Raw genomic sequence first — 72,089 nt, forward strand, 5'->3', positions numbered from 1 at the left:
GTTGATGCAATGTTTCGTCACAATAATTTCTATTTTAAGGATTTGTTCCTGTATTTAATTAATGGATGCTTACATATCATGCAGCTTTAGGTAATTACTTGTCGCAAATCTAGGGTTTGATTGTGCATGGCTCACCCTACGTACATAGTGATCATGATCTGTACCTGTGTGTTAGATTTGATTTAATAGTTATTAATTATTTGTTAATTTGTTGCTGTGAGGTGTCCAACACTCGAATAAACTTTGAGCAATATTTGGATTTGTTTAATTCAAACATGGGGTACGTATGTGTCTCATTATTGATTATAATTAAGTTCTTCATGCACATTTTTTATACTATGTATTATAAGGTGGTATATATTCGAATATATATATATAATCGTAAACACAGACACGTGGTGTAATCTTGTGGTGCTGGTTTATTTTATGTTGTGCATGCATGGCAAAATTACTCGTGGTGTTCATTGTTAGTTGTGTTGGTTTCAATCAATTAACCTGTTTTTTTTTTTTTTTTGATGAATCAATTAATATATATAACCTGTTTCTTTGGCCACCGTACGTGCTTCACTTTCGTATAGGGTTTGGGTTAGTAACTCTAGGATTGATGATTTAATTGCACGAGTACTCAAGCAAGATTATAACTTAAAAAAAAGAAAAAAAGAATAAAAAAAGGAGAGAAGTGTTAGCCATGTCAATTACGGACAGCAGCCACATTAGCAACAGAAGATAATTAAAGAAGTACTCAATGGCAATGCAGTGGAAATTTATCATCTAATTAATTAATACAGTTGGCAGCTTAACTAAAGACAAAAGGGATTGTGTGCAATTGAAAACTCAACCGGAGTTGAAGGAGATGAAGATCAATGTAGTATTTGAAAGTTGTCAAGATAATGATATAGTCTTTGAAATAGTTTGAATTAGATTCATCGATCAAAAATAAAAAAAAGTTACCCCCTTTGAACTTTCATAGATCGTTTTTGCAATATTTTCTCCAAAGTTAAGAAACTCTCAATTTAGTGTATTCAATTTTTAATTTTTTATAATCTCACCCCTCCCGTTAAGGTTTGGGTTTCAATTAGACGATCAAATGGTGAAATAACCTTTATACCCCTGTAATTTTATAAAACTACAAGATTACCTTCAAATTACAATTAAATTTGTTTATATGAAAAGTAAATATGGGTATTTTGGTAATTTTTATGTCATCCTATAGGATTAATAGAAAATCCTAATGAACGAGTGAGATTGTAAAAAAATAAAAGTTGAATAAATTAAATTGAGAGGTTTGAACTTGGGAGGAAGGGATTGCAAACGCAATCTAAGAAGGGTTAGGCTCTCCAACAACATGGCCAACCAGAATCACAATGCTTACGAAAAGTACAATCAAATAATTAAATTTAGGCAAAATTGCACAATCCAATGTATCTTGGGTTAAAAGCCAAGAAAATGAACACGCAAAGTGGTTTCTAAAGCAAGCCAAACAGCATCCTACTTGAGATCTTTTGCGACAACAACCATTTGGAGATCGACTACTCACTACAAAAACTTGAGCAATATTTAGTAATGTGCAAAATTTTCTACGGTACTAAATTTGTACATTACTAAAGTGTTTAGTAACATGAAAATTTTGTACATTACTAATATATATTTTTTTAAATAATATAATTTTAAATATTTAGTAACGTGAAAAATTTTGAACGTTACTAATTTAGTAACGTTTAAAATTTTTCATTATACTAAATTAGTAATGTGCTAAATTTACTGCGTTACGAAATATTTAAAATTATATTTTTTTTAAAAAAAATATATATATAATTTTAAATATTTAGTAACAAGGTAAATTTTTCACGTTATTAAATGAGGAGAAAGAGTGAATAGGAAAGAGATAAGGTTGTTTCTAAAATCAAACAAAAATAAAATTAATAATAAAAAACAAAAAGTTTAATAATCAAACTTTTGGTTTCATGTCCCGCGCGCCACTCCCTTCTCCCCCCTCCCAAGGCAAATCACGAGTTTTTTCTAACTTTTCATTTTTTGAAAGATGAGATTTTTTATTTTTTAATTAATTTTTTTTTAAAAAAATTTATATATATTGGATTTTTTTTCTTCTTAATTTATAGTTTTTTTTCGTTTGTTTTTTTTTTTTAAAAAAAAAAATGTTCTTATTCATTTTTTTAATTTAATAGAAAACTCGTTTTACTTTTTACTTTTTTTGTTTTTTGTTTTAATTGTTTTCATAATTTTCAGTTATTTTTTTTATAAAAAAACAATTGTTTTTAATTTTAATTTTTAATTTTTCTTTTATTTTTTTTATTTTGTTTCTAAAAAATAACTTTTTTAGTTTTTAGTTTTTTTTTTTTTTTCTTCTAAAAATTGGAATTTTTTAATTTTCAGTTAATTTTTGTTTTGTTTTTTTTTTAAAAATAAAAATAAAAATAAAAAAAATTCTTTTTCGTTTTTTTGATCTAATAGAAAACTGGTTTTTCTTTATTCTTTTTCGTTTGTTTTGCTTTTTTTTTTTTTTTTTTTTTTTTTTTTTTCTCTTTTAAAAAAAAAATTGTTTTCATAATTTTCAGCTATTTTTTTTTTGTTTTGTTTTGTTTTTTTGTTTTTTCTTTTTTTTTTTTTAAAAAAAAACATTTTCGTTATTTAATTTTCATTTTTTAATTTTTTTTTTGTTTTTCTTTAATGTTTTTAATTTGTTTTTAAAAAATAAATTTTTTAGTTTCTTTTTTCGAAAAATTGGTTTTTTCGACCGGAGTAATTCATTAGGATCGATTGGATGATTCTATCGATCCTATGATCATGTCATGATCGATTGCACGTTAGATCGAACAAATAACTGTGTCAAGTTTAATTGATCGGATGTTCGTGTCACAATAGATCGAACCAATACACTAGAATGAATTAGATATTTGATCAAACCTTCTCTTGTGTCATGTTTGATTGATCATTTGATCGTATCACGATTGATTAGGCATCCAATTGTAGGTGTTTTTGTAATGGGAGGAGGAAGAAAAAAAAAAATGAAAGAATTAGTGACATTTTACATTTGACACATCACTAATTAGTGACGGATATTCAATTGATCCTATGATCCTGTCATGATCGATCAGACTAGTACTTATTAGGATCAATCGCACATTAGATCGAACATTCACTATGTCAAGTACAATTGATCGAACTCTATCACGATCGGTCAGACTAATTAATAAACTATGATTGATCGGATGGTTCATCGATCCTATTGATCGATAGGATGATTTATCAATCCTATTGATCTATCAAGATCGATCGGATGATCTATCGATCCTATTGATCAATCATGATCGATTGGATGATTTATTGATCCTATTGATCTATCACGATCGATCAGATAATCTATCGATCCTATTGATCGATCACGATCGATAAGATGATTTATTGATCCTATTGATCTATCATAATCGATTGGATGATTTATCGATCCTATTGATCTATCAGGATCGATTGGATGATCTATCGATTATATTGATTGATCACAATCAATCAGATGATCAGATGATCTATCGATCAGATGATCTATCGATCAGATGATCTATCGATCAGATGATCTATCGATCCTATTGATCTGTCACGATCGATCGAATGATCTATCGATCATATTGATCTGTCACGATCGATCGGATGATCTATCGATCCTATTGATCGATCACGATCGATCGAATGATTTATTGATCATATTGATCTATCACGATCGATAGGATGATCTATCGATCCTATTGATCGATCACGATCGATCGAATGATTTATTGATCATATTGATCTATCACGATCGATAGGATGATCTATAGATCCTATTGATCTATCGATCCTATTGATTTATCAGGATCGATCAGATGATCTATCGATCCTATTAATTGATCACGATCGATCGGATGATCTATCAATCTTAGTGATCGATCATTATCGATCGGATGATCTATTGATTGATCACGATCGATCATCCTATTGATCTATCATGATCGATCGGCTGATCTATCGATCCTATGAATCTATCACGATCAATTGGATGATCTATCGATCGAACATCTAATCGATTCTAGTGACTGTGACGTGTCAAATGTAAAACGTTTAAAACATTTATACTAATTAAGTATCAATAACTAATTTATTATGTTAGTTTAACATACTATATAAATATTATTATCAACGGATTATAAAATAAAAATGTGTGTTTATAAAATAAATAAATAAAATTGATTAAAAAACTGAAAGCTATGTATATAAAAACAATTTGTATAAAAAAAAAAAAAAATTATAATTTTTTTATAAAAAAAAAAAAAAACGAAGTTTTTATTTTTTTTTTTCATAATTTTATTATAAAAAACTGATTAAAAAAAAGAAAATAAACTGATTACTATATATATATATATATATATATATATATATATATATATATATATATTTAGTAACACGCCAAATTTGGCACGTCACTAATGTAATGGGCGCGCATCAAATTTTTGCGCGGCCAAGCTTGCTCCAATTTTTTTTCCCCAAATTTTTAAAACACTCGCCCTTGTTTGAAATTTTGTTTTCCCAAATATTTAAAACTCCCACTTCTTTGTACACTCTCTCTATTTCTGAGGAGTTGGTTCTCCATTTGCCTTTGGTTCTAGGTAATTCCTAATCCAAAATCTCAGTCTTCGGTTTGCCTTTGGTTCTCAGTTTGCCTTTCTTTTTTTTTTTTTTTTTTTTTTTTCCTCCCTTTTTCTTTACGATTTTCTTCTTACTTTTTCTCATTTTCTTCTATCAAGTTCGCCGAGAGGAGAGGAGATCCGGAATCGGAATGGACGGCGTGATTGCGATCAACGACGACGCTTGGGTGCGACGTGCCGGCGCAGGAGGCCCACCTGGCGAGCCAATTCCTGGCAGAGTGGCTCTCTCTCTCTCATCATTTCTTGATCGGTGTTCATCTGGGTTTTGATCGATGTTCATCTAGCAAAGTGGTTTTCGTCTAGGTTTTGGTCGAAGTTCTTGCTTTGCTTTGGTTTTCATCTGGGTTTTGAGGTTCATCTGGCATAGTGGTTTTCAGAGTGGTTTTCATTTGGGTTTTTTTTTTTCCTAGTTGAAGGAAGATATGATCCAGATTCGGCCATTCTCGAAGAGTCATTGCTCACTCCAACACCAGACTTAAAGAAGAATGCTGAAGCTTCCTTCGGAACCCCGAATTTCTAGAATCCGGCGAGGCTCAATTTTTTTTGGCGATGAGCGCAGAGGCGGTGAAGAACAAAGGTGGCGTAGTTTTTTAGGGTTTATTAGCAATTTTTATTTTTATTTTTTATACATAATTTTAGTAACATGTGAACACACGTTACTAAAAATAATTATTTTATTTTATTTTTATTTTATTTTTTAGAAGAAAATTTTCATTTTTAAGTTAGTAACATGATAATTTTATCATATATGTTACTAATTTTAGTGACGTGCAAAAATAACAAGTCACTATTTAATAACGTGCAACACTTTTACGTGTTACTAAAAATTTAGTAACGTAGAAAAGTGTTGCAGGTTACTAAATAGTAACTTAGTGACAATTTTCACATTACTAAACTCATTTTAGTAATTGATGGTTTAGTAATTTGAGCATAACGTTACCTTGTTTGAGGGTGGCTTGTCGGATGTGGAGGTTGAAGGTGAAAGACATATTTGGGTTGAAAAAGCTGAGATCTATTTTTCATGGACAACGCGTGGGTCTTACTCCAAGTGGAAGAGGGACGGTAGCATAGTCAGAAGGGCCGGAGTGGGTGGAGACAAGTCAAGCTTGTGGTGGTGGAGGAGATGGAGATGCAGATTAGGCAGGTAAACCAGTGAAAATACAAGGAAAACCAAACAGAAAAAAATGAGAGAAGAGAGGGGAAATTATCAAATTAAGGGAAGCGGGAGGTTGGGAGGAGGAAAAAAAAAAGCCCATTACTCATCCCTAGACGCTCACAACGGAGGTGGAGAAACTCACTGGGAAGACACATGGAGGAAGGTGAGAGCTTCTCTTGAGAGAGAAGCAGCTAAAAAGGGAGGAAGGTAATGATGAACATGAATTTGATTATGTAGCTTGGGGTAGTTTAATGAGTTGTGATCATTTTCAAGTCTTTACCTTTTCGATGTATTTAATTCCTTGGAGTGATTAATTATGATTATAATGTTATTTTTATCTCTCTTTTTTCGTGATTGCCCGTGTTCTATTTTTCAACAATTGTTTCAACATCAATTTGCTATCAACGCACCTTGTTTTCTTTTTCCTAAGTTTTTCCCAACATCATAGTATTTAGGGCTGTAAGTAAATAAATCCGTTTGACAGCCCACTCTGTAACGACCCGCTTTTTATAAAAAAAGCGTAAGTAAAAATTTCAATTTTCATTTGGCATTACAACATCATCAGAGTTACATAATTGGCAACAAGCTATTTTTTTTCTCTAAAAACTTAGGAAACATAACACGTCAGAACTGACTGAATTACCTCATTATATTAAAATATGATCCATGTGTTTTAATATAATAAATACACTTAAAATAATAACATATGTGTCACATGTGGCACTTAATGCTACTTAACTATTGTTCTTAACTAATACAAATCAACACATAAATATCACATATTAAAAATCTTAGCTTTAAACATAAATACTAGCAGTTACATCCTTCCTTCCTTCTTACAAAAACTCGTATGTGATTGTGGTTACCACCACAATCCCATACTGTAAGAACAGTGAGTCAACAGTCCCCCATAACATAATGAAATACTGCATCGTTTAAAAGTACAACATACAATATTATGATGACAGTTATATGTATGCATAATCTCTTATACTCATTTTTGCTTCAAGAGTTAAACCGTCAGTCTTTGCTTTAGGACTTTAACCTACAGTCTTTTTCTTACTTATTGCTTTAGGACTTAAGCCATTGGTCTTAATCCTGATTAGTGCCAAAGGACTCTAACCTTGGTCTTATCATTATTGGTGATTACTGAACAGTGCTTAGGGACTCTAACCACTTTTGGTTTTATTTAAACCTATGGTTTGAATCAGCACTGCTTTGGGACTCCAATCGTCGGTCTTTCGCCATGGGACATTAACCTTTGGTCTTCAGCGATGTGACATTAACCTTCGATCTTCAGTGATTGATTGATGCTTTGGGACTCTAACCCGTAGTCTATGATCTATTAGTGCCTTAATTAGGACATTAACCCTTGGTCTTTCTTATTAGTAAGTTCATATCTTCTCACAGTAAATATGCAATGACACTTTATTAGCATGTTCATCTTACATAACATAAAATATGCATAATAATCCAAACAAAACATATAAAATGCCAAACAACTTGTATACAATTAAATAAAACATAATTCAAAACGTCGTCAAAGACCACCATGTATCATCTCCAATGAGTAAGAAATACTCACAGTTATTTCTTTGCATTAGAAAAGTGTTCACACAAATACTAACTGCAATATAATTTAATACCAATAATAATGAAACAATCCATTAATAAACTCATCTTAACTTTATTTTCATTTTTAACCTTTAAACCTTAACTTAATCTCTAAATCATTTAAACATAAACGCCATATAAAATAGATTATTTATAATGCAACATATTTCATTTTGACATTATAACAACATTTATTATTAAATGACCAAAATACAATTTTCAATAAAAATTGCCATTTTCACTTTTAAATCACCGCAACCTATTATCTCTTTATAAATATAACAATTAATATAACTAAGTATCACAGTTTATAAAATAATTATAATTTTATACTTTTATAAAATTGAGTAGAATAACGGCATTAGTATATTAAATTCCTAATAATCTTTTAAAAGTATTTGGACAGTGTAACTACGCTCTTATAAAATAATGACTTTTACTTTGGCATTACAACAACTTGTTTTATAAATCATTTGCGCCACTTGAAAAAGTCTGGTTTAAAATACAACTTAAAAACATTAATAACTTATTAATAAGACTTATAGAATCATAATAATTTAAAATAAAGCTTTATTTAGATCTTATCCGAAATATCTCAAGATGAGATATTTAGAAACATTCCAAGTGTACTCAAAGGACCCGACCGAGAGAGAATAGAGACGGTGAGTGTTTTGTTTATCTCTTTTTCTTTTATACTTTTCTGTTTCATTTTTCTTCTTTTTCTTTCTTCTCTTTCCTGCAGGTTCACCCGAGAAGAAGAGTTCTTCTCTTTTTAGTCTTTTGTCGTTCCTTATTTTTCTGTATCCTTATATTTTTCTTCTTCTCTCTTTTATGGTGTACAACACACACACACACAGAGCCAAACGAGGGAGGGAAATGATGGAGAGAGCATCCAATTCTGTTCCTTTTATGCACCTGGACCGAGAGAGAGACCAACAGAAATGAAGAGGCAGAGAAGAGAAGAGATGGAGAAGAAGTGCTAGTTTTCTTCCTCTTTTCTTTTTACTAAACCAAACCGAGAAACAAAAGGGAAAGGAGAGAGTTTTGAGCTTTTGGTTTCCTTCTTGCTATTGCACCTATAGAGAGAGATGCAGAGAAAGAGAGATGAGTCTAGAGCTAGAGCTCCTACAAAACAAAAAACAAAGAGAGGGGAGAAGAGAGAAACCGAGAGAGAATTGGAGAAGGAGGTACGATCGACGTTGGGGGGTTTGGGTTTGTTTTATAGGAGTTTGGATGGTCAAGATTGTCCCATTTTGATCGCATCTAACGGTTAAAAACGATCGAAATCAAATATTTTGATGAAAATCTAAATACTAGTATTCGGGCGACATTACTGCCAACTGTTGAAAAATGTCGATGATCGACACACTGTTCACATGGGTTTTCCTTTTATTTTGTGTCGATCGATCAACATGAATATTAAGTAGATCGATCGACAGTTTTGGTGAATCGATCAACACACTATTCATCCGAATTTTCTTTTATTTAAATCTCTTAATAAATTATACGTATTATTATATTTATAGTAAATATATATTCTTATAAACATTTATACTTAAAATTAATGAATATTTATATTAAAATTGATGAATATTTATCTAATAAATATTCATATTTATTTTATCTTTATTTCTAGGTCTTAAATTCTATTTTAAGATATTATATTTAATATCTTAAAATTTGGGACGTTGTACGCTCGATACTTGTTCGTGTAAACTAAATGCAGTTCATTTAATAAATGAGCCGATCGTGAACACAAAATTATACTCGATTATTAAATGAGCTATATTGTAAACTCGTATAACTTCATTTTATTATTTTTATATTATTATTATTATTTTAATTTCATAATTAGAATTAAGTAAAGATGAATTATTGTTATTATTAAAATAGATATAACTTGAATTATTGTTATTATGAGTCTTGATATAGTTATAAGTGTTTTTATGTGTACGTATAGTATGTTTGTGTGTATGTATAATAAATTTATATACAAACAATAAACAATACATATAAATTCGAGACTGGATTATTTAAGATTCAAGTTAATTATTTTAATTAAATCAATGATAAAATCTTAAAATAATTAATTAACTAATGATTAGTATAAATTTATTAAATAATAAATCATAATGATATTTATTTTATATAAGGAATGAATAAGTTAACTGACATCTCATGAACAAGCTCGTGTTCGCTCAAAAAATAAATGAGCCAAACTTGAATAACTTATTTAGCTCAGCTTGTATATGAAATAAAATTAAATGAACATAACTTGAACATTTTGTACTCAACTTAATTCGGCTCGATTACCATCCTAATAAAATTTAACTCAGAAGATCAATTAAATATATCATTTTGAGAATTCTTTCCTGAAGACGTGGATAGGAGTGTCCCCACCTCCCCCAAACTTAATTGGTTAGAGTTTCATGTGTGATGAAAACACACGTATTGAATAGAAACAAAAATATACTCAAAGTGGTTGATATAATACTGTTAAATTATTAATTAGTTTAAACTTTCTGATAAATAATGATTTAATAAATATAATTATATCTAACCCTAGCTATTTAAATTTTCTAACCACTATAAATTTATTCCATATTAATTCACGCTATTTCAATTTATTCTCATGATTTCTAAATTTTTGTCGCATCAATTAAATTATTTTTATTTTATTAGAAAAAAAAAATTAAAATCTTGAAACACAGACAAAACAAATAGGGGTAATAACTTTGTTCTCCCAGGAACTACTTGCCTCTGTCAATATGTTATATGTCCTTATAAACTAACACACTCATCATCTGACCGCATCGAACTACTATTTCCTTACCAAAAACTCATAATTAATTAGGAAATCTTGTTAAATCAGATATAATATTCTTTTTTTAGACATTAAATTTCATTTAAAGACAGAAATACCCTAAGACAATAATTTAATAAAATATACCAATATTAACAACTTTTAAATAAACCAATAAATAAATAAATAAAAACCAAAAAATAATTTTTATTTATTTTTTTAAAAAACTTAAACTAAAAAAAAAATGGATAAATTTAAAATCAGTTTATGTGGTTGGCCTAAATTACAAATAGCTCACTACAGTATATAAAATAAAAATAAAAAATTATACAAAGGTCTCGAGATAAGGCAAAATAACAATTTAGTCCCTAGAGTAAAATTTTGTCAAAAACCTTGACGAATTTTGTTAGTGTGCTATGTTAACACCAATAGTATAATGACATGTGTCATTTTCACTAAAAAAATATATTAAAAATTCAAATATATAAAACCTACAAATTAAAAGTTATATATATATTTTAAATAAATGAAAAAAAAAAAAAAAAACGGAAGCCGGTGGCTCGCCGGCCACCTCTGAGTGCATGGCTCGATGAATCATTTGGCTGTCCATCCCATTAACTTTTGCTAAACATTTCAATGTTTACTGGGCCGTCATAGACCAACAGTACGTATTATTTTCTTGTCTGTGTTATTGACGTCCAGACCAATAACTGTCTATTGGGCCTTCATTCACCATACCACTATTACCTCTACTTGCTAAATATACCTTATATAATAGGGTGTTTTTCGAACAAGATCATAAAATATATAATATATATCTTGCATCTAATCTAACGGTGCTATATTAATAGCTCATTCTGATAAACTAGAATTCAAAACATTCTAAAAAAGAAAAGGTGAACGAAAAATTAAGAAATATCGCTTTATATGCTGTGTTGGCCAGCTTTTATGCAGTTTGTGCGGAATCATTGGTTTGTGTTTTTTTTTTTAGTCGAAGATTTGAATATTTCATTGATTAAAGATCATGAACATAAATCTCTTATATTACAAAGCATAAAGCCTTGCAAAATTATAGTTACATACTATGAAGGTACTTACTCATAGATACAAACAAAATTCTTACAATAATGCGCTATCTATGACTTTCATCTTCTGGTAACCCATGTTCAAAAATAATTAAAAATCAGATTTGCTCCGAGCATACTAGATCTAAGACAAGGGTAACCAAATATCTTAGAAAAAATTATTTAAACCGATCGTGAGAGATAATCCCACACACCGAATTATCCAAGTCGTGAGAAATAACCCATCACACCTGACTAATTTTCATCCCACAGATCGCGCATGATGACAGATCTAAAGAGAAGAAAACTCTTATTCAAAGCAAAAACATAACTAGTAAATAGAAGCAGCGGGCAGAAAGGAGATGAAAGGTACAACACGAAAGTAGATGAACAGATGCACAACGGATAGGCCAAAATTTTTGATCTGGTTGGAGAACACCTACAAACAAAAGAAAAAAAACTAGAATGAGAGGGGGGGGGGGGGGGGGGGGTAGGAGCAGAGAGTAAAAAGGAAAATGGAGAGGAGGAGAGGAGCAAATGTTTTCTGAGGAGTATTGAAGTCTAAGGCCGGCTTCTCCTCTCCCAACTTAGAGCTCGTTAATGAGACATTTTGGTTTAAAGTTTTCAATGGAAAAAGAACTTAATCATTACAAAAAAAATAATAATAATAAGGTTTCTTACATACGTATTTATGGCTCTGTTTGTTTCGGTGTAAAATATTTTTTTGTCGAAAAAAGTTTTCAAGGAAGTCATTTTTCAAGTAAATGTTTCTCGTTAAAAACATTTTTCTGTGTTTAGCGCGTACAGAAAATCACAAATCCTTTTTTATATTTTCATTCATTCATATTAACCTACAAAAATTTATTTTTACTCGCACCAAAAAATATTAATTAATATAAAGTAATTAAAAAATTAACCTAATAATTTGAGTTCTGATAGTGGTATGGCGGTGGCTCGGAAGTGGTCTGGTGTTAGCCCGAGTGTGGCTCGGTGTTGGTCTGAAGATGGCTCAGTGGTGGTCTGGAGTACTGGCTCGTTGGTGGTCTGGCGATGGTCCAGTAGTGGCTTGGTGGTGGTTCGGGGTGGCCCGATGATGGCGTGGTGGTAATCCAACAGTTTGAGAAGGACAAACTGAAAGTTAAAAAATGATTTACGAAATTTAAAAATAAAAATTATTTTTCAAAACTAAAGATGCTTTTTCGTCAAACTGAAAATATTTTCATAGCACCTAACACCAAAAAAATACGTAAAACATTTATCATAAATTATTCTATACCGAAAGAAACGGAGCCTAATATCTTAGGCTCAATACAGTACCATCAATGTATGAAATAAGAAAAATGAATTTCGAAGGTTAAATAACAAAGCAAACCTATCGGCCCTCTGAGCAATTAAGCAAGAGACCCAAATCATTATTCAAGCACAAAAAGAGAATACATTAATGCCACAAGGCCAACAACAAGTCACGTAGCTAGCCGAGTTATTTAGATAATTCAAATAAAGTTGCAAGACGATCCGATGCACTTGCCATCTGCAACAACTGAAGTTGAAGATCAAAGCATATAAATGATCAGTAGGGTAAATTTAGAGCTTGTTCAAATATTGAAGAGAAAGTGTCCATTGAAGCTCGAGTTCTGAGCACCACCCCAACCTCAAGAGCACCCTCGTCATCTCTACAATCAGCAAGAGAAATGAATATTGGATGGTTAATGAACTCGAATTTTTTTGGCCTCCCCCACCCAAAATCCGTCTGATAATCACTAAAACTTGGAGACCCACCGACTATGAGAACACGCCCATGGCCCTTTCCTATCAAATTCTTCCTATCTTCTATCCATTTCTCCGCCCCTTCTAAAGGTTTACTTTTCAGCTTTGAAATTGCTCTCGCTACGACTTTCGCCGCAACAACAAAGCCTTTTTCTCCCACTAGCTCGCTCGTTTTGGCCGCTGCTTTACAAGAAGCTAAACAGTTTCCAAAGTATGTCAAGGGTACGGGAAATTCGAGGCGGTTTCTGCAATCAGCTGCAAAGGCCAAGTAGCAAAGCTCATCGTCGTCATCTATTGCTCCTTCGTGATATTGCGTTTTCATCCGGCAAACCCAGATGAAAGCGCATGTTATAACGAAGCTTGAGAAATGTTGTGGGGTTGACGACGACTCATTGTCTTTCTCGCATCGTTGTTTCAGTCTTTCTATATTTGCTCGATTTAGTACATATGTCGCCTTAACACTGTCGTCCCCACTAAATAAATCAGTATTGCCTATATCTTTCTTCCATTTTGATCTCATGCGGACGAAATACTCTTCCAAGAAAACGGCCATGACACCATTTGGGTCTCTGATCGCATCCCTGTCATAGAATGGCCGTAGTGACTTGTCAAGACAAGAAGAATCATGACCTCCAGCTTTGAAAATGGATGCCCAAGATTTCATGAAAAGGCTACGGATCCGGCCATCGATTACATGGCGATTTGTGACGGCAACGCAAATGCCCGAGTTGGGAAACAGAGTGACTTGAATGGCTAGAAGAGGGAAAACGAAGGTGTCATTCGCCATTTGGGTTGGTGGAAACTTGGGAACAAGGTGGGAAAAGTCTTTGATATCTCGTGGTTGGTAGCCTGTAAGGTGGTCGAAAATGGCAGTAGACTCTGCAATGGTTAATGGGATTGAGTCGCCCTGGGTGTAGAAGATATAGGGGTTGGCGGGAGGTGGGGGGCAGATGAGATTTCCAACGAGGGGAAAGAAGTGTTGGAGAGTGAGGGAGAGAGAATGTGCGAGTGTTGGAAGGACAGTTTGAGTAAAATGGTGAGAGAATTCATAGAAGTAGAGGCATCTCACGCCATCGCTTGCAAGCAGTGGTATGTCAAAGAAAGTGAGTGGAAGAGACGTTGTGGGCACTGAGCTTGGTGGTGGTCGAACCTGGTGTTGCTCAAGAACCTTGTGCGTGCAAGCCATCTATAGCTTGAATTTTTTGTTCTGGATCTCTTCTTTATCTTATGACAAGATATCAATGAAAAAATTCCTTTTATAGTCTAATAGATATTTTTCCCCTCAAGAGTGAGAGATTAATCTTTGAGATTTATTTAAGATATACACTCATGTTGATGCTGTGAATTATTCTGATCCCTTTTAAAGTTGAAGTATTCAATGGTATACATGATTTCACATTATTTAAAATTTTAAAATACGTGTCAATATTGACTTTATATAAATCATTAGATGTATCAACTTTAAATCTTGACATTTCATTTGAAAATAGATAGTTATCTAGATTCTCTTCTGGTTTTGAGACTTTTCTTCCTACGCCATTTGTTCTACACTATGGCCGGGACCCTATTTATTACAAAATTGATAGGTGTGCATTAATGTCAAGAATTTCGACTTTGAGAGGTACATTATCACTAATAAAATAGAGTAATGTTTCTTGCATAACTCTTACATAACTTTTGCACAACTCTAACTATTTTTTTTTATGATTGACCATTAAATTTATTTTTCTACGTGTGAGTCTTAAATATTTAATAATTAATTTTTTTAAAAGAAAATTATTAGACTTGTATAAAAATTGTGAAAAAATTATGCAAAAACTATTGCTCAATAAAATATGCACGGCACGACAGTTTGTAGTATGATATGACATGTCCAAAATCATAGGGCTTTGACTCATTTGGTTGCCAAACTTATCTTTTCTTTCTTATTCCGTTCGTTGGTGGCTGCATCCGCCCATGGGCCCATGTATATTTTCTAAAAACGTGGACGAAGAGGGTTGCATTTTTCTAACAAATAGCGGGAAAGAATTAAAGGAAGAGGGGCGACTGTTTTATCTTTTACGTAAAAGTAGCAAAGAAAAAAGGAGTTTGATTATTGTACAAAAAGGAGTTTGACTTGGTTGGGTTTGTTTAGCACGTGATAGTAGTTGTTTAATGTTTTTTCAGCAAAACTAGCAAAAAGTATGAATGCTTGCCTTGCCAAACACGTACACTTAGCTCTTTCACTTGATCAGATTCTCTATAATTATTTGTTTGAATTTAAAACAATTTAGATAAGTAGTTATAAAATACTACTTATATGATCTACGTGATCGGATAACTAGTTAGAGTCGCAATCCAGAAAAGCCACACTTTGTTGGTATGTTTGCAGAAGGTTTTTTAGGGGGTTTATTTTTTGAATACTAATAAGAACTAGTTGATGTGATATTAAGTAGAAAAAAGTTTTCATTTTTTCGTATGGAAAAATGAAAAAAAGTTTTATTTCGTAATAATTTTTTTTTTTGAATTGTAATAAAAAAGAATTGATGTAATATAAAAATGAAAAAAAAAAAAAAAAACTAAAATGTTTTGAAATTTACATTTTAAGAGAAAATTAGGCACAAGAGAGGGAAGTGCTTGAAAACTTCTCCAAGAAGTTGTCTCTCCAGCGAAAACTTATCTTTTTGTCCTAGCTATGGAGGGGCTATCTCTTTTGCTAGAGGAGGTTGCTTATTCTCATCTTTTTGCTTTTCATCCTAAATGCAATTTGATTAAGTTACATCATCTCTGCTTTGCGGATGACCTGCTGATTTTCTCTGAAGGTTCCGTTGATTCTGTCCCAGCCATTCTTGCTGCTCTTAATGAATTTGGGGAGCTTTCGGAGTTGAAGGCTAATCCTTCTAAGAGTTCAATTTCCTGGCTAATGTTCCTCCTTTTGTGAAGTAGGAAATTCTCCGTGTTCTACAAATGCCAAAGGGTGTTTTACCCATGAGATATTTTGATGTTCCTCTAATTAGCAAGCGACTTTCTGCTGTGGATTGTGAGGCTTTAATTACCAAGATTTCTTCTTGTATTGATTCCTGGTTAGTGAGAAAGTTGTCATTTGCTGGGAGACTTCAACTTCTGTCTTTGGTTCTCTTAAGTCTACAACTTTTTTGTGCTCGAGTTTTAATTCTTCCTAAGAAAATCATTAGGCTTCTTGAACAAAAGTTTAATTGATTCCTTTGGTGTGGTAGTGATGTAAAGGCCAAAGCAAAAATGTCTTAGGATAAGATTTGTATGCCTAATAAAGGAGGTTTAGGAATCAAGAACATTGAGGTTTGGAATCAAGCTTCAATTTTGAACTACATCTAGAACCTTTTTGCCAAAGCTGGTTCTCTTTGGGTGGCATGGGTTAATATTAATTGGTTAAAGGGTAGGAGTGTGTGGCAGATTCCTATCCCTAAGGCATGCTCTTGGAGCTTGAAGAAGATCTTGAAATTGAGAGACATTGCTAAGAAGTTTATCTGGTTTAAGGTGGGTAATGGTAGTAAAATTTTTCTTTGGTTTGACCATTGGCACCCATCCGAATATTTGTTGGATACTTTTGGATATAGAGTAGTTTATGATTCAGACCTTTTTTTGGAGTCTAAACTTTCTTTTATTATCCTTCATGGGGAGTGGTTCTGGCCTAGTGCCTGATCCGATGCTTTGGTTTATATTCAAGTTCAGCTCCCCAGAGATTAGTCTTGGAGCAGGGACGGAGCTAGAAGTTCTTATGGGAATGGGCCAATGGCAGAAATTTTTTTTTTTGGTAGGGGTCAAGTAAGCTAAATTTTTATTTTTACCTTATATTTTTATATTTTTTAGATTATTTTTTTTCCCACCTTAAAATTTTTTTTTTTAGGAAATTTTGTGGGGGCCATGGCCCCTGCCAGCCCCCCCCCCTCCCTCCGTCCCTGTCTTGGAGGTATTGATACTCCTATTTGGAATTCCAGGAGAGGTACCTACTCTTGTTCAAAGACTTGGGATAAGTTGAGAGTAAGAAATCCAGAGGTAGTATGGTGGAAGCTTGTCTGGTTTTCCCAAGCTATCCCCAAACATTCTTTTCTACTTTGGCTAGACTGCCATAATGCTATTGTCACTAAACATAAAATGTGTGGTTGGGGCTATATAGGAGCTGTCAATTGTCTTTTTTGTGATGGCTGTATGGAGGATAGGGACCATCTCTTATTTTGTTACAGTTTTAGCCAGCGAGTTTGGAGAGCTGTCATTGCTGTTTGCTTGATAGAGAACCCTCCTATATGCTGGGATGAGGTTCTGTAATGGGGTCATGCTGTGTTCCATGGTAAAACTATAAAAGCTTGCTTGGGGAGGCTCTGTATTGGGGCTGTGGTGTATCATCTCTCGAGGCAAATGAACGACATTTAGCATGGAAACACCCCTCAAACAGAGGAGGCTTTAGTTGCTCAAATTCTTTGGGAAGTGCGTGCTAGAGTTTTGGCCAGAGGCAAAATCAAGAGCTTGTCTAAACATGTCTCTTGTCTATCGTTGGAATTTGCAATCCTTGTTATGATTGGTTGTTAGATGTTGCAATTTTGGTTGGTTTTTATTTTTTGGTTTTTAATGGGTGTTGCTGCTTTTTGTAGAAGTAGGTTGAGGTTGTAAATGGTTGTTGTTGCTTCACGCAGGAGTGGGTAACTTTCTGTTTGTGTTCCAGTTTTCAAACAGATTATTGGAGAGTTTTTTTGTTGAGTTTTGTTCTATAAAGCATTTGATCAATTTCTGCTCTATTTGGGAGCTAGGAGGGAAGAACCTTTGTTCTTTCCTCTCCGATCCCTCTCCTCCTCCTCCTCCCTCTCTCGTGAAGCTGCTTCCTTCTCATTCTGTCTATTTAGAGTAGTTTTTCATGCAAACCGTAAAATCCCCAATTCAAAAATCTACAATTGGACTGCAACAATTGTAGTATGCAAAAGTTTGTGGGTGGTTCGGCCACTCCCATTTGATCAAATTAAAAGAATGGCTCGACCTCCTCTAGATTGTTCCGGGTTTTGTCTTTTATTTTATATATTTATATACTTATATATTTATAATTTTTTTTTTTTTTTATTATTATTATGGGTAACACAAGTTAGTATTTGATTTTTGCTAACGTGATATCTGATGGTTCTGGTAAAAAAATTAGAGGAAAGTTTGAAATGACTTTTTTGTTTTGTTTTGTTTTGTTTTTTTTTTGCGGGGGGGGGGGGGGGCATACCACAATGAGTTCTTAGAACATTTTTATACCACACTGAGTTTATTGCAAATCGGTGTTACTACCCGGACTGATTATTTGCATTTTTTCCTTCTTAATTTGACAATACTTTCTTAGCATGTGTTTAAGTCGGCATCTTAGCAATTACTCTGATAACCTTATATTGTTCTACCATTTGATTTTTGGTATGTGTTATACTTATCTAGGGGTGTAAATTTGGAGCCGGTTTCCGGTTATTGAAATTCAATAATCGGGTCCGGATTTGGTACTCTCGTTAACCGAAAACCCTGATTATCGGACGGTTATCCGGACCGGGTTTAAAATTTTTAAAAAATGAGGACCAAACAACGATTTGGAACCAGAAACCCTAGAATTCACAAAACGCCAATGAAGATCGAAAATCAATTGAAGGACAAGATCTGGAATCAGAGGACCAAACAGCGACGATGGCAGAATTTTATTAATCACAATTTCTCTAAAAACAATTACAAATTTACAAAAGAAACGAACATGATCATCATCTTACTTCTTACAAGATTTATCTTCACGTAATCAAGATTTACAAGATTGGCTAATACGAGGCGTTTCGAAGTAAATGTAATAAACGTGCCGAGGAACTCTGGGATGAAGATCGAAGGGTCCAAACGAATTGGGAATCACAATGATTTATATTCACACGTTAGGTCCCCATTACCCAAATCGGCCCCACCTTAGAGCTGCTCTATTATTGATTTGTTTTAAGGCCTAACGTCTATTGCTATTCTCTTCCATAACGTACCTTCTATTGGGCCCTCATGGACTAATTTTTCTTCTCGGTTGTCGTCTATCCTAATCAATACCATTAACTTTTGCTATACATTTAATTATTTGTTTATTATGTCCTCATCCACCCACCGTACTATGATCTACGACAAGCTCTTTGATAGGCATATGTAGTTTTTAAAATTATTTTTGACCTTCCGTCGGATTATTATTAAATTTTCATCGTAAATTATTTTATTTTTAAAGAATAAAAAAAAATACAGGAGACATTAATTTGTAAAATTAATCGATTACGCATGTCTAAAAGAGAAAAGAAGAACGAAAAATTCAGAAAAATCGCCTTATATGACTAATATCTTAGGCTCAATACACTATGAATGAATGAAATGAGAGAAATGAATATCCAATTAAGTTCAATTAATAACAAAGCAAACGAATCGGCCCCAGAGCACGCAAGAGATCAAGCACAAAAAGAGATCATACATTAATTTAATAATTTGAGTTTCAGTAGTGGTCTAGCGGAAGAGCATTAGTACGTGGTCCGGTAATGGCTCAGAAGTGGTCAGGCGTTGGCCTTGGTGTGGTTTGGTGGTGGTTTGGAAATGGCTCAGTGATGATCTGGGGGTGGTCTGGAATGGCTCGTTCGTGGTCTGGAGATGGCCCAACTAATGCTGCAGGCTTGGTGGTGGTCCGGGGTGGCTCATTACTTTTTTAATCATCAAATAAAAAATATTTCGGACGTCGCACCAAACATGAAAAAATATGCAAAACATTTATCATAAAACATTTAAGCTAAACCATCAATGTATGAAATGAGAAAAATGAATTTCGAAGGTTAAATGACAAAGCAAACCAATCGGCCCGAGAGCAATTATTATTCAAGTACAAAAAGAGATCGAATACATTAATGCCACAACAAGTACTCACGAAGCTTGCCGAGTTATTTAGATAATTCAAATAAAGTTGCATGATGATCTGATGCACTTGCCATCTGCAACGACTGAAGTTGAAGAAGCATGCATATAAATGATCAGTAGGGTAAATTTAGAGCTTGTTCAAATATTGAAGAGAAAGTGTCCATTGAAGCTCGAGTTCTGAGCACCACCCCAACCTCAAGAGCACCCTCGTCATCTCTACAATCAGCAAGAGAAATAAATATTGGATGGTTAATGAACTCGAATTTTTTCGGCCTCCCCCACCCAAAATCCGTCTGATAATCCCTAAAACTTGGAGACCCACCGACTATGAGAACACGCCCATGGCCCTTTCCTATCAAATTCTTCCTATCTTCCATCCATTTGTCCGCCCCTTCTAAAGGTTTACTTTTCAGCTTTGAAATTGCTCTTGCTACGACTTTCGCCGCTACAACAAAGCCTTTTTCTCCCACTAGCTCGCTCGTTTTGGCCGCTGCTTTACAGGAAGCTAAACAGTTTCCAAAGTATGTCAAGGGTACGGGAAATTCGAGGCGGTTTCTGCAATCAGCTGGAAAGGCCAAGTAGCAAAGCTCATCGTCGTCATCTATTGCTCCTTCGTGATATTGCGTTCTCATCCGGCAAACCCAGATGAAAGCACATGTTATAACGAAGCTTGAGAAATGTTGTGGGGTTGACGACGACTCGTTGTCTTTCTCGCATCGTTGTTTCAGACTTTCTATATTTGCTCGATTTAGTACATATGTCGCCTTAACATTGTCGTTCCCACTAAATACATCAGCGTTGCCTATATCTTTCTTCCATTTTGATCTCATGCGGACGAAATACTCTTCCAAGAAAACGGCCATGACACCATTTGGGTCTTTGATCACATCTCTATCATAGAATGGCCGTAGTGAGTTGTCAAGACAAGAAGAATCATGACCTCCAGCCTTGAAAATGGACGCCCAGGATTTCATGAAAAGGCTACCGATCCGTCCATCGATTACATGGCGACATGTGACGGCAACGCAAATGCCAGAGTTGGGAAACAGAGTGACTTGAATGGCTAGAAGAGGGAACACAAAGGTGTCATTCGACATTTGGGTTGGTGGAAACTTGGGAACAAGGTGGGAAAAGTCTTTGACATGTCGTGGGTGGTAGCCAGTAAGGTGGTCGAAAGTGGCAGTGGACTCGGCAATGGTTAATGGGATTGAGTCGCCCTGGGTGTAGAAGATATAGGGCTTCGCGGGAGGTGGGGGGCAGATGAGATTTCCAACGAGTGGAAAGAAGTGTTGGAGAGTGAGGGAGAGAGAATTTGCGAGTGTTGGAAGGACAGTTTGAGTAAAATGGTGAGAGAATTCATAGAAGTAGAGGCATCTCACGCCATCGCTTGCAAGCAGTGGTATGTCAAAGAAAGTGAGTGGAAGAGACGTTGTGGGCACTGAGCTTGGCGGTGGGCGAACCTGGTGTTGCTCAAGAATCTTGTGCGTGCAAGCCATATTTAGCTTGAATTTTTTGTTCTCTCTTCTTTATCTTATGATCGACAAGATATCAATGAAAAAATTCCTTTTATAGTCTTATAGATATTTTTTCCCTCAAGTGGCAAATTAATCTTTGAGATTGATTTAAGATATTTTTACACTCGTGTTGATGCTGGGAATTATTCTGATCCCCATTTATTCTACGCTATGGGACCCCTGTTTATTCCAAAATTGACAGGTGTACATTAATGTTAGAAAAATGTTAGGGTTACACCCAAACTCACACACCCAAATTCTTACACCCTGCCGTGGCATTACCACGTCAGATTTTTTTTTTTTGAAAACAAAAACTCTCTCTTCCTGAACCAACTCTCTCTCTCTCTCTCTCTCTCTCTCTTCTTCTTCTTCTCTCTCTCTTGAGCCATGACTTGTTCCCGAGCTCCAGTCGCCGGCTGAACGTCCTCGCCTCGGATCCGTAGCCTTGCCTCTAGTGGATTGCTGATCTCCACGAGATCTACTGGAGAGAGAGTGCCAGACTCGTTCAACTGCCGGCGAGAGGGGAGAGAGTGACGGCCGATGCTCGGGAGAGTTGGATTTCTGGAGTGGATTTGGTGGGTTCGGTTGGAAACCCCGAAAAAAGATAAAGAGATCCGGCCGGAAACTGATGTGGGTTGGTGGGTTTGGGTGCGTGGGTTTCCAGCGGGTTGTATTTTAAAAAATGGTTAAATACCATATTGGTACATGAGTTTTAAGCTTTTTTAAATTTAGTACATGAGTTTTCATTTGTTTTATTGGTGGTACCTAAGTTAAGGGTAAAAACCAATTTGGTACCTCTGTTATATTTTTCATGTAAATATTAATGGTTTATCGCTTGTCAACCACTAAGGTTGACACGTGGCACTATATAAAAAAAAAAAAAAAATTAAGAAAATTAAAAAATTATAAAAAAATAATAAAATAATACAATTTTAAAAATTAAAATTGAAAATAAGAAAAAAGAAAAAGAAAAAAAGAAGTGTGGCTAAGCCACCCACCTTAGCGGGTCTAGGGTGGCCGATGGGGTGGTTTGGCCACCCCATGGCAGAAACTAAAAATAAAAAATTGTTTGATTGGTTTTGGCCATTGGGTTGTTCAGCCACCCCCATGGGCTAAAACCTATCAATTTTTTTTTTCTCTGCCATGGGATGGCTGAACCACCCTTCAGCTACCTCCTTGGCCAAAATGGGGGTGGCTCAACCAACCATTTTTTTTTTTCAAAAAAAAAAAAAAAATTGTATTATTTTTTTATTTTTATATAATTTTTTAAAGATTTTTTTTTTATATATATAGTACCACGTGTCAACCTCAGTGGTTGACACGTGGCAAGCTGTTAATATTTGGACGAAAAAAATGTAACAGAGGTACCAACCAGGTTTTTATCCTAACTTAGGTACCACCTATGAAACAAATAAAAAATAAACACATTAATTTTTGGGCCTATTTTCCTTTCTCAGGTGAGTTGAAATCTACACAATCGAATATCATATACCGATCTAATACAAGAAAAGAGAAGCGAAATAAGGTAGAGATCAATCTGCTCAGAAACTCAAGAAGAAACCAAACAATTAACAAAATACAAATTAGAAATCCATGTTCAACAACCAAAACCACAATCAGAGCATCTCAGAATGAAACAGTGAAAACCTAATCTATATATAACAACAGAAAACAGTAAAAGAATCCAAGCGTAAATCGCAGGCAGATCGTTCACCTCGTAAGAGAGTAGGTGATCCTCCCCATCTTCAACCTCGACCACCACGACTGAGCTGGTGGCCTAGCCAGATCTCGCTCCTTGATCACCACCTCCTCCAGATCTAGGTGTCAAAACCCTAAAGATCTTGGTGTACACCTCCACCAGCTTTGTCGCGTGGCAAGTCACCTCCATTGAGTACACGCTGTTGAAGCTGTTGTTCGGGAACGGCATCTCCAAGAAGTTCCCGCACAAGACCTCGCAGAGCGACTCCAAGCCGACCTTCTTGTCTTGTTTCACGTTTGTTACTCGAGAAATTTGGTTGAGACAACAAGAGACTGAAGGTGTTGAAATTTCTAAAATTTCTAAAGACAAAGAAGTGAAGAAGAATGTAGGGCGTGAACTGTGAAGACAAGAAGAAGGCAATGGCATGAAGTGAAGACAATAAGAAGAAGAAGGCAGCAGCGCCGTGTTAGTGTTCGGGTAAAGTCTGAAGACTGTAAGTTGAAAGAATGAAAGAAAGAAAAGGGCAAAAGTGATTCATTGAAAAGGCGAAAAGCCTGTGTGTATCTTAAGGGTAAAAGGGTAGGAGGGTATTTATTTATTTTTTAATAAATTAACAGACCCGGTCCTAGGTATCTGGGTATAATCGGGTTTTTCAAAGCCAATACCTGGCTCCGAGTCCAGGTACCAACCCAGTTTCCCGGAGCCGATTAGTGCCCAAATTCGGTTTCTGACTTATTATAACCGGTTCGGACTTACACTTCTATTTTTAAGAGAATCAAATGATATTAATGTTTTTTTTATTATTATTATTATGATTTGAATCCTTTTTTATAAAATAAATATTCATTAATATTTATTAATTATTTCTAAACCTCATTAAATTTAGAGCCTTTAGTAGTCGCCGGCCCTGCTCATGTAGCTTCACAATATTACACATACCATTTGCTCGATCGTTTCAACTGCTCCATTAACTTTTGTCCTTGCTACTCGATTCAATGTCTACTGGGCCCTCATGGACTAATTTTTCTTCTCGGTTGTTGTCTAATCTAATCAATGCCATTTACTTTGGCTACACATTTATTTGTTTCTTATGTCCTCATCCACCCACCGTAATATGATCTAAGATAAGCTCTTTCATAGGCATACGTACGTAGTTTTTAAAATTTTTTTTGAGCTTCTGATTGATTATTAGTTTTTAAAATTACTCGATACCACATGTCTAAAAGAGAAAAGACGAACGAAAAATTAAGAAAAATCGCCTTTTATGACTAATATCTTAGGCTCAATACACCATGAATGAATGAAATGAGAAAGATGAATATCCAAGTTAAATTACAAAGCAAACGAATCGGCCCCAGAGCAAGCAAGAGATCAAGCACAAAAAGAGTTCATACGTACATTAATGCCACGGCAAGTCACGTAGCTGAGTTATTTAGATAATTCAAATAAAGTTGCAAGACGATCTGGAACAGCTAGCTGAAGTTGAAGAAGCATGCATATAAATGATCAGTAGGGTAAATTTAGAGCTTGTTCAAATATTTAAGAGAAAGTGTCCATTGAATAGGGGCAATATACTCATCAAAATTTCTGAAAATTTTAAAGTACTCATTTCTTTAAATATTTTCGTCTTTTTTGACAGAAAATGACTCATGTGTACTGCATGTGCATTCTTATAGCCAAACCACCACATGACCATGCCACCCTCTTTGTAGCCAGATGAGGGTAGCTCAGGTGGCTACGGCCACTTCTTTTTTTTTTATCTTTTTTTTTTTTAAAACAAAAAAAAAAGCAGAGTTATATAGATCTTTTAAATTATTTATGTCTTAATTTCTATTAAAAAAAGACATAAATAATTAAAGGGTACTTAGTACTTACATTGAAAATTTCAACAACTTTGTTAAAATACACTACCACTTTTAATACAAGATAAAAGTTAGAGGATAAATTGTCTTTCCCCCCTTTTTTTTCAATATATTTCATATTCTAGGAATCTTTTACTTTCCATTACCCTGACCTGCACGTGGGTCCAAAAATAATTTCACTGCTTGTGTCATCAGTGACCTATCCAAAAAGAGCTTTGTTACTTACACAACAGGTTGCACAACCTGTTGTGTAACAAGCATTTTTCATCCAAAAAGGCTTGCCATATATTACATATAGTTTTTTTCCGTTTTTTTTTTTTTTGGAAATTACCATACATTTACAAATTGATTGCTACGAGAAAAATAGTTCAATTTTCATATACCCAGAGGCGGAGCCAGAGGGGCGAGGGGGGCACTCGCCCCCCTCAACCCACAAAAATTTTTCTAACATTTGATAAATATTTTTTATACCCTAATTGCCCCCCTAAACCAACCATAAAGGGCATAGACATTACTAGCAGGGGCAAGCAGCAGACAACATGCCATTTTACTAGCAGGGGCAAGCAGCACCACCCCAACCTCGAGAGCACCGTCGTCATCTTTACAGTCAGCAAGAGACATAAATATTGAATGGTTAAATATCACCTCGAACTTTTTCGGATTCGGCTTCTATGCGGTACTTTTTAGTACCCCATAGATGCTGTAGTTTAAAACTAAAAGCGTTTTGCCATTTACTCATAGTGTAAACTTAAGACTACTGCAAGACTTACAAAAGGATGGCACCGTTTACTAACTTCACTTATAGCACCGTTACTAACATGACTAACAGCAGCAGCCTAACGTCTCTAACTTGAGTAGTGTAAACATCACAGCAAATATGACTTTTCAATTGCACTGTCAGAAAATAAAGGGAATTGAAGGAGAAACAGAGAAGGGAAGAAGAAGAAGAGAAGAACACAAGGTAAAGCTAAAGACTACATATTGCTGATTTTGATTACATTGTTTGGTTACAAGATAGGTTAATATATAGACTTAACAAAAGTTAAGGACAGTGTACAACAAGAGAAACTGGGAGCTGATTACATGTAGGTATGGGTTGAAGGTAGGTAAGAAATCAAAGGAGGAATAGCAAGAGATTAGAGGAGGAATGTCTTGATCAGAGAAATGGCTTTGTTGCTGCAATGGTGACTTGTGGTTGTAGAGATGTGCTGCCATGGAAGACTTGTTGATGCAAAGATGGATGACTTGCTGCAGCTGATGTAGTGGATAACTTCCTGTAGAGGTTTATACTCTAACATCCCCTCGCAAACTGACGGGAGGAATAGGGGTGTGCAAAACCCGCTCGTACCCGCGAACCCGCCCCGCCCCGCACCAACCCGCCCCATCAATAACGGATATAAGACATTTCTAAAAAAGTGCGGATCCTAAATATGCCAACCCGTGATTTATGGGGCGGGTTGCGGTATTAAATTTTTTCCCACCCGCACACCCGCCCTGCCCTGCAATCCCTTTATATTCGTATCATCAAATTTTCCCCAAAAAAATTATAAGAGTCATGACAAGGGATGTGCCTTTGATTTCATTAAATTTTCCCCAAAAAAATTATAAGAGTCACGAATAGGGGTGTGCCTTTGATTTCATTAAATTTTCCCCAAAAAAATTATAAGAGTCACGAATAGGGGTGTGCCTTTGATTTCATCAAATTTTTTCCAAAAAAATTATAAAAGTCACTACTACAGTCACGAATTGCCCAGGTTGTGTACCTTTGATTTCATTCAATACAGTTTTGCACTATCCATTTCATCTATATTCTTATTCCATTCTCATATACACTTCAATCTCTACATTTTCACATACGCATACCCATTCAATTTACAATCACAAAAAAGAATAAAAAAAACAGTTGGGTTTGTTGGTAATTTTGGTTCTTTCTTCTTGTTCTTGTTTGCTAGTGAGGTTGATTCAATTGGGATTTTCAAATTTTGAACTGGGTTAGCAAGATTGGAAATTATTTTTTTGATTTTGGGCAAAAAATAAAAAAGAAGAGGAATACCCGAACCCGCATGAACCCGTCCCGATCCGCACTACCCAAGGCCCATCGGGTTGACCATTCACTATGCGGGTTGCGGATTTCGATTTTCAAACTCGTTCACTGCGGGGCGGGTTGTGAAAAACATACAAATCCGGCACAATCCGGCCCGCGCCCACCCCTAGGGAGGAACTTTCTTCAGTTTGTCTTTTGCATCTTTTTCTCTTTTTTTTTTTTTTTTTTTTTTATAATTTTTTTTTTTTTTTAATTTTTTTGGATTGGCCCGGGTTTTCAAATTGTACCTCAAAGCTAGACTTAGGCCAAGAAAAGAGCCAACAAAGGGTTTAAAAGGGCTTGGATCTTAAACATTGCCTCAAGCAAGAGATTGAGCCAACAATGGACCAAGAGAAAAGAGCCTAATGGCTTTAAATAGGCTTGGATCTTTGAACATTTACTACAAGCAATTGGGCCATTAATAGGCCAAGAAAAGAGCCAACAAAGGGTTTGAATGAGCTTGAGTCTTTAAACAATTCCTCAAGCAAAAGATTGGGCCAATAATAGGCCAAGAGCCAACAAATGGCTTAAGTGGGCTTAAGTTTTAAACAATGCCTCAAGCAAGAAATGCAAACTATGGGCCATGGAGAAATGGCCAACTATGGGCAAAAGATAAATTTTCCTCTTTCTTTCTTTTTTTTTTTTTTTTTTTTTTTTTTATTTAGTTTTTATTTTTTAATGTTCAACTAACCATAACAATTACAAAAAAGTGAACAGTAAAGTTGGGTAAAACACACAAAGGTGACAAACAATGAAACAAAAGAGAAATGAAAACATAAGGGAAAGCCAGATAACGAAAGAGTGCAGAATATAAGTGAAAGTGAAACATAGACTACTATAGTACTGCATGTGATGACCTGAAATGCAACGGAAGAGGGTAGAAAAGTAAAAAGGAAGACATGATATTAAAAGAAAAAAAAACACACAAAGGTGGGCTGACGTGTAGACTCTACTTCAACTTATAACTTACTGTGAATAAGTTTGAAGAAATTCTCAACAATCAAACGGAAATATGAAAATTTTAATTTTTTTTGAATAATAAAATTATGTAGAAAAAAAAAACTTTTATATAGATTTATTAACTACTAGCAATATAACATTGAACCTGTGAAGAATAATTTTAAATAAAAATATTTATTTACTATTTAAATATAAAAAATGCCTAATTTAAAATTATTATCTTAAGCTCCAAAATACATCGAGTCAGCCCTGGTGTAGAGGATTTGGAGAGGTAGGTTGTGTGTAGAAAAATAAAGGGAGAGAGAGGGTGACTGACATGTATAATATAAAGAGAAGGAGAGGATAAGGATAGAAAAAGAAGAGGGACTCGTGTGAGATGGAACTTGGCAGAAGGTGCACCAAATTAAAAGAGGTGTTGTAAAATCAAAGAAAATAATAAAACAAGATAAAGAGATTGCAATATGTGAAAGTTGTTCTTCAGGAACTATGTATGATACTTCTCTATTATTGTGTGTCATTATAAACAACTCAATACTCCCTTTTATAGACATGAAATCATAATCGGAGGTTAAGGAATATGAAAGGGTAATACATGAATTAAAAGGCTACATTAATGTATTACATGAATGTTATGAAATTCTAAAAGATAACATGAATGTGTAGAATTCTAAGAGATGAAACTAAATGGTCATCCACCAAATGCATGAATGCATTCATAACACTCTCCCATGGATGACCATACATTAAGAATATGCCTCGTTATAAAACCTTGTTAAGGAAAACCCAGTGGGAAAAAAATATGTGGCGAAGAAAAAAGAATACATTATTCTTGTGTGTCGTCGTATGTTTTAGGACTGCCTTATTAAAACCTTGCAAAGGAAAACCCAATGGGAAAAACCTTAGCGAAGGAAATAGTACAATCAGCATAATCATTTTACTCCCCTTCATTAGCATGACGAACTTCAATTGTTTATGATGAAAGATTCTTGAGTCGTCGCATTTGAATGTTATTTACCAACTTCTTAAATGTTGTAGTTGGTAATGTTTTGGTAAATAAATCTGTCAAATTGTCACTTGATCGTATCAGCTGCTTCACATCAATATCACCACTCTTCTGGAGCTCATGTGTATAAAAGAATTTCGGTGAAATGTGTTTTGTTCTATCACCTTTAATATATCCTCCTCTGATCCGTGTGATACAAGCAACATTATCTTCATATAATATTGTCGGGCTATCTTTAATTGTGGATAAACCACACTTTTCTCGAATGTGTTGAATTACTGATCTTAGCCATATGCATTCCTGACTTGCTTCATGAATTGTAATAATCTATGAGTGATTTGAAGAAATAGCAACAAGTGTTTGCTTGACAGATCTCTATGAAATAGCAGTATTTCCACATGTAAATAGATATCTTGTTTGAGATCTATCTTTATGCGGATCAGAAAGAAAACCCGCATCTGCATATCCAACTAACTGTGAATTTGAACATTTTGGATAAAATAATCTCATGTTAGTTGTTTCACGAAGATAACGTAAAACATGTTTGACCTTATTCCAATGCCTTCGAGTTGGTGCATAACTGTATCTTACTAGTAAATTAATTGAAAATGCTATATCAAGTCGTGTGCAATTTGCAAGATACATGAGTACACCAATTGCACTAAGATATGGTACTTCATGACCAAGAATTTCTTCGTCATCTTCTCGATGGCAAAAAATGGTCTTTTTTCATATCAAGTAATCGAACAACCATTGGAGTGTTCAAAGGATGAGTTTTCTCCATGTAAAAGTGCTTCGGGACTTTTCCTGTGTATGTTGATTGATGAACAAGAATTTCATTTTGAAAATGTTTAATCTGTAAGTCAAGACAAAATTTTGTCTTTCCAATATCTTTCATTTCAAACTCTTTTTAAATAAGTGGTAGTTTTTGTGAGTTCTTCTGGAGTTCTAACAAGATTTAAATCATGTACATAAACTGCAATGATAACAAATCCAAATTCTGATTTCTTAATGAAAACGTTATAACCGGTTTTCCGGTTATAACCGGTTTTCCAGGTCTAACCGGATTTTTGAAAATATTATAACCGGAATTGGCTCAGAGTACCCGTTTACCCGGTTATAAATAACAGAGTATCAAACTGGTTCTCTGTTTTTCGGTTATCTGGAACTGGTTTCTCGACCGATTATAACCGGTCCGAAATTACACCCTTAGTATTATCTAGGATTAATGGTTATCATTAAAAGCTTGAATTGTTTCACGAATGAAATGTTGGGGATTTAAGTTTTTAAGAAAACGATATGACATTAATGTCTTTTTTTTTTTATTATAATTTGAAGCCTTTTTTATAAAATAAATATTCATTAAAATTTATTAATTCAAAACCTCATTAAATTGAGAGCCTTGAGCGGCGCCTAATCGGAGCCGGCCCTGCTCATGCAGCTTCATAATATTACATATACCATTAATTTGCTCGTTTCAACTGTTCATTAACTTTTCTCTTTTAATTGCTATGGTAACAAAATTTGAAACAATGAATATGATTTTGATTTTGATTTTTCAAAAATAAATCATATTTTATTCAACTTTTTAAAAAATAAATTATATTTTATTCAATTTTTTTAAAAGGTCAAATTTTGAAATTCTCATACCAAATAAAAATTGAATTCTAATTTCAAAAATTCAACATCCAAACACATCATAAACATCCGAACACTTTTTTTTTCTTTTATTTTATTTATTTATTTATTTTTTTCAGAATTTGGTTATAATCTGATGTGTCACAATCTCATAGGATTGTGACACATTTCCCAAAATGATAGACGCTATAGGATTATGACACATCAGATTTGAACTAAATTTAAAAAAAAAGTATTTGAATGTCTAGTATTCTTCATTTTATAGGATTTGGATCATCTTCCGTTGAAACCAATTGAAAAGGAGTTATTCATTTATAAGAAAATTGTCAAATAAAATATAAAAATACAATTTATCATCCACTTATAAAGAAGTGGCTGCTCTATAGTTGGTTTCAACTAGAGAGGACCTATCTCCATTTTTTATACCATATTATATTATGGCAAATGTCTCGCATTCCACACAAAATGTAAATATATATACAAAATGTGTACAAATAACACGTCTTATTGTATTATTGTACACGAGAAGTTATTTGGGTATTGAATTTTTGAAATCAAAATTGAATTCTAATTCTCTTTACAAATTTCGAGGCAATAAAATGTGTTTAGTGGGTCCCGATCAATAACCCCTCTGCTCTTTTTTTTTTTTTTTTTTTTTTTTAAATTTTTTTTAATTTTTTGTTGATTTAAATTTTTATTATTTTATTGATTAAATGTGGGACCCACACGTTTTTAAAAGACAACTTGTCCTGTGTGTGGGTCTCGATCATTAAATCAGGTTTATCATCATGTCAGCCTTGAATTGAAATAAAACTCAAATGAAATTCGGATTTTTATACGAGTAGACGGGTTTAAAAAAACACTCGAATAGAATAAGGATTCTTTTTTGAACCCAAACAAACCATACACAATTCAATGTCTGTGGGGGCCTCATGGACTAATTCAATGTCTAACCCAAGCAATACCATTAACTTTTGCTACACATTTATTTGTTTATTATGTCCTCATCCACCCACTGTACTATGATCTACGACAAGCTCTTTGATAGGCATACGTAGTTTTTAAAATTATTTTTGACCTTCTGACGGATTATTATTAAATTTTCATCGTAAATTATTTTATTTTTAAAGAATAAAAAAAAAAATACAAGAGACATTAATTTGTAAAATTAATCGATCACGCATGTCTAAATGAGAAAAGAAGAACGAAAAATTCAGAAAAATCGCCTTATATGACTAATATCTTAGGCTCAATACATCATGAATGAATGAAAATTAAATGAGAGAAATGAATATCCAAGTTCAATAGCAGAGCAAACGAATCGGCCCAGAGCAAGCAAGAGATCAATCGCAAAATGAGATCATACATTAATTTAATAATTTGAGTTTTGGTAGTGGTCTAGCGGAAGAGCATTAGTGGTCCAACAGTAGCTTAGAAGTGGTCTTGCATTGGCCCGAGTGTGATTCGGTGGTGGTTTAGTGATGGCTCAGTGGTGATATGAGGGTAGATCCGAGATGGTTTGTACGTTGGTGATCCGGCAATGGCCCAATACTGACTTGGTAGTGGTCCGAAATGGCTCGTTACTTTTTTCATCAAGTAAAAAATGTTTCGAACGTCGCATCACATATGAAAAAATACGTAAGACATTTATCATAAAACATTTACGCTGAACCTTCAATGTATGAAATGAGAAAAATGAATTTCGAAGGTTAAATAACAAGGGATAATTGCACCGTTGGTCCCTGTGGTATGCCATAATAATTTTTCACTCCCTATGATTTAAAAAGTTCATGGGAGGTCCCTATGCTATGCAATAATTACGTTTTACTCCCTGGGTCGATTTTCCGTCCACCATTTTGACGGAATCTGTTAGCTCTACACGTCAGCGCTAGGTGGCGACATGCGTCTATCTTAATAAAAAAAAATAAAAATTTATTAAAAAAAAATAAAAATACTTATTTTTTTTAAGGAAAAAAAAATGTGAAGCAAGGGGTGGCTGGGCCACCACTTTGGGGGTGGCGCACGGCCACCCCTGGGGGCCACTGGGGGTGGCGCGCGGCCACCCCCATTGGCCAGCCACCCCTTGCTGTTTTTTTTTTTTATTTTTTGAATTTTAATTTTTTTTAAAAAAATATGTATATTTATTTATTTTTTAATAAATATATATATTTTTTATTAAGATTGACACGTGTCGCCATTTTATTGGCGACACGTGGCCCTGATGTGGCATTTGACGGAATCTGTTAAAAAATTTAACAGAATTTGATGCTAGGGATCGATTTGTACTTATTGCATAGCACATGGACCTCCCATGAACTTTTTAAACCATAAGGAGTGAAAAATAATTATGACATACCACATGGACTAACGGTAAAATTATTCCAAATAACAAAGCAAACCAATGGGCCCCAGAGCAATTATTATTCAAGCACAAAAAGAGATCGAATACATTAAGAGAAATGATCCCTACACTCATTTCTCACAACAGCCCCACAACAAGCTGACGTGGCTGGTAATATTTTATTATTTTTTTGTTTTGTTTTCATTTCTTTTTGTAAAAAAATAATAAAATATTACCAGCCACGTCAGCTTGTTGTGGGGTTGTTGTGAGAAATGAGTGTAGGGATCATTTCTCATACATTAATGCCATAACAAGTCACGTAGCTAGCCGAGTTATTTAGATAATTCAAATAAAGTTGCAAGACGATCTGGAACAGCTAGCTGAAGTTGAAGATCAAAGCATATAAATCAGTAGCGTAAATTTAGAGCTTGTTCAAATATTGAAGAGAAAGTGTCCATTGAAGCTCGAGTTCTGAGCACCACCCCAACTTCGAGAGCACCGTCGTCATCTCTACAATCAGCAAGAGACATAAATATTGAATGGTTGAATATCACCTCGAACTTTTTCGGCCACCCCCACCCAAAATCCGTCCCATAATCATTAAAACTTGGAGACCCACCGACGACGAGAAGACGCCCCGTTCTAAATAAATTGTTCATATCTTCCATCCATTTCTCCGCGCCTTCTAAAGGTCTACTTTTCAGCTTCGAAATTCCTCTTGCTATGGCTTTCGCCGCTACAACAAAGCCGTTATCTCCCACTAGCTCGCTCGTTTTGGCAGCTGCGTCAAGGTGAGCTAAGCAGTTTCCAAAGTATGTCGTGGGTACGGGAAATTCGAGGCGGCCTCGGCAATCTGCTGGAAAGCCGAAGTAGCAAAGCTCATCGTCATCCGTTGATCTTGTAGCTCCTTCGTGAAATTGCGTTTTCATCCGGCAAACCCAGATGAAAGCGCATGTTACCACGAAGCTTGAGAAATGTTGTGGGTTTGACGACTCATTGTCTTTCTCGCATCGTTGTTTCAGACTTTCTATAGTTGGTCGATTTAGTACGTATGTTGCCGAAACATTTTCCCCATCAAATACAGGAGTGCTCCCTATATCTTTCTTCCATGATGATCTCATGCGGAAATACTCTTCCAAGAAAACGGCCTCGATACCATTTGGGTCTTTGATCACATCTCTATCATAGAATGGCCGCAGTGAGTTGTCAAGACAAGAAGAATCATGACCTCCAGCTTTGAAAATGGACGCCCAAGATTTCATGAAAAGGCTACGGATCCGTCCATCGATTACATGGCGATTTGTGACGGCAACGCAAATGCCCGAGTTGGGAAACAGAGTGACTTGAATGGCTAGAAGAGGGAACACAAAGGTTTCATTCGGCATTTGGGTGGGTGGAAACTTGGGAACAAGGTGGGAAAAGTCTTTGACATCTCGTGGGTGGTAGCCAGTAAGGTGGTCGAAAATGGCAGTGGACTCGGCAATGGTTAATGGGATTGAGTCGCCCTGGGTGTAGAAGATATAGGGCTTGGCGGGAGGTGGGGGGCAAATGAGATTTCCAACGAGTGGCAAAAAGTGTTGGAGAGTGAGGGAGAGAGAATCCGTGAGTGTTGGAAGGATAGTTTGAGTAAAATGATGGGTTGGGTGGGAGAATTCATAGAAGTAGAGGCATCTCACGCCATCGCTTCTAAGCATTGGTATGTCAAAGAAAGTGAGTGGAAGAGACGTTGTCGGAACTGACCTCGCCGGTGGAAGAACCTGGCGTTGCTCAAGAATCTTGTGCGTGCAAGCCATAGCTCTCTCTGTCGGTCTGTCTCGCGTCTTTCTTTCGATCTAAACCAGTTTTTGATTCCAGTTATAGGGGAGTTGTACAACAATCTTTCGACACTCCTTCACAAGAGATAGGTCTTACAGTGTATGAGGTCTACCCATGTGAAGGGTTGTTGTAGGTGTACAACAATCATTATTCCTAGTTATAAATTGGCGACAATCATGACTACCTGACGGTCAATATCGTCAACTGTTGGATCTTGAAAATGGTGTGACATCTCCATGAGGGTGTTAATCTCATGAGAGAGTCACGACTCACGAGTCACGACTCACGAGTCACGAGATGAGAAAAAAAACAAGACAAAACTCTCTTCTTTGCTGTCCTTTTTTCCCTCACGTCCAGCTCTCTCTTTTTTTCTTTTTCTTTTTTCTTCTTCCTTTGTTTGCTGCAGGTTTTCAGCATGGACAACCATTGCTCATTGACTTTTCAATTTATTTTCTTTCGCCTACAAGCTAGCTGACATTTTTTAAAGAACCAAAACTCTTGTCTGCTTCTCATTTTTTGGAATAAGATTTTTTACCGTAAGAATTTAAAGTTAATATATTTAATAGTGGATATGATTTTATATTATTTTACATTTTGAAAAATATTTTAATATTGACTTTATATACACCGTTAGATACACCAACTTTAAACTTTAAATCCTGACCTTTCATTCAAAATTGAGAGTGTCCATTTCATTAAATGAAATGAAGTCCTATTCCCCATTTTTGCTCCTGTCAGGCCTCTCATCCTTTGGCTCCGTTTGGTAACTCCTTACCTTCAAGTATGAGCATCAAGATCCTATCCAGTTGATTTACAAAAATGCCTTGAGTATAAATGATTGACTCCTCCCCCGTTCTTCTCAACTAAAAAGGATCCTGGTCCCAAGTATGAGAATAATTTTTTTTTGAGTGGTTGTAAAAAGTGATTGATGTGATATAAAGTAGAAAGAATTTTTATAGAAAAGTGAAAAAAATTTACATTGTAGTAGATTTTTTTATTTAAATAATAATAATTTTTTTTTAATATGATGTAAAAAGTGAAAAAAGTTTAAGAATATTTTGAAGTTAATATTTTTTATTTTTTTGAGAAGTTAAAAGAAAGGCTAAAGTCACGTGAATTTTCTTGATTTTTTTCTGATTCATTTGGTCTCTACCACGTACGCCATGACTAAAAGACCCTTCCTTTCCTCCACGCCCAGCTATTCACGAATCAGCCATGCTTTCAGCATTTTTCCCATTTTGTCCTAATAGGACCGAAAAAAATAACGGCTTAATTACCGTCAATATTCATAAATTAAGGTCCTACAATCTGCTAAAAAATATTCATAAATACTAATGATATTTATTGGTAAAAAAATTAAGACCTTAATTATTGTCAATATTAATTAGTTAAGAAATATAGTAATATCATTGAATGAGATATGGGTTTTTTCCCCCCCCCCCCCCCTCTCTCTCTCTCTCTCTATCTTACATGTGTCGCTTCTGGCGGCCTCTCCCCATATATGTGACCTCTCCCTGTCACTAGGACGGGCCGCCTAGTTTATAGGTAAAACCAACCCCTGTGGGTCACCGTTGCTGCTGAGTAGCGGCCCTTCGTGGCAGCATGAGGAAGTTTGGCCGGCATTCATGGTGAAGAAAAAGAAAAAGGACAAAGAAAAACTAAGGAAGAGGGAAAAGACAACAACACAAGCTCAAAAATTTTAGGTCAAAAGGTTCTAGTTTTCAGGTTAACAGGTTGAGCACCCGGTAGGGTTTCATACCCATGCAGGCTTCCGGGTCACTAAGTAGGTTGACCCAAAAGCCAAAGTGGTCCATCTGGTTTTTAATGCCCTAGAAGCCCAATCTATATAAGTAGCCCATGTGGAATTAGAACTTGGGACATTCAAATCCATAAAGTGCCAAGCTTTAAACCATTAAGCTATGTTTCTTTAATACATGAACTTAGGAATATATTTAGTTTTTAATTTATATTGTTTAAATAAAAGTTGCTTGATGCTAGACCTAAGAATAATTAACAATACCCATATATGCTGGTGTATGTTTACGGTACTATCAAAGAATACAATGTCTAGAAAAGTTATGTCTAAGGAAAGTTTTGAAATTTAAGAGTGTCCTTTGTGACCCCTTTTATTTTCCTCAAAGAATACAATGTCTAGAAAAGTTATGTCTAAGGAAAGTTTTGAAATTTAAGAGTGTCCTTTGTGACCCCTTTTATTTTCCTGGGAACCAACCTGGTTGTACCTTGGAGAATACTGTTTACACTATTTGCATATTAGTTTGTTTTATTCCTAAGGCTATTTTTGGGCATCTATACAGTTATTAGATGTTAATGAAGTCGTAATTATCATAATAATTTTGGGAGAGCCACAACATCCCAATTTTAGAATGATAATTGCATCAAGATTACATAGATGAATTTCATAAAGAATTTTATTAGATGTTCATGAATTGCATCGTGATTATTATAATAATTTTGGGCGAGCCACAACATCCCAATTTTAGAATGATAATTGCATCAAGATTACATAGATGAATTTCATAAATAATTTTATTAGATGTTCATGAATTGCATCGTGATTATCATAATAATTTTGGGCGAGCCACAACATCCCAATTTTAAAATGATAATTGTATAAAGATTATACACGTGAACTTCAGAAAGAAAATTAAAATCTTGTTGCAATTAATTCATAAATTTAATTATTTATCCTCACAGGGACGTTTTTTACTTTTATGACTTAATTAGAATGAGATATGAAATTTAGTATTAAAGGTAAAGTTTCTCTTAGACCCACAGATACAGAGAATTTTATTTATTAATGTTTAAATTTATTAGTCTTATTAATAAAGAGTAAATTTTATGCATGATGTAACATTTGCTCACAAGTAGGTCGAAATTTACTATTAAATTAGCATTGGTTAATTTAAATAAATTTACTTCATAGCATTAAAGTATTTTTTTTTATTCTCTTGGTCATTGCAGCCATACTTACGAATCTTACTACTGTACTTATTGGTAGTTTTATGTTCCAATACTTTATGGTAAAAATTTTTCTGACTGTAAAAAGAAATGTGCTTTTTCACTTGGGGTGTTTGAAATTATATTTGACGCTCTGTATGGACGAGCCACCTACTCCCATAGAATTAAGTACGCCACATGAGATTATTAAGCATGAACAATGGGAATGATTTAATCATCTAAGTTAGATTGCGACACTAAAGAACCTAACACCATGATGACATTAATTTGTATATACGGTGTACGGTATGGTAATTTAATTATTTTAATTATCTAATGGAATTAAATGAAATTAATTGTCATTGGCATTAATTTGTAAATTGATATCAAATCAATTTAATTAACTATTCCTTGATGGGATGACCTATCAAATAAATTTAATTAACTATTTCTTGAGGTCTCCGATCTAACCTCTAAATAAAGAGCCTATGTACTCTATTAATACGGTATTTTGCCATAAATATAGGTTAGAAGATATCCTTTATTATGTTGTTTTCAGAAGTTCTTGAAAGTACTTGAACAAATATGGCTGAAGATTACCCTAAGTCCTTTCTTTTACTTTCTGCTGTGTATTTGTTTATCATAATAAGCTTTGTTTGTACTAACAGAAAATCCTATGGAAAGATTTGTTCTCGTTAGGGTGGAAATTCAGGAGGAAAAGAGAAACGAAAATGTCATAGAGAATTAGCAAATTTTCACAAGGTCAACAGTACTTGTCCTTCCTCAGTTGAGTTGTCAAATTGCTGCAACTTCATTGGCTTAAGCAATCTTTGTATGATATCCCACCACACGACTTTCTTGTAAATTTTTTTCCCAAAGAGAAAGTCACCAAACATCTCTGTTTCACCGGAATCAAAGATAATTGACTACGAATACTTTTCCTGCAATTTCAGCTATGTTCTTCTTAGACAAGTCTCATCTCAAGATAATTATAATAAAACTGGAATACTTTCATAATTTCATTGATCTTTTCCATCGTTACATTATATAAATACAAACTTACTGGATAACAAGATAGAAAGAAAGCGTACAGAGATAAGAATACAGGGAGAAAATAAGATAAACCTTTTGTCAACAAGACAATTCTAAACCAATGGTATGGATACAATCTTATTCACCTATTGGAGATTCAAAATAGCTTCAAGCTCTGTTCCCAGATGGCAGTGAAATCACCAATATTTCTCCTACTAGGTGCCAAACCAACCTCAATCGCACCATCCTCATCTCTACACTCAGCAAGAGAAATAACCCCCGTATCATCAATGTGAACCACTTCACTCTTTTTTGGCCTCCCCCACCCAAAATCAGTCCCATAAACACCAAATCTTGGTGAGCCTGCGACTGTCACAAGATCCACTGGTCCTGATTTTTCTTTCCATTCCGACAGCCATGTCTCTGCGCCTGTTAAAGCGTCAGTCTCCAATTGCCGAACTTTGTTTCCAATAGCTTTCACAGCTTTGAAAATACCAGTTTCTCCCACAAGTTCACACCTCTCAAGTGGTACAATACATATTGCTAGGCAGTTTCCGAAATATGTTGAAGGTATTGGAAACTTAAGCCGGTTTCGGCAATCTGCTAAAAATGCAAAGTAGCAGAGCTCACTATTAACCGAAAAATTAGTTTCTCCACTCTCTTGGGATTTGATCAAACAAACCCAAATAAGTGCACATATTACCACAAATGTTGATACGTGTAAGGGCTCCAAGTCTTCTTTGTTCATGCATTGACCTCTGACCCACTGCTTTAGTCCCTCAATATGGGCTCGGCCCAGAACAAATGTGGCCCGAACCTTTTCACCAATTTCTTTGATCATGAGATCTTTGTCATCCTTCCACGCCGAACCCCAATTCCACCAGTCCTCCAAGAAAATGTGCTCAAGCCCATTTAGGTCTTTGATCACAGCCCTGTCATGGAATGGTGGTGACCTGTCAAGGCAAGACAAGTCTCCTCCTGTCCTGCAAATGGACGCCCATGACTTCATGAAATGGTGGAGTGCCCTTCCATCAGCTGCCACGTGGCAAAAGGTGATGCCAATACAGATTCCTTCGTTTGGAAAAACTGTGACTTGCATGGCCATGAGAGGGATTACACGCGTGTTATCGGAGGACACGTGTGTTGGGGGCAAGTGTGCCACAAAGTGGTGTAGTTCTCTTACATCCCGTGGATAGTTGGCTATGAGATGGTTGAAATCGCCGGCAGCCTCAGCGACGGTGAAAGGGACCGAGTTTCCCTCTGTGTAGAGGATATGGGGTTTGTGGGTTCGGGGAGGGCATATCAGATTGGCGGAAAAGGGAAAGAAGTGTTGGAGAGTGAGGGAGAGAGAGTGTTTGAGAGTGGGAAGGATGGCTTGTGTGAAAGAGTGGGTGGATTGAGGAAATTCATAGAAGAAAAGGCGTTGGATGGGACGGCAGGGAAGCCATGGCATGTCAAAGAAAGTGAGAGGAAGAGAGGTGGTAGGAACTGAGTTGGGTGGTGGAGCAACCTGGCATTGCTCTATGACCGTGACTCTGAATGGTTGAGCCATCGTTGAAGAGAGGGAGAGAGAGACAGAGAGACGGTTAGACATAGACACATAGTTATAAGAGAAAGAGAGCAAAATCGCAGACAGATTAGAAAAATGAAAATTTCATAAAAAAAAATAAACAAAATAAAACTTCATTTATAATCTTAATTTTTTTTTTTTTGTTAGTTTTACAAAAAAGTATTGAAATATAAAAATGTCAGTTTAGGTATCAATCATTCATTTTTATTTTTTTTTTTAATTTCAACATCCCGTTAAAACTTTCCATTAAATCCTATCAAAATTTTCAAAATATCACTGAGTTTAATTTTTTTTAAAAGAATTAAAAATTTTTAAAAAAATTCAAGCATAAGTATTTTTACAAATTTCATTAAAATCTAACCAATACCTAAATCTTAATTCTTTTTTTTTTCTTTAAAAAATAGTATTATTTTTGAAATTTTAATAGAATTTAACAGAAAAATTCTAACGAAATGTTAAAATTAAAATTAAATTAAAAGATAAATATCATAAATTGACACTTTTTAAAGCTTGAATATTTTTTTTCAAATGCGATGACCGATAAGAATTATAAATGAAGTCTTTTAACAAAAACAAATAAAAAAAAAATTGAAACAGACAGCATCGCAGAACATATATATGAGAACATAGTTGGTCGTATCCCATTTTCATCTTATATATTTTACTCGACTTTGATTCTTATATTATCGGTAGTTGTGCATTATTAGGATTTAATTAGTATTTTTATATGATTATTGCTATTATTTTACTAACTCCCTCCCCTTCCCCTTGCCTTCCCTCCCCCTACTTTTACCTTTCCTAAAAAACATCAAATTCAAAACATTCTTTTCTTTTTTACTTTTTATATCACATCAATAATTTTTTATTATTATTTAATTAAAAAAATCCACTACAATACAAATTTTTTCCACTTTTCCATATAAATTCTTTCTATTTTATATCACATTAATCACTTTCTATTTTCACACAACAAAAAAATTCTCACAAAGGGAAGGGGAGGGGAAGGGGAGGGAATTACTAAACAGGGCCTAAGGCCTTGGGATTTGTTAATTTACTTGTGCCATGATTCATGAACATGATGATGCGGGGAATGCGCATAATATATGTTAAAATATAGTACGAGATTTAGCTTGATTTTAGTAATTTTTTTTTTTTTTTTTTATTCAAAGATTCCTTCTAATATATATAAAAAGAGACCAAAATGGTCTAATGTTCAGAGGTACAAATATTCCCTAATAAACTAAGTCAGAGGCACAAGAGGTAAAGTTACTTTGTATTGATTGTATGGATGTAAATAAATCAGTCCGTTCGACAACCCGCTCGGTTTAGCCCGATCTGAACTCGAGCTCGATACTGTAAAAACCCGCTCGATTAGTAAGTGATACATACCCGACTCACTCGACAAAACTCGATAGGGGCTCGCGAGTTCAGCTCCTTTAAAGCTTGACCGGATCGCTCGCCCGACTCGTTAGCTCGTTCATATCTCTTATATATTACCAAAAATGAGTTATATAAATTTAAGCATGTATATTAGTAATTAAGTAACATATGTTACATATGTTACTTAGTATTTATATGTGTGGATTAATAGTTAACATACTAACTAGTTAGTTCATAAACTATTATATTATTTAGTTTATTAATATATATTAAGTAAATGTAATTAACTATATGTTACTCGATATTTTTTTTTTGTTATTATATATATATATATAATATAGTATTTAGCTATAGGCTCTAGGTCATTTTTTGATAAATTTATATATGCACTAAATAAGCATATAGTACTAGCTAAGTAAATATTGTATTACATATTAATTATAATCCTTTGATATTAGTACTTAGTATGTTAAACTAACATATTAAGTTATTAATAGTTAGTAGAGAGGTTGTTCACAAACTCGGGCATGAACTTCGCTTTGATCACACATTGAAAAATTTAATAGCCTACTTCGAGCTCTAGTTGAGCCGAGTTTGTTGAGTAATCCGACTCGGCTCGGCTCGAATATCATTCTCAACGAGCTCAAGCTTGAGCTTGAACTCGCCCGAGTTTAAACGAGCCAAGCTTGAACACGCATTTTGTGGGGATAATATATATGTATATATATATATATATATATATATATATATATATATATATATATATATATATATATATATATAGATAAAAAAAAAAAAAAAAAAAAAAAAAAAAAAAAGGAAAGAAAGAAAGAAAGAAAAGAAAAGAAAAAAAGAAAAAGAAAAATAGAAGAAGCTAGGAGGTGACTACCGGTGGTAGCCACCCCCTTTGGGAGAGGGGGTGGCCTGCAACCCACCCCTAGAGGTGGCGTCGACCTCCTCTAGGGTGGCTCGCCGCCACACTAGGCGCATGGGGGTGGTCGCATGCCAGCCCTTGCTTTTTTCAATTTTTTTAAAAAAATAATTTTAAGTTTTTAATTTTTAGGTTTTATACATTATATTTTTAATATGTTAGTATTTTGGCCTATACCCAGTTAATCGAAATTATTTTTTATATCGTAAGAAACAATTTGTAATTTAGGCCAATCATAGAGATTGATTTTGCATTTATCCCAAAAATTAATTAATTTACTTTTAATTTTTATATATTTAAATATTTGATTTATATTTTCTTAAAAGTGACACGTGTCATCATTCTATTGGTGATGACACTTGGTACACTAATGGAATCCGCCAAGTGTTTTGACAGAATTTGACTACAGAGACTAAATTACTATTTTGGCCTATCCCGAAGACTTTTGAATTATTTTTATTGCACTACAAGCGATTTGTAATTTCGGCCAACCACAAAGAATGATTTTGCATTTATCCTTAGATTTTTTTCAAAAAAAAATTCTTTCTTTCTTCCTTTCTAAAAAATAAAAACAAATTTTTTCTACTAATTAATAAATACAAAGGGTAATTTTGGTTTTTCAATAATAAAAATAAGTGTATTTTCGAAACACTTTGGTCAAATCTGATTTTCCATCCAAGATAACGGTCAAAACTATCGGAATGAGCTAAATCATAACAGATAGGCAGTTTGGAAGGCCATATGATGATACTTGTCAGTTCATAGTGCTTAATAAAAATAGTGGTTAGTTAAGGGGTAAAATAATATTTAACCCTATTCTTATTCTAGTTTTAGGAATATGATATCCTAGTTTAGGTGTTAGACTTGGATCTGCTTTGTTACGGGATTAAGGTAATCCTTATCCCAGTTTACTGTTATCTATGAATACGATATATTCCTTGTAAGAAAAAAAATAAAAAAAGAAAAGAAAGAAAAAACAAAAAAAAGAGGCAAATAAAAAGGGGAACGAAATTAGTTCTATGAAAAAAAAAATTGTAAAACTTTTAAATAACCTCCATAAAAGTTATCACTTTCCTTGAAGATGATTTCGTGTGAGGATGACCACACTTGTTATAGTGTGATCACTCCTATATCATCATCTCTCACTTGATCACACTATACCATTCAATGATAAACTTAGTTGAACATGATTACTTTAGTACCAATAATTTTTCCCCATGCCAAATCTTATCTGTATAACCTACAGATCAGCGTCAGATCGTGGCATAGCCTAACGTGCACACGCTTTTGTCACTACTTTATCTGACTATATCATTTACCATCATATTCTCTCACATCGGCAACATTTTAGGGGTGACTTCATTTTGTTATATTTCAAGTGAATGACATCAATTCTTCGTGGTTGGGAACATAGTCCAAACCCATTCCATAATTGACGACTTCAGCCGTATACAAGTCCATGTATTGACTTGCATCGAAACTTCGCTCAAGTACTTCCTCTAAAGTCATTATTCTTGAGATTGTTCTTGATACACCTTATCCGCATCTTTTACACTCTAAGAGCATAGATATTACCCACTCTCAACATAATGTCTTTTAGTGGATTTTACATTTATGTGAGTTGTAATACCAGTACCTCGAGTGTCATCTGCCTTGAACTGACCAATTGTGTCACCTATTAGGTAGAAGTGCATAGACTCTTTCATCCAGGTGATGAGTGCAAAATATTGTTTATTTAAACCACTTAATTTACATTAGTTAATTCTTTAGCTGTGTCTTAATCTAATGTTTTGTGTTAAATTTGTATTTCTAGTATTTTGTAGATTGCTAATGGAAAATGGCAGGTTTAAGGTGAAAAATGTAAAGCTTAGAAGAAAGCACACTTTAAGAAGACCTAGATGATGTGGTTATATTTAACCAAATCAATGAAATGATTAAATCGAAATTTCTCTAATTAGAGTCAAAATCGGATTGGATTAAATTTCAGATTCTGCACATGTCATAGTTGAGAGAAAACATAATTGAATGGAAAACTAAAGATAAAAGGCGGAAATAATAAAATAGAGAACAATGAATTTTATGTAGTTCGGTCTATAACCTACATCCACAGGATAAAGCCCAAATGACTACATTATGCTTTTATTCCTTGATTGATTTACAATACAGAGTACTCTTATTTATAGGAGAATTGATATAGGTAAATATGGTAATCAATTCTGATTGATTTGATTACTATCAAACCTAATTACAATCACCTTTATAAAAGGGAAGTACTGTATAATATATTTCCTTTCAATATAGTAAATATATTTAAGGGAAATACCGTACAATATCAAAATAATATATTTATTATATTAAAAAGAAATATATTCTTCTAACATCCCCTGCAAATTCAAAGTAGAAGATTCTGAAATCTTGAGTTTGATTTTTGTGTTAAGTCGAGTATAACCCACTCAAGGTGGAAGATTCTCTTTTTTTTCTTCTTCTTCTTCGTCTTCTTCTACGAGCAAATTTGGGGCTAAATATTGAGCTTGGGTAGCGAGGTTTTGGGTAGTATCTCAAAGGTTAAACACATAATGGGTCATCTATGGGCCAAAGAAAATTGGTCATCTATGGGCCAAAGAAAATGAGCTAACTATGGGCTAAAATGGACATGGGTTTTAAGGAATATTTCAAATGCCAAAGGAAAGGTGGGGCCATCTAGGGGCCAAAGAAAATAAGCCAACTATGAACTGAAATTGGCATGGGTTTTAGGGAGTACTTCAAATGCCAAAAGAAAGGTGGACAACTTAGCCTCTTTTGATTTTATTTATTTTTTGAATTTTTTGAATCGGGTAGGACCCAAATCATCATCATCATCATCTTCTTCTTCTTCTTCTTCTTCTTCTAGGTTGGGTAGAACCCAAATCTGCTTTTCTTCGTCTTCTTCTTGGTCAGGTAGGACCCAAATCTTCTTCTTCTTTTTCTTTTGTCTCCTTCTTCCTCATCTGGGTCGGGTATAACCAAAATTTTCTTCTTTCTTTCTTTTCTTCTTATTTTTTTTTTTTTAAAAAAAAAAAACAGAAAAACAAGGGATTTACAGGATCAAAGAAAGACTTGAAAATGGCCATGAGAGGCGAATGGGAGGGGCGGAACTCAGACCTGTGCCGTGGACTAGTCGATCGGTGGTAGATGGATCTGCGGTGGATGGTGGCTAAGACGGCGTAGCCTTGTATGGCGGCAGGCTGATGGAGAAAATGGGCTTGGTGGAACTGAACTTGCTACGAAGGTGCCGATATCATCATGTACGATGTTGATCTTTTTTTTTTTTCTTCTTATTTTCTCTCTCTCTCTCTCTCTCTCTCTCTCTCTCTCTCTTTTGTTTTTTTTTTTGTTTAACAAACATAAAGCAACATGAATAATAATAATAATAATAATAAAGGGTTTCTTAATTATGGAATCAATTCGAAACAAAGGATAAGAAATAGAACAAAGAAAAAAAAAATCACACTATTATCAAAGAAAATAATGGACTCTTTCATATTGCCTTGTCGTATGATATAATGGGTAAAATCATAGACAAAACAATGAAAGAACAAGAGAAGCATAAGGAAATAGAGAAAGAAAATTGTGATGGTGAAAAACAAAAAGAAAACAATGAAGGGTCTAGGATAGAGATGACAGAAGCGTGAAAAGGCAGGGAAAATAATAGAACAAAAATAAAGAAGAAAATTATACAGGATAATTTTGGATCTAAAGAAACATAGAGATAAAAGAAGCAACGAGATAAAAGAAAACGAAAAATTCACAGTACCATTAGATCAAACACTAGCGTTAGCTTATAGTTATGATACCATGAAAGAAAACAGAATTGAATGAAAAATTAAAGATAAAATGCGGAAATAATAAAATGGAGAATAATGAATTTTACGTGGTTTGATTTATGACCTACGTCCGTCCACAGGATAAAGCCCAAAGGGCTACACTATGCTTTTATTCCTTGATTGATTTACATTACAGAATACTCCTATTTATAGGAGAATTGAGATATTTGATTACTATCAAACCTAATTACAATCACCATTATAAAAGGGAAGTACCGTATAATATATTTCCTTTCAATATAGAAAATATATTTAAGAGAAATACCGTACAATATCAATATAATATATTTATTATATTAATAAGAAATATATTATTCTAACAATAGTATTTTGGCCATAACTTTCCACTCAAGTATCGGATTAATTAATGGGAAACTAGCGGCGTTGGAAAGCTAACTCAAAATAATACAAACCATTATGAAATATAATTTTCTTAATTCGGACGTCTATTATGCCAAAAGTGTCCTGCAATATAAGAACGCAAATCTAGACGAATCCTATTTCGATTTGTACTATGATTGCTTCATAATTTGACTAAGAGATTGAAGTACGATTTTTTTGGGATCTTTAGGGCTTCTAGGGCTTGTTTGCTCTCTATAAACAAACTGCTAAGCCTCAAGAAAAGGGTAAGAGACCAGAAACAAATTCCACATATTTTCTCCCTTTTAGTTTAGCTTTTCTTTTGGTGTAGGTTTTATTTTTCATAATCACGTGTAACTAAATTCTCAACTAAGGTTGAGGATGAAGTTTCACCATTGAAGAGCAACAATATTTTCATATAAGTTTATACTATTTGATTTTATGAGTTTTTGATTTCTAATTGTTCTACTTCAATTCAATTATTGAGATGATTCTTGGATATCTATTGTGATTTACGGATACATGTGATGATTTAAGATAGTTTGATTTAATTGATTGCTTGGGTTTTTATTTATCAAAACGTTGGATATTCATTGTGTTTCGTTCTACAGATACATTTGATGATTTGGTTTAAACTAGATATCTTTTGTGATTTATGCAAAGAATATATTGATTGAATGATTTAATTAATTTTTGAAGCATAGTAGAACATACATAAAATTTGTATGGTAAGAACTTCGAATATGTATTGATGAACATGAGAATATGTTGCTATGATTTGGTGGGTGTGAATTCCAAAACCTTAGTACCTTACCTTTTGATTATTTTTACTTTAGAAAATTTTGTTCAAGAACACAAAAATTCTCTGTGGGATCGACATCGCACTTACAAAACCCTTTATTGCAAACAATTCGTGCACTTGCGAGTTATTAAAATTTGCTCAACACCAGGTGTCTCAGGATCCTTTTGACTATGCGCCTAACCTATATAACTATCACTAAGGCATTTCTTAACCCCATAGCCACTACATGCTCCCTGAATTTATTCAGAGGCAATTACCCACTCTTAATATAATGTCTTTTAGTAGACTTTACATTTATGTGAGTTGTAATACCAGTGCCTCGAGTGTCATCTGCCTTGAACTGACCAATTGTGTCACTTATTAGGCAGAGGTGCAAAGACTCGTTCATCCAGGCGTCTCATGATCCTTCTGACTATGCGCCTAACCTATATAGCTATCACTAAGGCGTTTCTTAACCCCATAGCTGATACATGCTCTCTGAATTTATTCAGAGGCAACCCCTTGATCATAGAATTGGCCACTATCTCGATCGAGAGAATAGACTCGACTTTAATTTCACTCATCTCCATTGTATCTTGAATATAGCAATACATCAATGTTTTTGCCATTGGAGCTCACCAAAGATAACCTCAAAGTAATTCTAGAGGATTAGATGGTTTTCCGAGTATGACAGTCACTTTTAGAGGATTAGATACTATTTTTTATCAAGTGACTGAAAAACACAAGACAGAGAAACATGACAATGACTAGCCTAATAGGCTTGATTTCATGGATATTCTCCTTCGAAATCAAAATAATAGCATGCTTGACATTGAGCTAAGCAAATACAACCTCAAAGCAATTCTAATTGTTCTCTCTCTCTCTCACACACACACACATGCACAAGCGCGCACCTCTAAAGTTTTCTTTATTCCACAATTTTCAGGACATGTTTGTGGCAAGAATTGATACCAATTCAACAATTTTGGAATGGTTAATTGTAGAGCTGATAAAAAGTCCAAGAATCATGAAGAGAGCACACGAAGAGGTGAGAAGAGTGGTAAGCAAGAAGTCAAAGATAGATGTGAATGACATCAATAAAATGGATTAATTGAAATGTATTCTTAAAGAAACTCTAAGACTGCATCCACCGATTCCTCTCTTGCTACCTCGGGAAACATTAATAAGGGTGAAAATTGGAGGTTATGATATTCCACCGAAAACAAGAGTATATACCAATGCATGGGTGACGCAGCAGGGGATAGGAAAATAACATAAATAAAAATAAATCTACGTTAATTTAGAATCTCACCAAAATAGCGAAGATGATAGGTTGAACCAGAGTCTCACTGGTATTAGCAGCGTCTCACCACCAAAAAGAAGAGAAATCGCATCTCAAGAAAACAACATATTTTTTATTCCATCATAATCTGTCATCAACCGAATACAACAAGGGAATTAAATAGGATTAGAATAAAACCCTCATCCTACCCTAGTGGACTTACTTGCTGCCCACACATTTTACTATTAGCCCCCCCCCCCCCCCCCCCTTATTGAATTTGACATAAAAAAAACAGATACTTGCCTAATAACCCAATACTTGCCAAACTGGGAAAATCCCTTATTGAACACAAAAATAAATAACGAATACTTGCCTAATAACCAGATACTTGCCAAACTGGAAAAATCCCTTATTGAACACAAAATAAACCCTACAGTTGTTGACGTCGTCAATGGGCAATTCAAAGGGATCCTACAATATGGGAGAGGCCAGAAGAGTTCTTTCCGGAAAGATTTGAAGACAAACTAGTTGATTTTAAAGGCCAAGACTTTGAATTCATCCAATTTGGAGGTGGAATAAGGGGATGTCTGGGGTTGAAATTCGGTGTTGTTCAGTTGAATATGCGGTCAAGTGGGTCCTTATTTGTAGGAATCTTTATTTCTTAGAGTCTATTTAAAATTTAAATCACTTATTCAATGAATTACGGTACACAAGTTTTATTCAAAAACACCTTTGTTTACTTTGTTTCTATTTCACACATTAGCTTTTATTTTACCTCTTTCAACCTCACATTTGCAGAGAGAAGACCATATTCTGGTGCAACTATTGTCTCAATATCTAACAGATTCAGCAATGAAGCTCCTGGCAGCAGATCGATTACATGTTGGAAATTCCTCAAGGACAGTGAGGAACGTGGAATGGTAAAGAGGAGGGTATAGCTAAAGCTAAGGTTGCATGGAATCTCCTTTGGAATAAGGCTTTAATGATGCGACATGCATATTTGGAACCTATTTGCTCGTGCAGGCTGTTTGTGGGTAGCATTGGTTAATACCATTCTTTTAAGAGGAAGGAGCTGGTGCTTGTTAAAGTTCAGCAATCTTGTACTTGGAGTTGAAGAAAGCTTTTGAAGCTGAGGCTTGAAGTTCAGAAGTTTCTGAAATTTGAAGTGGGGAATGGTCAGAATATCCATTTGTGGGCTGATTGGTGGCATCCTGAGGGTAGTTTGAATGACATATTTGGTCATCGAGTGATTTATGATGCCCATAGCAATATTAATGCTAAGTTGTCTACTATTCTTAGGGATGGTAATTGGTTTTGGGGCCCAGCAAGATCTGAAGACCTTGTATTGATTCAAAGTCAGATCTCTATGGGGGATTTGGATGAGAGTGATACCCCCATCTGGGTTGTTTCTAAAACAGGTAAATTTTCTAGTTTTGATACTTGGGATACTTTGAGAGAACGACAGAGGAATGTAGAGTGGTGGCAACTAATTTGGTTCCCTCTTATTATCCCAAAACATGCTTTTATCCTTTGGTTAGCTATGAAAAATGCCTTAACAACGGGTGATAGATTATTGAAACGGGGCTTGCAAGGAGATGTAAAGTGTCTTTTGTAGGCATGTTGTTGAAGATAGGGATCGACCATTTGTTTTTTGGTTGTAGCTACAATGGCAGAATATAAAGGCATGTCTTGACTTTGTGTTCAGGTTGAGGACCCTCCAATTTGCTGGGAGGATGTTGTTGAGGAAGGGGTGTTGCAGTGGAGACGTAGAGTGTTTAAATCTTATACTGTAGACTTTCATTTGGAGACGTAAGAGTGTTTGAAGCTTACACTAGTAGACTTGCATTTGGTTCTACCTACGGTATATCATCTTTGGCTGAATAGAAATGCTTTGAAGTTTGCTCTAATCACGCATTGTTTGGAGATCAGCTTTTGCATAAAATTAAATGGGAGGTTAGAGTTCGCCTACTGGGTAAAGATAATTGACTACGAATAGTTTTCCTGCAATTTCAGGTTCATCTCTTCACATTCAGAAATGAATGGTTGACGAAGGCGATGAAGATATTCTTTTTAGGCAAGTTTCATCTAAAGATAATTATAATAAAACTGGAATACTTTCATTGATCATTTCCATCGTTACATTACATAAATACGAACTTATTGGATAACATGATAGAAAGAAAACAGAGATAAGAATACAGAGCACAAAATAAGATAAACGTTTGTCAGCAAGACAATTCTAAACCAATGGTATGGATACAATCTTATTCACCTACTGGAGATTCAAAATAGCTTCAGGCTTTGTTCCCAGATGGCAGTGAAATCACCAATATTTCTCCTACTAAGTGCCAAACCAACCTCAATTGCACCATCCTCATCTCTACACTCAGCAAGAGAAAAAGCCCCCGTAACATCTATGTGAACCACTTCACTCTTTTTTGGCCTCCCCCACCCAAAATCCGTCTCATAAACACCCAATCTTGGGGAGCCTGCAACTGAAACAAGATTCACTGTTTCTGATTTTTCTTTCCAATCCAAGAGCCATGTCTCTGCCCCTCTTAAAGCTTCAGTCTCCAATTGCCTAACTTTGTTTCCAATAGCTTTCACAGCTTCGAAAATCCCAGTTTCTCCCACTAGCTCACACCTCTCAAGTGGTACAAGACATGGTGCTATGCAATTTCCAAAATATGTAGAAGGTATTGTAAATTTAAGCCGATTTCGGCAATCTGCTGCAAAAATGAAGTAGCAGAGCTTACTATTATCCGAAAAGTTACTTACTCCACTGTGTTGGGATTTGATCAAACAGACCCAAATGAGTGCACATGTTGCCACAAATGTTGATATGTGTAAGGGCTCCAAGTCTTCTTTGTTCATGCATTGACCTCTGACCCACTGCTTTAGTCCCTCAATATGATCTCTGCCCAGAACAAATGTGGCCCGAACCTTTTCACCAATTTCATTGATCATGAGATCTTTGTCTTCCTTTCCCTTCCACGCTGAACCCCAATTCCCAAGCTCCTCCAAGAAAATGTGCTCAAGACTATTTGGGTCTTTGATCACAGCCCTGTCATGGAATGGTGGTGACCTGTCAAGGCAAGTCAAGTCTCCTCCTGTCCTGCATATGGACGCCCACGATTTCATGAAATGGTGGAATGCGCTTCCATCAGCTGCCGCGTGGCAAAAGGTGATGCCAATACAAATTCCTTCATTTGGAAAAACTGTGACTTGCATGGACATGAGAGGGATTACACGCGTGTGATCCGATGAGACACGTGTTGGGGGCAACTGTGGCACAAAGGGATGTAATTCTCTTACATCCCGTGGATAATTGGCTATTAGATGGTTGAAATCGCCGGTAGCCTCAGCGACGGTGAAAGGGACTGAGTTTCCCTCTGTGTAGAGGATATAGGGTTTCTGGGTTCGAGAAGGGGATACCAGATTGGCGGAGAAGGGAAAGAAGTGTTGGAGAGTGAGGGAGAGAGAGTGTTTGAGAGTGGGAAGGATGGCTTGTGTGAAAGAGTGGGTGGATTGAGGAAATTCATAGAAGAAAAGGCGTTGCATGGGAGGGAAGGGAAGCCACAGTATGTCAAAGAAAGTGAGAGGAAGAGAGGTGGTAGGAACTGAGTTGGGTGGTGGAGCAACCTGGCATTGCTCTATGACCGTGACTCTGTAGGGTTGATCCATCGTTGAAGAAGAGGTTACGAGTTCTGATGAGAGAAGAGGCCAAAGGATAAAAGAGATACGGCAGCTGCCATATGATGTAGCTGAAGAAGGCTAACCAACCTGGCACGTATCTGGTGAGTTGCATGCTGGAGATCAACATGGAGGCCAAAGGATAAAACACGTACCAGTAGAGAGACGTGGAAGAACCGGCTAAGGGATGAACATTCACTCGTGGGTTTAAAGTCTTATCTTGCCTAGTTTGAATAAGATGTATACGTTGGGATTTGAAATGTAGGACCAGTTTATTTCATCAAGTAAGATTGTAATGTTACTTAAGGACTTAAGTATCGATCGAATAAGATCTCACGAAAAAAAAAAGAAAAAATTGTCTCATATGCTAGGAACACTTTCCCGGCGAATGAGTATGAAACGTTTATAACTTCTGTACAACTCTTGTACAAGCCCAACAACGTTTTCTAAATATTAATCATTGAATATACAGGACTCACATATTGGAAAACATATATAATGGTTAGCTTGAAAAAAAGTTGTTGGAGTTGTGTCAAGAATTGTACAACAATCATTTTTCATTAGACTATTGCATTTCAAGAATAAGTGTAAAGACAACAAAATCATGAATGAGAAGCCGTCAGCATGCCAAGCTTCATAAAGCTAACATTATAACATATACAAAATAACATGAACTACATAAGCATACGAAAAAAGAAGCCCGGATGCCAGTTTTACAAAATTGACAAAAATAAGTTTAAATACAACAAATTCCCATGGATTGACAGACCCCATCTCAAGAATGTAAAAAAAAAAAAAAAAAACATAAGACAAGCTGCTTAGCTTCTTGACTTGTTTATTACAAAAGAAAATGCAAAAATAAGAAAGAATCACAAATATAAACACTGATGTGGTCTTTTGTTTACCAAAATATATCAATAATAAAATTACCACTCGCAATAGTACGAATCCTTATAGGATAGGGCTATAGAGAGGGTGTCGAACCTCAAGGACTGCGTAGGAATTGCTATCAAGTTTTCCAAGATTAAAAATAACTTAATTTAAAAGATATTTGATTTTTGTTTTCTTAAAATAAATACATAAAAGTAAAAGATATAAATTTAAAGATAATATGGATGAGATAAAGAATAGGGGATTGATTTCACCACTCACCGCATAACAATGGCCAATCATAAATTAACAAGGGAAATTCATATTATGCATGATATAAGGCTCGTCTCACTCGAGTAGTCAAGAAATTACCTCTAAAGAATAAGTATAATCCATCTTCAGTTGGCACGGACCGTCCACCTAACCACTAAGATGCGGTACGACCTGTCTTCCCTAGGCATGGACTAGCTACGTCTTTAATAGGATACACATAATCAATGGAATAGTATAACTCATCTTCGGTTGGCACGGACTGTCTACCTAACTTACACTAAACAAGGGTGTAGTACAATCCGTCTTTCCTAGGCATGGTCTATCTAATCCTCTTGATCATATATCAATTAAAACCGTTGTATAACAATCATTCACATAATCACAGAAAATATGAAGGATTGAGTTCAATCAATATAAAAGACTTTCTAAGACAAGATAAGAAATTCATAATGATTGAATATAAACATTAAAATCAATTCTCACAGTTATACAACCATCATGCATAGAGAAAATCTCAAACTAAAATACAATTAAACCATTGTTACTTGGAAAGGGATACATCAACGCCCTATTAGGAATTTAGCCGCTCATCGTGGTGCTGGGATGGCCTCTTGCCATGTTCTTCTCCTCTTCAACTTGTTAGGACTCCGAAAAGAATTTTCTGTCTAAATCTAAGTACAAGCCTAAGTACCAAACACACATTCTCTTGAAGCTTATGGGTCTATTTATAGGGAGCACACAAGTCCTAAAAGCCCTTGGAATTCCAGAAAAATCGTCTCTTGAGTCTTCTTGTCCAAGTAGGAGATTAAAACTTTAATCCAAGTAGGAAAAGGATTCCAAATTCGGCTAGAATTACGGTCTTTTATGGCGAGGCAATTTTAGCATAGTAAAAGTTCGAATTAGAGAAAAGCTATTTCTGACATATTTGTTGAATATTTTATTAGCTTTCCAACGCCACCAATTTCATTGCAATCCGATATCTGACAAAAAGGTTATGATCCAAACACTGAGACATATGCAGAATCCAAATTTGAATCCAATCCGATTTTGACTCTTGTTGGAGAAATTCCGATTTAATCCTTCACTTGATTTGATTAAACTTAACCACATCATATAGGTATTCTATTATGATTAGTTAAGCTTAAACATATCTTCTAGGTCTTCTCAAAGTGTGCTTTAAGCTCAAAATTAATGGAATTAATTGCATCTTTATTTAAAACCTGAAAACAATAAAACAACATAAAATCAAACAAATAACAATGCTAAGGAATTAACATATATAAGTTAAGGGGCTGGAATATGTAACATTCAACGCTTATCACACCCCCAAACTTACATATTGCTAGTCCTTTAGCAATACAAAACAAAAAATAAAACTGAAAAACAACAAAATAAATCATTCTTTCGTATGATGTACGATTGCATTTAGCGTATGCAACAAGCCTTTTAAACCCCTAGGACTCCCTAGTGGACGAGTGAAGTCTCGTGAGGGTTTGCCAGAATTGATACCCACAAACAATTTTCCTACCATATTATCCCCAAGAATGCAGCATCATAAAAATGATGGTTCTCATTCATTAGCATGCTTAACAAAATAAACTCCATCTTCATAATTTCAGGGAATTAAAAATTAAGCTACCAATATGGCATTATGAGATATTACAAGATTCAACTAGTGTAAAGTGAACTTAACACGGAGTCATGAGGTTTCAAAACTAATCTCAATCATGAATGGTCCAACACGCAAAATTTCCTGGACTCCCCATTAGATAAAACAACCAAGGCATATATATTTATTATTATTATTATTATTATTATTATTATTATTATATATGCAGGCTGTGCAATGCTTAGCTCTCTTAAGCTTTCTAATTGACCCATATAACAAGTGTTAGGTCAATAACTCCCAAACCAGATAGTTTTAGGGCATTAGGTGTAAAATACCCTAAAGACTTACTAACTCAAGTCAAAAAGGCTACGGAGCTAAACTTAGCCATTTTATCAATCAAAATGAACTTCCACCTTTTGACGCGAATACTCAATGCTTAATGAGGCAAGAAATCCGGTTACTCAACGAAAAGCTCAAAGTGTCAATATTTTTCTTTTTCTTTTCTTTTTTCTTTTATGCCAAGGTTATTCCTCTAATAAGTTACCCACTTGCATCTAAGATATTGATAACAGACATAACTGATTTCAAATTTCATACCCCACAGACTACGTGCTAGTGTGTTTGTGAGAATCAAATTGAAACAAGTAATATCTCATGCTGCCAAAGAAAATAACAAAAGTTCTTAATTCCCTAGTTAAGTGATCATGTGTTCATCATGTTAAGCTCACCAATGAAATACAAATCAGAATTTAAGTTCAATAACATAGCAAAATATTGGACAGTGTTTCGTTCTTCCATACCCCCAAACTTGAATCACACATTGTCCCCAATGTGTATATAGAATTGAACATAACCGTAAGAGGATAGGAATACCTGAATGAGCAGATGCGGGGCATATCATACCCCCAAACTTGATTGTAAAAACACATGTCTTGAAAAAGAGAATGATACTCCAACCAAATATTAGTGAAGTGCAACACATTATTGTAAAAATATAAACTAAGAATAAAACAACAATGGAGAAGATAAACCTGGAAGGAGATCATGTACCCTGGCCTGATGGAGGACTCGAGTGCACAGTGCTTGTGCTTGAATCTTTGAAGTTGACTCATTTAGTCAAAATATGTGGAATCCATCAAGCCAACGGAATCCAAATCCTTGATGCGCTCAGTGCTCTCTGACCTTTAAGTTTAAATTTGAAGCACCAATCTTTTCTTCTCTTTGACCAAAGAGAATAAATTTTATCTACAGAAAGGTAATTTCGAATGCCCGCATATCGAGGTAGATCCCTCTGAGTATTCTCAAACAGTTTCTCATTCAGAAGGGAATCATGAACTGTAATAGAATGAGGAGAATACACAAGGAATTTTTCTACCTCGATGGTCTCTTTTTGCTCTTCTAATATCTCTAACAAACTACTCTCTTGACCTCTTGGTACATCACAAGCAATATAGGCTCGGGGTTCATATGGCGTCTCGAGAATAAAAGTGGGTGATGAAAGAGCCTCAGTGCTCACTTCCTCGCCTTTTGCTCGATGTAGAGCTTGTGGGGCCTCAATTTGTTCCTCCTTCCTCTCTTCCCCGTGAGTGTCGACCACTTCTCCATTATTCATTGTGGTGATGGCTTGCTCATGATAAATATTCTCATCCACCACGTAGTGCCCATCAAGATTGACCACCGACTGTCTTTGAAGCTCTTCTTCTTCTATTTGCTTTGTCATCTATTCCCTCTGAGCTTCTAACTTGGCAATGGCTTGACCCTGAGATTTCAAATCCTGATTGATCTCACCCATAAGTTTCAACATCTGAATTTGAAAGTCAGAACCTGACTGAGTAGATGGTGGTTCGGCATGGTATTGTTGTTGTGGAGACCAGTCAATGGGAGATGGCTCCTCTTCATCAGCATCTATCTTAGCAATGGATTCAGAGCGAGAGTTCCATGTCTAACTGACAGAGGTCGCTATATCATTCATAAATTTCAACAGCTGATCTTGCAAATCCGAATCAAACCGAGGCGGTGGTGTGGCCTGAGAAGAAGGTTGCCAGTTATCCTCAAAGTTAGCACAATATGGAGATGATTGCCAATGCTGGTGGGGAGGATAGAAGTTAGATGGTGGATAGGCCGCTTGATCATTGAACTGCGTATCTGTCTGATGGTACAGTTCATGAAATTGTGGAGCACAACTTTCAGGAGCTTGAGCTTGCCATGGGATATCAGACTGGTTACTCCATGCCGGGTCATCGGAATCATAGTAAGGCTCATTCCTCGGTCTAGAGAACTGTGTGTTCATATGCTCTTAAGAATAGTTAGAAAATTGTCCTACAGTAGGACAATCTTTAACATGATGATAAGGACTATAGCAATATGAACATGGTTCATGGGGTGTTGGAATGCCTCCCCACATGAACTAAATTGACAAAAATAAAACAAAATAACAAAGGAAAAGAAAATAAAAACAAAAAATTGGAAACACAAATTAAAATAAAGAAACCAAAATTAAAATAAATAAATAAAAAAAAGAATCAAGTTAAATTCAATCTTTAAAACTTAATAACATAACCGTTTGCAGTCCCCGGCAACGGCGCCAAAAATTGATGTGGTCTTTTGTTTACCAAAATATATCAATAATAAAATTACCACTCGCAATAGTACGAATCCTTATAGGATAGGGCTATAGAGAGGGTGTCGAACCTCAAGGACTGCGTAGGAATTGCTATCAAGTTTTTCAAGATTAAAAATAACTTAATTTAAAAGATATTTGATTTTTGTTTTCTTAAAATAAATACATAAAAGTAAAAGACATAAATTTAAAGATAATATGGATGAGATAAAGAATAGGGGATTGATTTCACCACTCACCGCATAACAATGGTCAATCATAAATTAACAAGGGAAATTCATACTATGCATGATATAGGGCTCGTCTCACTCGAGTAGTCAAGAAATTACCTCTAAAGAATAAGTATAATCCATCTTCGGTTGGCACAGACCGTCCACCTAACCACTAAGATGCAGTACGACCCGTCTTCCCTAGGCATGGACTAGCTACGTCTTTAATAGGATACACATAATCAATGGAATAGTATAACCCATCTTCGGTTGGCACTGACTGTCTACCTAAATTACACTAAACTAGGGTGTAGTACAATCCGTCTTTCCTAGGCATGGTCTATCTAATCCTCTTGATCATATATCAATTAAACCCGTTGTATAACAATCATTCACATAATCACAGAAAATATGAAGGATTGAGTTTAATCAATATAAAAGACTTTCTAAGACAAGATAAGAAATTCATAATGATTGAATATAAACATTAAAATCAATTCTCACAGTTATACAACCATCATGCATAGAGAAAATCTCAAACTAAAATACAATTAAACCATTGTTACTTGGAAAGGGATACATCAACGCCCTATTAGGAATTTAGCCGCTCATCGTGGTGCTGGGATGGCCTCTTGCCATGTTCTTCTCCTCTTCAACTTGTTAGGACTCCGAGAAGAATTTTCTGTCTAAATCTAAGTACAAGCCCAAGCACCAAGCACACATTCTCTTGAAGCTTATGGGTTTATTTATAGGGAGCACACAAGTCCTAGAAGCCCTTGGAATTCCAGAAAAATCGTCTCTTGAGTCTTCTTGTCCAAGTAGGAGATTGAAACTTTAATCCAAGTAGGAAAAGGATTCCAAATTCGGCTAGAATTACAGTCTTTTATTGCGAGAAAATTTTAGCATAGTGAAAGTTCGAATTAGAGAAAAGCTATTTCTGACATATTTGTTGAATATTTTATTAGCTTTCCAACGTCACCAATTTCATTGCAATCTGATATCTGACGCAAAAGTTATGATCCAAACACTGAGACATATGCAGAATCCAAATTTGAATCCAATCCGATTTTGACTCTTGTTGGAGAAATTCCGATTTAATCATTCACTTGATTTGATTAAACTTAACCACATCATATAGGTATTCTATTATGATTGGTTAAGCTTAAACATATCTTCTAGGTCTTCTCAAAGTGTGCTTTAAGCTCAAAATTAATGGAATTAATTGCATCTTTATTTAAAACCTGAAAACAATAAAACAACACAAAATCAAACAAATAACAATGCTAAGGAATTAACATATATAAGTTAAGGGGCTTGAATGTGTAACATTCAACGCTTATCAAACACCTCAAGGCTTAAACAGATAAACCAAATACAATGTATGCATGACCATGAAATACTTCACAATCAACTTACTGTGATTATACCAAGTACCAAAAAAAAAAGTATACGTCTTCAAGCATACTAAGTACCAACGTAATGTAGCCTGTTAAAAAAAAAAAAAAAAGCAAAGAAATTTATTTTCCCACGATACGGAATTAATAAAGAAAATTAATCGTAAATAAGAATTTGATATCATTAAATATAACAAAAAAAAAAAAACTCCACAATCCTGTACTGAACCCTACTTCCTAAGTCAAGAAGCTGCTTAGCTTCTTGACTTGTTTATTACAAAAGAAAATGCAAAAATCAGAAAGTATCACAAATATAAACACCTCAAGGCTTAAACAGATAAACCAAATACAATGTATGCATGACCATGAAATACTTCACAATCAATTTACCGTGATTATACCAAGTACCAAAAAAAAAAGTATACGTCTTCAAGCATACTAAGTACCAACTTAATGTAGCCTGTTAAAAAAAAAAAAAAAAAGCAAAGAAATTTATTTTCCCACGATACGGAATTAATAAAGAAAATTAATCGTAAATAATAATTTGATATCATTAAATATAACCAAAAAAAAAAAAAACTCCACAATCCTGTACTGATCCCTACTTCCTAAGTAACTAGGGTAGCAGAATCTCCACTAAAGATGGCTCCTTTTTCTACAAAAACAAAGACAATTAATTACTTTTTATTTTAAAAATATATATATATACTTTTAAAAATTATAATACTTGCATTAGATATATTTTTAGTCCGTGTAGTGCTGAACACAATCAGAACCACACAACATTTGTAAAGTTTCAGTAAATAAAGATGCACGATACGGATCAGGTGCTACGCAGAATCTATGGCAATCTAGAAAGGCTCAAGCTCAATGGACATGAATTTGCTGTTAACATTGAGGAGATCGAGGTTGAGATTAATTGTGAGTTGAGTAATGGTTGATACTTTTTTCGTGTATGTGTTACGTGCTTTTCTTGGGTTAGAAGTGTAATGGCTGGAAATGGATTGTAGAAGATGATAAAATGCCTGAATGAAACTGGTATTGAAATGCAGAGCTCTTCGAGAGGCTCAAATTGTCCTAAAGGTCACGATTCATCATATTCTCAATCTTCTTTTTCCTCTCTTCCTTACAGTTCTAATTATATAGACTACTCGGTTGTAATCTTCCTAACCAATTAACAACCCGTCTCTCTCTCCTCTAACTACTAACAATACAAGATGCTGAACTTGGACAGAAAAGTAAATTAACATATATAAAATAACTACTATAAGTTCTAGAATTCTCCACACAACCGACCCAATCCTTTCCCTTCCACGTCATCTTCATCACCCCCTGGCTGTAGACCCATAATACTATATTATATCCATTACAGTATGGTTCTTATATATAAGATTTTTAATTTTGCATGGTATTAACGCTAATTAGGATTAGAGGCAGCGTCAGGCAGTTAGTAAAATACTAAAGTTGTAACGCCCCCAAACCACTAGGGTTAGGTTCGTTCATTTTCTTGCACAAAGCCGCAAAGATTCATAAGGTCTGCCAGATAACCTAACTAATATGCTAAATTAAATAAATTACCAGAAAAATAATTTTAAACTCAGAGATTCAATAAATGCGGTAACGAGTATTTTGAAAAGATTAATTATGTTCGATAAAATAAATAAAAATCCAAAGTAGAACTAAATTTAATGTGCTGGTACACTTACTAAGGTAAATGAAATGCAATGTCCTAATGCTAACCTAGATCCCATTTCGGCCGCTTAGGTCTCTCTGCTCATAACCTGAAAATAAAAACAAAATAAGGGTGAGCGAGAAATGCTCAGTAAGGTAACCCTCAACCATAAAACGGTTGAGTTAAATTCATTTTCTTCAAAACGATTATTAAAGCACACTTGAAATCTAAATTTCCAGGATATAAAATATAAGTTCGGCATTTTGTTTAAAGCATAAAATTACTGGTTGAGAAATACAGCTTCTCATATTTATGGTCCATGTACACTATTACGCCCTATGTACTAGGGTTGCATGGTCAATGCGACCTAGGTAGGTAAATTGTGGCCGGCCACAGGCCTGCTCCGTTAGCTAATTAATCAAAGTGCATTTAGCATAACCTAGGGATGAATTATCGTCTTCTCAAAGTCCTTTAGTAGTTGCGCTTTTATCTAAGCTACGGTACCGAACTTAAGCCTCTGTGAATATCTCTGGGGCCAAAATAATAGTTTCCTCCACACACGTTCCTCATTTATAAAATCTTTCACATTTTCATAACTATTCTTACTCTTTTCACATTGCTTGGTAACTCTTGAAGCAACGTGTGTGAGGGTTTTTTTTCATACTACTCTTTTCATTACTATCAGAAAGTAGTGACTTCCCATCTCGAGAATAATATAAGTAATTTTCTATAATTGGAAAGTCTTTTAGAACTAAGGTTTTTCTCAAAATCCTCGAGTTCAAGAATATTATTTCCACTAATAACTTTCACATCAACACTATTTTAAAACAATCTTTTATGCAACAATATAATTTTAAATACCTGACGAAAATAATTATTCACAAATATGTTAGAATAAATGGATAAAGTAATAATACATAAAATAATTCTAGAAGAGGTAAAGGATCCCTTACCTCTCTACTTGCTGATAATGAATATCTCGACAGCTAGCTAGTTACTTGATACAAGTTTAAATAAATTAATACCTCATGCTAGTCACTAGACGACACGCTGACATCAATAAAATTCGTTTTGCTAGCCTACTGAGAATGGATTCCCAAAAAATAATTAAATAGATTTAATTTATCAATTTCAACCCATTTGCGATTTGTGTACACGTGTTATCATATATTAAAAGAAAGTATTTAACATGTGTTAGCAACTGTAATTTTGTAAAACATAGGTATTTAATAACTATGAAATGCTCAAAATAAATTATTAAAAGCTCTATGATATTAAACAATTTATAGGAGTGTTAAAAACACTTGAACCGAAAGGAAGAGGAGGCAATAACAAGTCTGAATTTGCATTCGGCTAGTACGAAGCCAATTAAGAAGAGGAGAGAAAAATGGAGTAATTCTTATGGATTCTTGCTCAAGGCTGCCACGGATTTAGATGAAAAAAAGAAAGAACAAACAAAATTTACCCCTAGTCTAATACAGGAAACGGAGAGCAAAGAAGAAAAATATAATAATAACCAAGGACAAGAACATGCTACGCCGGATTGACTTTAAAGAAAAATAAAAGATTGAAGAGGACATGCTACTGTGTTGACAGTGAGAACAACTGTGGTATAAAAGTCATTTTCCATAAAATAAAATAAACAAGAAATAGGCATGGAGGCCAGTTGTCCAAAAGAAGAACAAATATGTATTTATATAGAGGACAAATCATGTTACGGTAAACAGAAGAAGAGAAAAATATTCAAATCAATAACGGGAGAAAAAGATTAAGAGTATTAGCCGTAGATTTTTAACTATTTTTCTTATATTTAAAAAAGAAAACTATTTTTTACTTTCTTATAAAAAAAACACGTTACAATAAATTCTTACATTTTTTTTATATTAATTAAATATTATTTTTTTACTTTTATTTTATTAAATTTTTTTTTCTTTTTTACTTTTTCTCTCTTTCATATATCAATTAAATATGCTTTATTTTTATATTAAAATAATATATAGGGAATGAATAGTAGACATGTATACATAGGAAATTACTTTTGTAATGTCTAAGACATTTCGTAATAATTAAAATACAAAATTTGAGTAAATAATTGATTAAAATTAATTTAGTGTCATTAAAAATGTAAATGAATATTTTTAGGTCCAAAGAAAATAAAATAAAAATAAAATTATAAAAGAAATTAAGTAAAAAATTGAAAATAAAAGAAATTAGAAAATAAAATTATATATAAAAAAGAGGCCTGATAGCCTTTAAATCAAGGCCATACGGCCATTAAGAATAGCAACTACCAATTGGCCATTAAAATAATAAAAGAATAAGAAAAGTCAAAAAAGTAAAAGAAAAAGAGAGGTGGACGTGCACCTCCTTTCTCAAATAAATGGAAAGGCCAAATGGCCTTTCCAAAGCAGAGGCCGTGCACCTATGTTGTTTAAAGAAAAGAAAAAAAGGGGGAAAGGGTCATCTAACTTTGGCAACGTGACCTACGAAGTCCGATTTACGTTTCTACCGATTGGTTTGATATATTTTTGCAAACTCTTGGTCTTTGAGATTTTAGCTTAAATCTAAAGATATATGACTTTGATTTTATGTATTCTTAGGATTTGTTATGTGGAGCTTGTTAAACACTCTCCAAGTGTTGAATTTACATTTGGTGGGATTTTTGGTGTGTTTCTTCAAACTCTAACTTTTGGATATTTAATTTTAACTGAGTTTTTATGTGATTAACTCTTAGTAAAAGCTATTGGGTGAATAATATTGTGTTTGAGGTTATATTTTATAAATTATGATTTAAAGTTGGAAACCTTAATTGGATGGGTTAAATTAATTAGGAGTTTTTAAGTAATTAAAATCTAGATCGTTAAATTATGGTAATAAGTTAGTAATTGTTGTAAAAAAAATATTAATAAACATAATATTAGAGTTAATGATATTGAGAAAATGTTAGTGAGAAATAATTTAGAAATTAGTGGATATAATTTTAGGGTTAATATTATTATAAAAGTGTTAGTGAAAATAATTTATGGGTTAATGAAATTAATTACGGGTTAGTAATTAATATTATGAGTAAATAATTAAATTGTGATTTTAATATCTAACCCTTAGTAAATAATTTGGGTTACTATTGTTTGAATTTTAGTTAGTGTCTAGGATTTATGGGTAGACGTTTGGAACACTTAAAATATTATGGGTTTTCCATGGATTAGCTCTTGAGCAATTTAAGAGCTAAATGTGAGTCCAATATTAAAAGTTGTCAATAATGTGCAATGTATTGTTTTTAGAGTGATGCATTGCACGGTGGTGTCTAGTAGACCTAGTGCTTAATATCCGCACAGCCAAGGTAAATATTCTACTCACTGAAAAACTATTATTTTTATGTATTATGAATTTGCAAAACATATATATATATATATATATTGTTTTATAAACCTGAACCAACTATATGTTGAAAATATCGGTTTTGGATGATTTGAGTACTTTTGAGTATATTGAAATTATGATGATGTTTTGAAGTATGAATATGATATGAAAAGTTTGAAATAAATTGTATGATTTTGTACTGTGGTTAGGAGTTTTGAATATTGTAATTGGAGTTTGAGAAATTGGTGTTGTAACATGTTTGTGGATTTTGGGAGAGTTATCATAAACTGTTTTGGGAGCATATTGCATCGGTGCATAGTTACGCAATCTTGGGGACTTGAGTATTTGAGTCTGGGACTTGGTTAATTGAGTTTGGGAGTCGGCTATTTGTGTCTGGGACACGACCATTTGAGTCTGGGACTCAACTAAATAAGTCTGGGACTCAGCAATTTGTGTCTGGGACACGGCTTCTTAAGTCAGGGACTTGGTTTCTTGAGCCAAGGGCTCTGGGAACATTGCATATGCATACTTGTATAGTGTCGTATTTGTGTACGCTGTTTTCATGATATGTATTGTAGTTTTTATGCTAGACGTGTGAGTCACGTGATTTAAATGCATTGAGTTTGAAAGTGCAAAGATGATTGCATTGCCTAGAGTTAGAGATGCCATTGTTTATGTAATACCGCACGAGTTGTCCTGCAAATGCAATAAGTGTACGGGATTAGGCATGGTATTATGGGATACTAATGTCTATGTAATACCGTGCTAGTTGTCCTGCAAAGGCAATGAGTGTACGAGAGTAGGCTTAGTGTTGCCTAATTCAGGGAATGTGGATGTCTTAGTACAGCTTAGACGTACTTGTATGCATGAGATTACTCACATACATGTATGACTGAGCAACCGATCAAAAGTAATATTGTAGATGAGTCGATATGTAGAAGCTTCCAAGGTGGGATGACTGGAACTTCTATATATGTTCACAGCTGTTTGATATGCTTTAAATGTTTTCTATTAGTCGGTGTTTGCTATATCAGCTAAGGGGGTTTTCAAACAAAAGTTTATAAATTGGTAGCTGTTATAGTGTACGCGAGACTAAAATAAAGAAAAGTTGGTTCTTTGCGAAAACTCAGTGAATAGTATACCTCTGAGGTCTTAGTGTATTTATTTATGTTAAGACGGTGTGCTCATAATTCCACCTGTACGGATGCGACAACCCCCGCAACCGTGCAAACATTGATGCTTTGGTTGCAGGTTCTGTGGATATAGATATTGACTCGTCCACCTAGCGTATGAGATGCTATGATTGGAGCACATCGAACAATCATGAGTCATGGACTCATGGGTAGTCCGTATTTTGGGTATTTTATTTATGGCTCGTATTCCTACGTGGCATATGTATTTATTGAGCTTGTATTTTAGTATGTAATTAGTGTAATATGTTTTATAAGCTTTAATAGATAGACTTGTAAATGACTCTTGTTGTAATTAATTGTTATGTATTAGATGTGTTTCCGCTGATGATATGTGTTCCATTGCGATATTTATATTCCGCTGTGTTAAATGTAACTCTGAATATCAGGTACATGTTATGGAACGTGTACATTATGTTGGCTGAGCGATAAGTAGTCATACTACTGTGAAGATCCATTTATATATGTTTTTTTTTTAAAAAAGAAAAATGAGTTGTCACACCTTTTCATTCCCAACGACCTCATCTAAATATAGGGCATCTGCTGTGAGAGGTTTTTTAATGTTTTTTCATGAAATTTTTCCTAAATATAGGAAATAGAACTAATATAGGGTAACTGATGCTAGTGCTCTAACAAGAGACAAATGATGAGCATGTTATTATACAACGGCACAATGGTATTTAGAAAAGAAAAGATAAGAAATGGGAGAAAGACGATACATGTGACATCTGTACAGGAAGTTAAAAAGAAAAGAAGAGAAACAATGTATATATTCTACTGTTAACCAAGGAGATAATATAAAATAGACAAGAAGATTACCTTGTCTATAGAAATCCGGAATTCTTAGCAAGAGGGAGAGAGAGGTGCGACTTGCTTGTAAAATATTTTAAGTTCCGGATGGCCCCCTAAACTACCAATGCTTAGATTCTGGCCCCCCCAAACTACCATTTTTTGATTTTTTTGGCCCCATCCGTCCATTTATGCAGTTAATTTTAAACAGAATTCCGAAAATACCCCTCCTACACTTTGAAATTCTCACGGTTAAGGAAGAGGTATTTTCGAGTTTTTGGCCAATTTCTGTTAGAATTAACGATATAAATAGACGGATGGGGCCAAAAAATCAGAAAGTGGTAGTTTGGGGGGTCGGAGTGCAAGTGTTGGTAGTTCGGGATGCCATCCAGAGAAAATGTGGTAGTTTGGGGGGCTAATATATATTTTTCCCATATTTTAAGGTGTGAGGAAGGTGACGGCTAAAACACTTATTTATAGGATTATGGTTTCACTCTTTGATTGCTAGGGTTTTACATATGAAAAATATGTATTTTAATAGTAATATTAAAATTATTAAATGTAAAATCAGATATTTAATATTTAAAATATCAAATTGGGTTTCTATTTTATTTTATTATAATATTTTTTTTCTTTCTTTTTTTTTAAAAAAAAAAAAGAAAAGAAAAGAAAAAAAGAAACGGGTGTTTTAATGTTGTCCAGACATCTATTCTCATAGATAGCAATTGACCAATCTATCTTTGAAAGAGGATCGGAGTTATTACAAAAGTACTTGTAAACAAGCAAACAAATTAGAAACAACTCAAACAAGGGTACAAAATTGTTCTAATGACTTCAGAACAGCTTGAATCTGTTTCATTGCTCAAAAAGCTCCAAAGACAGCGATCATTAAGTACTTATTCAGAAAACATATATAGATGATGATGTAAACGAGTATATAGCAATATGATTCTATTTGAAGTATGGGTACAATCTTATTCAGCTATTGGAGATTCAAAATAGCTTCAAGCTCTGTTCCCAGATGGCAGTGAAATCACCAATATCTCTCTTACTGAGTGCCAAACCAACCTCAATTGCTCCATCCTCATCTCTACATTCAGAAAGAGAAATAGCCCCCGTAATATCAATGTGAACCACCTCACTCTTTTTTGGCCTCCCCCACCCAAAATCTGTCTCATAAACACCCAATCTTGGTGAGCCTGCAACTGTCACAAGATTCCCTGTTTCTGATTTTTCTTTCCAATCCAAGAGCCATGTCTCTGCCCCTCTTAAAGCCTCAGTCTCTAGTTGGCGAACTTTGTTTCCAATAGTTTTCACAGCTTCGAAAATCCCAGTTTCTCCCACTAGCTTAAACCTCTCGAGTGGTACAATACATATTGCTAGGCAGTTTCCAAAATATGTAGAAGGTATTGGAAACTTGAGCCGGTTTCGGCAATCTGCTACAAAAGCGAAGTAGCAGAGCTCACTACTAGCAGAAAAATTACTCACTCCACTGTGTTGTGATTTGATCAACCAAACCCAAATTAATGCACATGTTACCACAAATGTAGAGATTTGTAAAGGCTCCAATTCTTCTTTGTTCATGCTTTGACCTCTGACCCACTGCTTTAGTCCTTCAATATGGGCTCGGCGAAGCACAAATGTGGCACGAACCTTGTCACCATAATCATTGATGAGACCTATGTCATCCTTCCACGCTGAACCCCAATTCCACCAGTCCTCCAAGAAATTGTGCTCAAGCCCATTCGGGTCTTCGATCACAGCCCTGTCATGGAATGGTGGTGACCTGTCAAGGCAAGACAAGTCTCCTCCTGTCCTGCAAATGGCCGCCCATGACTTTATGAAATGGTGGAATGCCCTTCCATCAGCTGCCACATGGCAAAAGGTGATGCCAATGCAAATTCCTTCATTTGGAAAAACTGTAACTTGCATAGCCATGAGAGGGATCACACGCGTGTTATCGGATGAGACACGTGTTGGGGGCAACTGTGGCACGAAAGGGTGTAATTCTCTTACATCCCGTGGATAATTGGCTATGAGATGGTTGAAATCGCCGGCAGCCTCAGCGACGGTTAAAGGGACCGAGTTTCCCTCTGTGTAGAGGATATGGAGTTTGTGGGTTCGGGGAGGGCATACCAGATTGCCGGCTAAGGGAAAGAAGTGTCGGAGAGTGAGGGAGAGAGAGTGTTTGAGGGTGGGAAGGATGGCTTGTGTGAAAGAGTGGGTGGATTGAGGATGTTGATAGAAGAAAAGGCGTTGCATGGGACGGCAGAGAAGCCATGGTATGTCTAAGAAAGTGAGAGGAAGAGAGGTGTTAGGAACTGAGTTGGGCGGTGGAGCAACCTGGCTTTGCTCTATGACCGTGACTCTGTAGGGTTGAGCCATCGCTGGAGAGAGAGAGGGCTAAGACTCAGTTATATATGAGAGAGAAAGATCTCATCGCAGACATGGCCGTCGGTTTCCGTTTCTTGTTTTCTCTATTCTGAAAAGCTTAAAACAAGAGTACTTCTTATTGAATACTATTCAACGATACAACAAGAGAATTTATACACAGAATGAGCGGGATACACAAGGAGAGGGAGAGAATTGTCTTTTACACGTCGGGTGGTTGCTGATATTTTCGCCAAGGGCTTAACCTATGCACGATTTTTGTTGCCTCGTGACAAGCTCATGGTCCGCTCTCCTCTATTCCTTGTGCTCGAAGGTAATTAAAATCCCCTCAAATTTTTTGTTCGAATTTGATACAATTCGGACAGGTAGTTGTGAGTAAACATTTATGAGTTCCACCTGACCAAATAAAAGTTGGGCTGCCTAACTGCTTATCCGGTCAGGTGAATCTCATAAATACTTACTCACAACAACCTACTCGAATTATATTAAATTCGGACAAAAAATTTGAAAGGATCGTGATCAACTTGAAGGGGCTGTAAATCAAGATATGACAACAGTCACACCAGCAATGGAAATGTGGGGACACGGCATTTTTAGGAAATAGTAAGGACCACTCATCCTCACAGAATTCGAAGAGCCATCCACATAGAAAGCAATAAGTCTGCTTCCATTCAAAGAATCTCATTAATTTTGTATAAAAGACAATTCTCTCCCTCTCCTTGTATATCAGAATTCGAAGAGCCATCCACATAGAAAGCAATAAGTCTGCTTCCATTCAAAGAATCTCATTAATTTTGTATAAAAGACAATTCTCTCCCTCTCCTTGTATATCACGCTCATTCTGTGTATAAATTCTACTGTTGCCATATCTTGATTTACATATTCAAAGATAGCGTCGCCCACATATATATATATATATATATAAAAGAAAAATGGAAACCGACAGCGACAACGATGATCTAGTGGATCCACAGTACATTTTGATCTTATCTTGCTCACCTTTGATTATTATATTATATGAATTCGGTGCATTATTACTTTATTAGTATTTATTATTATATTTATATGATTATTGTTAATATTTAGTCCACGCTAGACGCCATGGACATGGTGATTTACAGCTGGTTTATCACTTCTCATAAAAATTTATTATTTACATATTATTTTGGTGTACATCAAGTGCATATGAAAATATGCTTTGTGTGAAACCGTTTTACATTTATGAATCTCACACCAAATTAGTCTTGATATACATTTAGATAATAGATACATGTTACATACTTACATGTATATCTTTTATATATATTTTTTTAAAAAAAAAAATAAATAAATTATTAGATTTATATAACTCACATGTGAATTATTGTAAGTTTTACAGATTTAATGATTGGTTTAGAAAATAAATTTACAATAAATATATATACAAAAGAGGCAAAAAAGGATTAATATACAATAATCATTATCACAACATATGATGCGGGGAAAGCGCATCGAGATACCACTGTCTCATGCCTTACTTAAATCATTCTAGTTTCAATCGTACGTGGCATGCAAGCTGGACCCTGGTGATTTGAATATGAAGAGTTTGAATAAATGCAAGAACAAGATTAGAATTGTAACAAATTTTTCCTTATTTGTAACGTTTCTTCTTTTCTTTAAATAGTAACTTTCCTAATTTTAAAAAAAAAATGTTCTTAAATAGAAACGTTCCTAATTGAGAAACTTTCTCTAAATAGAAACTTTCTTTAAATATAATGGTTTTTTTTAATATATATATATATATATGACACAAAATGACCCAAAAACATTCAAATAATGTATAATGAGTTACGGATTTTCCATATCTACTGAGGTCGATCCCCTTAATTTTTATGCAAAATAGCTAATAAAAACCCACTTTTGCTATTTCAAAAAGTGCGATTTAAAATAACGATTTTAAAATGTGCGATTTGAAAAAGTGATTTTTAAAAACGCAGTTAAGCGTTTGGCAAAATCGCAATTTGGCCTTTAAAATCGCGAATTTACCTTTAAAATTCTGCGTTTTCAAAAAAGCATCATCTTATCTGCGATTTAAAAAAGCAGATTTTCTGCGTTTTCAAATCGCAATTTTTAAAAACATAGTTCCCAAACGATCTATGTTCTGCGATTTGGTTTAAAATCGCACTTATTGTCTACGAAATCGCAATCTCAAACTCACCCTTAGCTAACCACATTTCAAGACCTTACTCCAACAGCTTATCTAAACACCTTCTCTATGTTATTAAAATTAATAAATTTTAGACTATTTTAATTAAAAAACTCATCTCTACCGATAATAATTTTAAAAAAAAAAAAAAAAACACCAAATAAAACTCTCATACATTCTTTTTTTATTAATTTTTAATTTTTTTTTTTTTTCATACAGACATTTTTCCTACGGTTATATTTTACAATGGTCGTTTCGTTAAAACCATCATTTTTTCTAACACAATAATTTTTTTAACGGTCATTTTTCTAACTGTCATTAAAGTTTACTATTATTCTGTACCCTGCTATAAAAAGAATTGCAATCCTTGAACTGTTTATACTGTAGTGATCAAGTTCGATTAAAACTAATGTCGTCAATGCAATTGGAAAAGGCTGTAAATGCCAATACTAGTTTTTTCTTTTTTGAGAAGGAATAAAAAATAACTACTAATTAATTATAATCACAACCAACAATGAAAAAAAGGAAGGAAAAGAATTTTATTATTTTTTTTTTTTTAAAAAAAAAAAAAGGAAAAGAAGGGAAAGAGAGAGTAGGAGAGAGGCTCATAAGAAATATTAATATATATATATATATATATATATATATATATATATATATATATATATATATATATATATATATATATATATATATATATATATATATATGCATTTGTGAATAGATAGTGGAGTTACACTATTCACAAATCCAAGACAAATCTATTTTGT

The 72,089-nt window shown here is 34.5% G+C and overlaps 6 protein-coding genes across 6 annotated transcripts; all 6 read right to left on the minus strand.

Moving 5' to 3' along the window:
- Nucleotides 1-12,646: 12,646 nt before the first annotated feature.
- LOC133861627 (phenolic glucoside malonyltransferase 1-like) lies at nucleotides 12,647-14,306 on the minus strand. Its single transcript, XM_062297420.1, has one exon. It carries the CDS (start codon nucleotides 14,285-14,287, stop codon nucleotides 12,905-12,907), a length of 1,383 nt encoding a protein of 460 aa, XP_062153404.1. The 5' UTR covers nucleotides 14,288-14,306; the 3' UTR covers nucleotides 12,647-12,904.
- Nucleotides 14,307-19,915: 5,609 nt separating this feature from the next.
- Nucleotides 19,916-21,575, minus strand: LOC133861122 (phenolic glucoside malonyltransferase 1-like). Its single transcript, XM_062296837.1, has one exon. It carries the CDS (start codon nucleotides 21,486-21,488, stop codon nucleotides 20,106-20,108), a length of 1,383 nt encoding a protein of 460 aa, XP_062152821.1. The 5' UTR covers nucleotides 21,489-21,575; the 3' UTR covers nucleotides 19,916-20,105.
- Nucleotides 21,576-33,392: 11,817 nt separating this feature from the next.
- Nucleotides 33,393-34,945, minus strand: LOC133861457 (phenolic glucoside malonyltransferase 1-like). The gene has a single exon (XM_062297251.1). It carries the CDS (start codon nucleotides 34,883-34,885, stop codon nucleotides 33,500-33,502), a length of 1,386 nt encoding a protein of 461 aa, XP_062153235.1. The 5' UTR covers nucleotides 34,886-34,945; the 3' UTR covers nucleotides 33,393-33,499.
- Nucleotides 34,946-38,908: 3,963 nt separating this feature from the next.
- Nucleotides 38,909-40,459, minus strand: LOC133861817 (coumaroyl-CoA:anthocyanidin 3-O-glucoside-6''-O-coumaroyltransferase 1-like). Its single transcript, XM_062297633.1, has one exon. The coding sequence runs from the start codon at nucleotides 40,447-40,449 to the stop codon at nucleotides 39,055-39,057; it is 1,395 nt and encodes a 464-aa protein (XP_062153617.1). The 5' UTR covers nucleotides 40,450-40,459; the 3' UTR covers nucleotides 38,909-39,054.
- A 10,796-nt stretch (nucleotides 40,460-51,255) lies between these two features.
- On the minus strand, nucleotides 51,256-52,767 carry LOC133859419 (coumaroyl-CoA:anthocyanidin 3-O-glucoside-6''-O-coumaroyltransferase 1-like). The gene has a single exon (XM_062294819.1). It carries the CDS (start codon nucleotides 52,746-52,748, stop codon nucleotides 51,348-51,350), a length of 1,401 nt encoding a protein of 466 aa, XP_062150803.1. The 5' UTR covers nucleotides 52,749-52,767; the 3' UTR covers nucleotides 51,256-51,347.
- Nucleotides 52,768-67,631: 14,864 nt separating this feature from the next.
- Nucleotides 67,632-69,459, minus strand: LOC133860775 (coumaroyl-CoA:anthocyanidin 3-O-glucoside-6''-O-coumaroyltransferase 2-like). The gene has a single exon (XM_062296387.1). It carries the CDS (start codon nucleotides 69,126-69,128, stop codon nucleotides 67,737-67,739), a length of 1,392 nt encoding a protein of 463 aa, XP_062152371.1. The 5' UTR covers nucleotides 69,129-69,459; the 3' UTR covers nucleotides 67,632-67,736.
- Nucleotides 69,460-72,089: the final 2,630 nt, after the last annotated feature.

This window comes from Alnus glutinosa, chromosome 2 (assembly GCF_958979055.1).
Source record: "Alnus glutinosa chromosome 2, dhAlnGlut1.1, whole genome shotgun sequence".
In the NCBI taxonomy this organism is placed as follows: domain Eukaryota; kingdom Viridiplantae; phylum Streptophyta; class Magnoliopsida; order Fagales; family Betulaceae; genus Alnus; species Alnus glutinosa.

Coding starts and splice junctions, on each gene's coding strand:
- LOC133861627 (XM_062297420.1), bottom strand. CDS start 14,287: ATGGCTTGCACGCACAAGGTTCTTGAGCAACACCAGGTTCGACCACCA.
- LOC133861122 (XM_062296837.1), bottom strand. CDS start 21,488: ATGGCTTGCACGCACAAGATTCTTGAGCAACACCAGGTTCGCCCACCG.
- LOC133861457 (XM_062297251.1), bottom strand. CDS start 34,885: ATGGCTTGCACGCACAAGATTCTTGAGCAACGCCAGGTTCTTCCACCG.
- LOC133861817 (XM_062297633.1), bottom strand. CDS start 40,449: ATGGCTCAACCATTCAGAGTCACGGTCATAGAGCAATGCCAGGTTGCT.
- LOC133859419 (XM_062294819.1), bottom strand. CDS start 52,748: ATGGATCAACCCTACAGAGTCACGGTCATAGAGCAATGCCAGGTTGCT.
- LOC133860775 (XM_062296387.1), bottom strand. CDS start 69,128: ATGGCTCAACCCTACAGAGTCACGGTCATAGAGCAAAGCCAGGTTGCT.